The sequence below is a fragment of the Callorhinus ursinus genome, unplaced genomic scaffold, assembly GCF_003265705.2.
Source record: "Callorhinus ursinus isolate GAN/ISIS: 27379988/994484 unplaced genomic scaffold, GSC_fseal_2.0 scaffold12, whole genome shotgun sequence".
Lineage (NCBI taxonomy): Eukaryota > Metazoa > Chordata > Mammalia > Carnivora > Otariidae > Callorhinus > Callorhinus ursinus.
The window spans coordinates 46,403,087-46,468,740 of NW_027397074.1; the positions used below are offsets into that span (position 1 = coordinate 46,403,087).

At 41.2% G+C, this 65,654-nt stretch overlaps 2 long non-coding RNA genes and 1 pseudogene across 2 annotated transcripts; 2 read left to right on the forward strand and 1 right to left on the reverse strand.

The window, feature by feature from the left end:
• The first annotated feature begins 24,511 nt into the window (after positions 1-24,511).
• LOC141373802 (uncharacterized) lies at positions 24,512-27,845 on the forward strand. Its single transcript, XR_012380127.1, has 3 exons — positions 24,512-24,621; positions 26,796-26,990; positions 27,746-27,845. It is a non-coding gene; the product is annotated as an uncharacterized lncRNA (long non-coding RNA).
• LOC141373801 (uncharacterized) lies at positions 27,062-60,314 on the reverse strand. Its single transcript, XR_012380126.1, has 4 exons — positions 60,117-60,314; positions 54,682-54,762; positions 30,544-30,637; positions 27,062-29,059 (listed from the first exon to the last, which is right to left on the reverse strand). It is a non-coding gene; the product is annotated as an uncharacterized lncRNA (long non-coding RNA).
• LOC112825219 (proliferation-associated protein 2G4 pseudogene) lies at positions 37,338-38,617 on the forward strand (annotated as a pseudogene).
• Positions 60,315-65,654: the final 5,340 nt, after the last annotated feature.

Consider the following 65,654-nt stretch of genomic DNA (forward strand, 5'->3'; position numbering starts at 1 on the left):
CTCACTTGGAGAAGCTGGCTATTCCAGATTAGAGAGAGACAGCCTCGTAGGTCACCATGGTCTCTACTGGTGTCATTTACAGCTACTCCAGATTGGCTTTGCACTCCAACTGGCCAAGTATAAGTCAAGAGAGAGGCAGATAGCCCATAAACTGCACTACTTTCTGGCATCATTCATAAAATTGAGATTTGCTCCCATGGCCCACCCTTTACCCCTACTCTTGTTGGTCTGAGGTGTTTGTGAGGTGAGGCTTATGACTCACCTTTCTCTTAGGAAAGTACATCTTCCACAGCCAGAAATTTCAGCCTGGGTATTCCATTCCTCAATCTCAACCCAGTCAGCATCATGTCTGGCATATATCCTATGACATTCTTGGCGTGCTGCTAACAGATCTTCACTTCTTTTTATGTTCAGGGACCTTGCATAGTTGAGGCCATTAAAAAATTATTGAATGGCTGTAAAGGCTGTTGAGAGCTATGACACTTTCCACCCAACAGCCTTGTCGGTCTATAGGACACAGTACTATTGGAGTGAAAAATTCAGGCATCACCATGATCCATCATTTCTGTGATGTGACCCATTCACCATATATAAATATTCAGGCTTTAGATTTTCTTTTGGACATTTGGCATCATAAAAATATAGACACCGCCTGTGGATCCTGAAGATCAAAAACCACTTCCCCCGAAGTCCCAAGATCTTTGAGGCAGAGGTACATTCCAGTGAGGTTGATTGCACTGGACGCCTGGGACTCTCTCCAGAGGGTCTGTAAAAGGCCAGAAGTTAAGAGTTTGTTTATGACTTCCATTCAAGTTGCTTTGCTCTTCCTCCTACCTTGGCTTATGGCACAAGCTGAGTTCAGAAGTCAAGCACATTAGAACATTTATTTAAAGGCAATGGCACTCCCTGCCTTTTCTGGGGAGATGGGCTCACCATGTCACTAGACCCCCCAAGTGTGTACTGGCATGGTGGTGGTGGCCCAGCCTGTGGGGCAGGGTCCCCCTGTTGTCAGCAAATGGTTTCCTCCACAAACCTTTTTCACTCCACAAGTTTGCAACCATTAATTCTTAAGGGTTTTGACAAATCTCCCCAGTTAAATATTAAATAATAAATATGGACCTGATGGTAACAGGGCTTTGTGAAGTCTGTTTGAAAAGTTCTTTAAAATATTAAATTCAAATAAATGATTGAATCAGAACAAAGGATATATCTTAAGACAAATTCAGCCAAGGCTCTTTAACCTTTGAGTTTTCAACATAGATTAGAACGCTAGGACACCACATGCTTTCAGAGCAAATGGAAGTGGGATTTTTGAAGCAGGTCTTGCAAATACAGGTAACCCATACCTAGGTTTGATCTGCCTTTGCCATTTTGGGGGAGAGATTTTGCTGCCTATTGTTTAATAAGAATGTGTGTTGGCTTTAACAAACAAACAAAAAAAAAAACCCGCTTACATTCAAAGAAGCAAATCCTTGAAAACGCTAGCTTTGGGCGCTATGTTTATTCCTTGTCAATGTCTTCCATATGAAATCTGTTCTGCTTATAATATCTACCACAGTTGGAGCCCTGAAAAAAATCTGTTTCATATCTGCCCTTTGCACTTAGCTTATTTTGTTTTACACTTCCCCCAAGTTATCTGTCTGTGAGCAATCTTGCTTATAAGCAGGCAGTCCTGGGTGGGGGGGGGGAGGATGTGGCAAGACTGCCCTGCATTTACGGAGAGCGGGGACTCCTGACACGCCGGCCATACCTTACGTGGGGAGCTGGTAAAAGAGAAAAGGGTGGCTTCTGCAGCTGGGATTGAAAGACTAGTAAAGACTAGTAAAGCCAAATTCTGCTTCCTTCTTACTCCCTCACCCTCTGCCAGGCTGGTCCACCCATGATGTCTACTCTTGGGTTTATGCTCTGCCACTGCGTCTCCATCTGCTCCATCTGCTTGCTCGCCACTGAGCAACCCCCCCCCAAAGCTCCTGATGGAGCCTGCTCAGAACAATGGCTCCATGTACCCAAGCTTCCCCGAAAGTAGGGTGTGACACGGTTGGCCACCGAGCATGCACGATAAAGAGACCTTGTTATAATAGGATGTGGGTGGCACGTTAGGAGCAGAATGGTCGACTTCGGGGGGCATCATGAGGATACTCACCAAACAGCCCTGCAGTGAATGCCTGTGGGCTACAACGGTTTCTGAAAAGAGTGGGGAAGAGAGCCGTTTCTCATATGGGCTGCAGTATGGGGGGCCGGGACGTCTGTGCCCAACCTGGGGACAGGATGTTCCAAATACAGCGAAGTGTGGGTCCTCAGCTAAAGCCTTATAATCTGACCCCAGGTTTGATGCAGACCTTGTCCCCCTCCCCCAACCTCCCCCTTCCACTTGTGCTCAGTCTGAGGGCAAGGGTCTCCCTCGCTTCAGAGATAGACAAATAAAGCAATTAGGGAGACAGGAAAGCTTAGAACTGATCCAAATCAGGAAAGGGAGGTTTAAGATCTAGAGAAAGAAACCTCCCTTGGAAACCCAGGAATAAGATACTCATCTTTCTTCTACAAGAAAGAGAAATGTTCACTTTGGGCACAGCTCCCATGGTAGTGGAGTTACCCTCGATGGAGCCTTGCTTGGCGTCTGTTTGTTTGTAACTTGCTAGCTGGACTTCTCCCGGGGATCAGGGTGCAGACCTGGATCTCACACCTCTTTCCTGGATGGTGTTGGACTGTTTAAAGCCACTGCCTTCCGTTCCTTTATGTCCATCTTATTCACGCCACTAGGGGTCCTCATTGGTTTACTCAGGACAGAGCAAAAGCCAGTTTTTGAAATAGAAACCACCAGGAAGAAGGTTCGATTTGAATTCTCTGTCATTTCAGGCTGTGTGGTCTTGGGCAGGTTACTCAGTGCCCCTGAGCCTCAGAGTTCACATGTTCACAATGGGAAGAAGAAGGGGTTAAGAGTTTTCCATTTGTTGAGGACCTACTATGAGCTAGACATAGCTTTTGTTTTAGTTGGAATTCCTCCAAACAAAGCCAGAGATTAGGACTTGGGTACAGCAGCTTATTTGGGAAGTATAGATCGCAGCAAGCAGGAGTGGGGGTCAAGGGTGAGTGTGGCAGGAACTAGGAAAACCAGTGTAAGGGTATGTTATGGAAGGGTTGTTGAGGACCACCTCAATTCCAGTGAGGTCTCCTCAGAAGGGTCTCCAGGGACAGGAAGCTAGGTCATTTATCCACTGGCTCCCATCTCATGTGGGTCGAGGGTGCCTCTGAAGGGGATGTACTTTCCCACAGAGTGGAGAAGGCCCTGGGACGGAAGGTGGAGACACATGGTGTCACTAAGGGTAGGTGACTGAAATCGGATGAGCTGTCATTGAAATCAGACCTGAGCCAAAGGATGTGATGCAGGTACCTGAGCTACGGTGCTCAATGCTATATGTGCACACACATGCATGCAGATTGCCTGCTGGTCCATCTGACACACATGCAAGGATCTAAGATCTTCCTCCCAGAGTTGAGATAAGCATCTCATGCAACAGTGGCAATTATGCCTGGTGCAGGGGTGAGTTTTATAAACACAGTGTGGCTGCTCTTTGGGACAGGAGGAGTGTATGTCCATTATCAAAGAACGTTCCCTCCACTAAGGACCATTGTATTTTGTGGGGGGGGTGGGAGTATAGGGAAGAAAGTGGCCACCCACCAGTGAGTCCTTGCGAGTGCTTCAGCAACTCCTCCAGCAGCTAAGACCATCCCAATGGATGCTTGTCAAAGGAATGAATGTAGTCAGAAGATTTCTCTTTGCTTGCCCGTGGAGGGGCAGGATCCTAGATGTTTTTGAGATGATTGAAAACAACAACAGGCTGGAAACCTTCACCATCATGTGAGGCACCCACAGAATGGGACCGGCACTATATTTGGGTGTGAAAGCATTTTAGTGTGATTATCACTACATTCCACAAAGTAATGCTTTTCCAAACCTAAATAAATAAATCTGTGTGAAATAGATAGGATTTGTGAACATATCTGTCGGAAAACATTTTTTTAATTAAAATTTTTTTTAATTTTTATTTAAAAGTTAATTTTTTTTTTATCCAGTGGAACAGGTTGTGGGCCTGACGGCAGGAAAAGTTTTGTGTGGGTAGCCAGAGCACAGACCAAACCTCACTGTAAGGGAACAATTACCAATGTGCTTCTTCCCTGGACCTGACTCTACCTAGACAGCACACATCTATGTTACTACTAAGAATGATCCAAACCTCAATTTATCTGAAATGGATTGCTTGAAATTCGTAGTGAAATTTTCCAGAGTTTAACAAACGTCAAGTCAATCATTTGCCATCTCTTGTTTAGCTTGCTTCCTTTGGAGCTTGCCATCAGCAAAAGGTATTTTTAGTAAAAATATACACCTACTCTAAACCAAAATGTGCTCTGTGCCCTCTTTTCTGTACCCACAGCCTCTATCTTGGTTCGGGTCCCTCTCAGCTGCCATCCAAATTATTGTGACCTTCACCTTACTAACAGCAGTCTCTTGGCTTCCCCTCCCCCCACCCCGCTACGCAGTCTGAGCTCCTGCCCCAAGGGAGCCTTCCAAATTGCAAATCGGAAGGTGTGTTTGAAATCTTTTAATAGCCCCGTACTTTTCAGAAGAACATGAAAACTGAAGACCTCACGTGATGGTGCCCACCTGCTTTTTCAGCCCACTCTAGTTCCCATGCATTTCTTTGATTCCAGCCAGACCCTGAACATTCAAACACCACACCCCACGCCCATGTCTTACCCAGAAATGCTTTCCCCATCTTTACCTGCCTCAGCCCCTCTGCCTGGTCCTCCCTCCATACTCCTCTCTGCCCTGCTAGGACCAATGACATTGCTCAATAAATTTGAATGTGCTTGACTGAACCACAGATAAAATAAAAGAAGCCTGCCTCTTTCTAAGAGGGAATGATTTGGTTAAACTCCAGCAGGGTGGGAAGAGGTGGATGAGAGCTCTAGGCACAGGTAAGCAAAGGAAGTGATATAAATTCCCAGCTCTTCCTAAACCAAGTCTTTATCATGTGTTTTAGCTGTTTTATTTAAACTGAATTCTAAGAGCGCCAGACCTCTGTACATTTAAATATACCAACCTTGGTAGTTTAAACAAATGCTATGTTAGTGATTCTTGGGTTTTCCACCATTTTAAATCATCTGATACCCTTTATTATTTCTATAATATCTCTATAGGACTTGACTGACTACCTATAATATAAATATTTCTGTGCTGTATCTAGTGAACTAATTAACACAGACATTGCTTCCTTAATATTCAATACAATAAGATTTGACATATTTTTCAAGGCAGATGGAAAATGGATCTAATCTTGGTTGAATAAAGGGTCTTGAAGCTAAGCTCTTGTCATTCCATAGGTATAAAACTCAGTAGGTCTACAATTTAGTTTTCTATCCAAAAGTGCCTTTTTTCTCCAAGAAGTAAAATTACTCTAGTTCATCCCAAAATTAAATAGCAATATGATTACTAAAAATAACTCCTTTATGACATTTGCCTTGTTTAAGAAATTGAAGATCATTTTTTAATTGTATTTATGCTACCAGTTTACATGTCTAACTTAATTACAGTGACTTAAAGCAGAAGATTTTTGTATTAAGGTTTATTGTTACTTACGTTGCTTTCCAAAGATGTAGCCGCCCCAACTGGAAGCAGCCCTCATTTAGGAAGCCCATTAAAAAGTCTCCTTTTCATCTAGGCACTAATAATACCAAACATCTGTTGACTCGTGAATTCATGAATTCATTCATTCAATCCTCCTTCCAGATATTTATTGAGCATTCGGTTTTTGGCCTGGCGTGCCGTGACAGTGAACGCTTCTCTCAGAGCCCGTATGATGAGCTGTTACCTACCCTCCGTGGGAAGAGCCTAGTTCAGACTGTCCCTGATGTCAGAGGCACCAGGCACACACTGGGCAGAAGTAGTTTCTAAAATATGTTTGGAATAGGACTACCAAGCAGGGCCAGGCCAACGGTGAATTATGCATCTCAGGATCAGTGTTAAAGTGTGCATGATTAGCTGATGAACAAACTACCAAAACTTATTTTTTACGTTTTGCCACGAAATATTTATCTTGATTATTGAGTTTTGTGTGTGTTCCCATAAATTTCACGCCCCAGGCAAGTGCCTCACTCTCTTCTCCCTAGTCCTGACCCTGCCAGCAGGCAGACCTCATGGTTGCCTAAATGTTATGGAAACTGGGATGGTGTCTCTCTCCCTGCTCTCCTGAGCACCTGCTTAAATGTATATATCTAGGGATGAATCAGTTCAATTCATTCCACAATAATAGCTTCTAGACTTCTTATGTCAAGGAAAAGATAGAAGAATGGCTTTAGTTTACACTATTAAGTAAATGACTAACATCAATTCTTTCCAAGGATCTGATTTAGGATAAAGAGGAAGAGCAAAGAATCCGAGTACACCCGTCCATGTGCCCTGCAAGGGAGAACGTGCACAGACAGGAAGAGCTGGGGACGGATAAGACAGACACATTAGTGTTACAGTCAGATTGTGCCCAGGTGATACAAGTGCTAGAACCAGAGCCGTTAAGGCAACGGTTATCACCGTCATATTTTTCATATCGGTATATAGGGTTTTTTTCTCGGAGGAGGAGCCATGGACACAGCTTTGTGTTGCCTTCAAAATATAGCTAACTTTAAAGGACAAGAACAAAGAAACTTGGAGTTAATGGTGAACATCTGTCTATGATTAACCCTGATTGCACTTAGAAATTAAAGACAATCACACCATTTTGAAATCATATTACCTTCAAGTGAAACTGGCTAGCCTCAGTTCTTTGTCTCAAAAAAAAAAATGCTACTACTCAGTTTTAAATTTTGAGGGTTTTGAAAGGTATTTCTTTATAAATACAATGTTTATATTTTTAAAAATTTGACTGTGTGCTATTTGCCCCCTGACAAAGAAAAAAGTATTTCATTGTCCCCATTTTCTGATCAAGAGAATATTTAAGACAAGTGAACATTGTTTAGCCAATCTAAACATAGATTATTTTATAGACAATAAAATGTCTGGTTTTGGTAACAGAAAGCCTACATCCTACAGCCCCTAACATATACCTCCACAAACAACATCGGCAAAGCCAGAGAACTTTCACACAGAAATCCAAGTTCAGTCCTCATCTTGAGATTGAAACCCATTTAAATTCCAAGAATAGGTAGCTGACAGAGATAATTTTCATAGATTAACATTTGTCACCTGGGTTTTCTATTTCTGGAAGAAATATACACTGCATTGGTTATGCATTGATCAAACTTTTATTATACCAGCTGTACTTCATAGACCTGAGAAAGTGATTCAAGCAAAACAAAAGAGAACATAAAAGCACAACTATAATGGTTTTAAATCCCAACGAGGCAATTACAAGTTTGATTCCAGTGATGCAGCTGGACTTCATTGGAAAACTAAACACCTTATCCATATTAAGTAGTTATGAAGGCTAAGGCTCGGGATGTAAATAATAAATTTGCACTGCAGTCATATTTGTAGAGTACATCCCTTTTAATAAGTGGAAAGAACATGGTAATAAATTTCACACTAACTCATGTGCAAAGGAGAATTTTACAGAGTTCAAATGTGTTAAGGCAGGTAAAAAATGTGCGGTATGAAATAACTAATCATTGGGATAAAACAAATGAAAAAAGATTAGAATCATGTGCACAGGATTTGATTATAACTCTTTAACCACTTGGAGCTGGATTCCGCCTAATGCAGCTTTTTGTATGCATGATGTTTCTCTGCCTCTCTTTAAAAGAAAAATGAAAGTAAATGGGGCATTGTGCTTCTTCCCAAATTAATTCACAAAAGCCTAGGACAAGACACTTCTAGAACTAATTATTGCACAGTTTAGAATATCTTTCTCTTCCCTGATTTTTAGATGCAGGAATGAGAAGAGTAAAGAATTTACACAGGATTCCATCCAGCATTAAGCAAGTGGCTGGGGCCCTTCCAAGCTCCCCTCTGAGTGCTCCAAATATGCTCATTAATTCATTAATCTGGCAACATTTAGTGTCTATTACATGTCAGGCACCGGGGATGGAAAGATCAGAAGGCGCTGCCCTCAACCTGAAGATGCCACAGTTTAATGGGGGAAATAGGTGGGCCCATAGACATCCCAGTAAAAAGAAATACTTGCTAAAGTAGAAAAATTCCGTGTTAGGTTGCAGAGAGAAGAGCCACTTAACTGTTTGTCTTACAGAAAGGATTTCAGACAAAGGCTCAGGAGAAGAGCTAAACTTTAGTAGTTTAAAAATAATCCTTAAAAAGACTTTGTTCCAAATCTTGCTGTTTATAACAAATTACTGAAGGTTGCTCAACACTGGCTCGTTTTTCCTCAATGGACCATTCACAAAAATCGATCCCAGTTCTTACCAAGACAGAGTAGGATGATTACCCATAAAGTAATATATAAAATTGAATTCCTTCCTCATGCCAAACACAAAGATGGAGTTAAAAATGAAATGTAAAAATTTAAACGTTTGGAAGAAAATACAGGATAATGTTTTATGAAGTTGGAGTAGGAAAAAAATTCTTAATACATTCTCAAATAACGGAAGACATGAAGGAAGAGATGGACAATTTTAATATCATTAATATTAAAATTTTATTTTCATCAAAAGACAAAAAAAGGAAAAGAAAATTTGCAAAGACAACCCAGAGACTGGAGAAGATATTTCTAACTTGCAAAACCATGTAGATTAGCCTCCAGAATACATGATATTTATAAAGCAATAAGAAGAAAAGTTTTTAAATAGAAAAATGAGTAAAGAAATGAAGGAGTAGGGGCACCTGGGTGGCTCAGTCAGTTAAGCATCTGACTCTTGATTTCAGTTCAGGTCATGATCTCAGGGTCATGAGATCGAGCCCGTGTGGGGCTCCATGCTCAGTGGGAAGTCTGCTTGGGATTCCCTCCCTCTCCCTCTGCTCCTTCCCTCACTCTCTCTCTTTCTCAAAAAAAGGAATAAAGGAGTAAAGAAACACATGAAAAGATGCTTAACCTCATCAGTAATCAGGATAAATGCAAATAAGCCACAGATTTCACACCTGTCAGATTGGCAAAAAGACAAAAAGACTAAGGATGCAAACTATTGGTGAGAATGTGGGACCACAGACACTCTCACATACTGCTGGTGGATTGTCAATTACTACAACCACTTTGAAAAACATAAAAAAAAAGGGGGGGCGCCTGGGTGGCTCAGTTGGTTAAGCGACTGCCTTCGGCTCAGGTCATGATCCTGGAGTCCTGGGATCGAGTCCCGCATCGGGCTCCCTGCTCGGCGGGGAGTCTGCTTCTCCCTCTGACCCTCCCCCCTCTCATGTGCTCTCTCTCTCCCTCTCTCTCTCTCTCATTCTCTCTCTCTCAAATAAATAAATAAAATCTTTAAAAAAAATGAAAAACATGATGGCGAAATCTAGCTGGGGTGAAGATGTACACACCTTATGACCCAGAAATTTCACTTCTCAGAATATATTCTAGAGACACTCTCATGTATGTACACAGACAGCATGTCCAAGGAGGACATACTTTAGCTTTGAAAGAGCCAACTTGCCCATGAACAGGAGCATAGAGAAATAAATTGTGGCATATTTGTACAATGAAATACTATATAGCAGTGAATATGATGAACATGCAAGACATTGAGTGAAAAAGGGAGGTCATAAAAATGAAAAGAGACGTGAAGCATGAGTAGTAAACAGAAAATAATACTGGAGCAGCCTATGGATTTTTCAGAATGAATAGAAGATCTTGGGGTGAACAGGTGGAGTTTTCATAACTATGAAGGGCAGGAGATGGGCTACAGCCCAACCAGACAAGGAAACAAGAACAGTGCTCTACATATAAAGCTTCCAGTGTCAAAGTCATACCTGACCTCAGCATCTAGAAAATCTCCATTCCCTGGTCTGGTGAAGTGGCAAAAGAGTTTCCTCTGTAAGAGAAGAAAGTCATTCATGAAAACTTGAAATCGTGTGCCTGCACCACAGTGGTGAGGGATCCCACATGTACCAAAAACATAATGAGCAAACTCCATGCTGAATAATCAACGTAAGTTATCATCAAAATGACAAAATAATACTAATGTAATAAATGACCCTGTTTACCACTCACAAACCCTCATTGAAAGGAATACTAAATAAAGGCTGAACTTTAGAAAGTAGGAAATTAGACCCAGAAAGACCCAGAAGGAGAATGAAATCATGAGGAAACAAATAAGTCAATCTAAATAAAATGACTGTAAAAGCAAAACTGCAACGATTATAACTAAAAGAGTGGCAAGGTTGTTAAAAACAAGATCTGAGATCAGAATAACATGACAGAATGAGAATCGGAAAGTGGATTTAAAGTTTTTCAATGGCACACAATTGTAGGATAGACAGATCTGATATTTAGACTTCATTATATGAAATAGACTTGTTAACTTGTTAACTCTCTCCACAACTTCAAAATAGTTCCTTTATTAAGCTTTTCCAATTGATTCATTTGAATATACTATTTTCTGTCATGATTTCATGACTCAATTTAATACAGACTTACATGAGAAATTAAGGAAGGTTATAAACAAATGAGCTAAGATTTCAGTTCAAAATGTAAATCCAAGGAAATGGAATAAATAAACGGTAAAAAAAAGGTTAATAATGATACAGGAACTAACTATGCAATAGAGAGGATCAACAAAATTAAATCCAGTTCTTTAGAGATATTGAAAAAAAATGCTGGTTATATTGCTGAGGAAAAAGAGAAAAGAAACATAATATTAGAAATGCAGGAGAGTCATGACTATGATATAAATCACAAGAGAATATCTTGAAAACATTTATGCCAATAGATCTTAAAATTTAGGTGAAATGGAAAAATCGCCAGAATTGGCTGCAAAATTAGTAGAAAACCCTAATATCATCAAAGAATTTAAAGCATTAATGAAAATCTACTCCTCAAACTATCACACCCAGTTTTACCAGAGTGCCAAGGAAGTGAAAGCATCTGTCTTATCCAAATGTTCCAGAACATAAAACAAGAGAAAAAGATCCCCACCTGCCTCTATGGGCCTGGTAAATAACCTTGATGCAGGAAACAGACAAGAATAGCATAAGAAAAAGAAATTATAGGCCAGGCTCACATGTGAACATAGACACAAAAAATCCTGACTAAGTAAGTTATGGTCAAACCAAAATAACATATGCAAAAAGACACAACCAAGAAGTATTTATCCCAGGAATGCAAAACTGCTAACAGACCTATGGATTAATAGTGGTCTGGTGTTTCCCTTACTATCTAAGATCTAAAGGAAATATCTCGCAGGAAGTTCTTAAAGCCTCTTAAGGGAAATCCTAAGAAACACTTGTGACGTTTTAAAATGCAAGGCTAGCAAATTATTTTTAGTTTTACTAGCCAGTGACTTCTGAATCCCATTGTATTTCCTTTTTTAAATGTAGTTCTTGCTGCGAATGAGCAGAACAGAATTATAGCCTGGCATGGCTGGAGCAGATCTGAGAGACTATGTAGTTAAACCTCTCATTTTAGACCTAACACACACAGAGGTGAAATCATATGCCCAAGGTTACCCAGTTCGTTGGAGGCAGATTCAGTTTGATGACCTAGGTAAACTTAGGGCTCCAGTACACACCAATGCCAAGGGTCCCCCACGATGCTGACCCATGGACATGGACAATTCCATCTCTGACTCTGTGATGGATTAACTTATTGGACAAACCCTCTCACCTAGAACACCTGGAAAGGTTGGAGATGATGTATACGTATGTGTATGTGCATGTGTATACACATATGTACATACGTGTGTGTATATACACACATGTAAGTGTATCAGAATGTATGTAAATATCAAGGTACAGTCAGGGCAGCGAGAACAAAGCCAGGGTTTGGGGCATCAGGACCCTGGAGAGAAAATAGGCACATGGAGGTAAGCCCAATTTCTCTCCAGGAATTTGCCAATTTCCAAGAGCCTGAGGCTGAGAGGTTGAGAAGCTGGGCAGAACTTTGGGGAGACAAAAACAATTGGAATTCAAGGCCCTCTGTGAGTGGTGGGTCCTGGTAAACACCCCAAGCTATCATTTGGAGTCATTTTGGACACCTGAAGGACTACATGTAAGAACTATGAGTTAACAGAACTTAACCAGCCCTTACGATGGAAATAGCTAAATTCCATATTGGACTAAAAGACACTGTCCCTACCTACCTGCCATCCGGAAGCAAAGTAAATCATCTCTGGAAGAAAATAACATCACTCTGAGCCTTGAATTTTTTTCATACACACTGCCTGCATTTAATAAAAACTTCTCAAACATAATTAGGGAAAAAAAAGAAATAATGAAAAACTGAGGGAGAAAGTAACAACAAGCCTACAGGTGATCCAGATGTTGGAGTTATTCAACACAGACTTTTAAATAACTAATTAGTAAGTTCAAGAAAATAATGACGAGGGAGTTCCCCGGGCAACTATAATATATATTTTTTAAAAAATCACGTGGGAATTCTAGAACTTAATAATACATAAGAAATCAAGAAATTAATTAAGAAATAAACAGATGGGTTCAACAACAAATTAAATAGAGCCAAGAAAAAGATTAGTGTACTGGAAGCATGGCCCGTAGAAAATATCTGCATTCAAATATAGAAAAATAGATGAAAAGCACACACACAAAGAAACATAGTGAACATAGGAGGCACAGTGGGTGCTTGAGGTGGGACACCGTCAGAATGCTTCAGGATTGCTCACCAAGCTGCATCTCAGGTCAGAGGTGGTACTTGGGCATGGGGCACAAGCAACGACCAAAGCATGCGCTGCAAAATACAGTGGTACTATTATCCTCTGATGAAAGCATAAGGATTATCCAAGTAGATTAAAAAAACAACCACCATATGCTACTTACAAAAGAAACATCTTAAAAATAGGATGCTGAAAATGGAAGTCAAAAGATAGAAAAAGATATATTTGAGTCCTATAAAGTAACACACTTTTATAAAAAATTAAAGACTCAATCCATTTAGGAAAATGCAATCATTCTAAATGTGTATAGATTTAAAATACATAAAGCAAAAATGATAGAAATAAAGCTAATCAGGGCAAAACTCAGTTAATCTATTCATTGGGGAACATTGGCATATTCATAAAGAAAGAGTGTCTACTTTCTACCTTGGGGAATTGTCCCCAAGGTGTGAAAATGAGGGTACAAGACATCTCTCATGGTGTTTGGAATTTCACATATTAGGATATGTGTTTTTTTTTTTTTTTTGAGAGAGAGAGAGAGAGAGAATGAGCACGTGAGCCGGACCGGGGGTGGGGGGGTGCAGAGGGAGAGGGAGAGAGAAACTTTAGCAGACTCTGCAGCTGAGCACAGAGCCTGATGCAGGGCTCAATTCCAGGACCCTAAGATCATGACCTGAGCTGAAACCAAGAGTCGGACACTTAAACTGACTGAGCCACCCAGGCGCCCCTGGGATATGTTTCTTAAAGAATTTTTAGTCTTGGGTTTTACACCTGAGCGTAGAACCTTGTAAATGAGGACATTATGGGCTTGGGGGATGGGAAGTGAAGCAAACTCAGGGAAGGGACACAATAGATTCGTTTTATACTTTCTCCATGTCTTAGCCATGCCAGTTTATACCTAGAATCCTCATGGCCAGTTGTTTTCCCCTCTACATATAAGACAAACGTTTGCACATGCTTTGACTCTCATTTCCAGCTTCTTACAAACTCAGATACACGCCTACCCTTGTCTAGTTCCTTCCGAACATCAGGTAGAATGGTTATTCTCTGCTGTCTTACTTAGAACCGTTCGGGTCATGGAATTAAAATTTACACTGCTTCCACTCCATAAGGCAGCGTCAAACAATGACATCTAATTTCCTATGGCCATGTTCTTTGTAGCTAATTGTCTTATAAAACTGAAATATTAAAAAAAAACATTTTTGACATGTGCATACACTATTACTGTATGAAAATCCGTATTACAGGTATGCGTGTATTGTGCTAATTCAGAGTTTTGGGACTTCCCAGACTTGAAACATGCCACTTCTCTCTACTTCATACAAAGTTGCTGTTAGCCTGCAGCCTTTCACCTCTCCCACCCAGTGTGATCGGGTATTCCCTTTCCTTGGGTATTCCGTTTAAAGGAAGGTAGTAGCTTTGAAGCCAGGCAAGGGACAGCCCTGCACCCTGCCTCAGGTACACAGGAGCCCCTGTCTGTGTGGCATCACCTCTGGAATGCCTTGTGTCTAGCTGTTAAGAGTTTCGTTCTTGGAGCACAGAAGACTTGACTATAAAACCGGCTGACAGGTGCTGGGCGAGGCTCTCACCTTCCTGAGCCTCAGTTTTCCTCATGTGTCAAGGGGGGATAATTTCCATCCCAAAGGATTATTGTTTCGCTAGGGAAAACTCATATGAAATTCAGTGCTGGCAAAAGGTCAAAATGCAGTAGTCATTACTATTCAGAGACTTATTTGGAAGGGTCTGTACAGAGGCCCTCCAGGAAGGAATTTATACGAAGGGAGAAGAGATGTTTGGGGTCTGTTTGAGGTTGTCATGCAAGGGGATGGGTGATTCTGGCTACAGCATGGTGTCCATCATGCGGACTGTCCTGTAGCCCAAGTCTCATGACTTCCGCCTAATCTCAGGAGGAGCAATATAAAAGCAGAACAAGGGCTTTAAGTTGGCATGAGCAGAAGTCAGCACTGCTGTGTGGTAGCCCAGGTATCAGGCGTGGCACGTGGCAATGTAGACACTATCCACATGTAGCCTTAGTGTTGGCGTGAGTTGTGGACATGGCGGCACGCTATGGGAGACGCGGGCCCACCTCGTTCAGGAGCTCTGGGTCCCGTCCGCAGCAGATGTATCACAGTCGCTGGAATAGGAGGAAATAGGTATGACAGATGCACTAGCTGGAAGGACCCAAAAACCAATGTGGAGATATTTGAAGTCATGCTCAAATTTCCACCATGCAGTAAGCGAAGGTCGAGCCAGAGAAAAATGGACTCTCCCCAGGCTGGTCTGGCTGTGCGAACCTTCACATCCTGAGTGATACCTCCCAGGTCTCTCCATTCCACATTTCATGTTCTAGTTCCTCTCTGGAGGACTTGCCATCTATTTTTCCCTCCTTATATGTGTCTGGCTATCATTTATGTCATTCTTAGAATATGATCAACCACATGTCATGTACATGGATTTGTTATTAGCCGGGTTTCACTCAACCTTTGTAGTGTATAGAATATGGAATCAATAGCTTTCACACTTTCTCACTTTTTTCTCAGCATCTTTTCCTCTCTCCCTCCCCTGACCTGCTCCTTGAACCTCTCTAGCCAAATATTCTTGCTTTTCCCTGTGAATCTTCTCTTTTCTTGTAGCTGTATTCTATCACTTGCAATCTGCCATCATAGTGATGTCTTTGCCGATCTCTCTGAGTCAACGTGAGCAGACTTGTGGATCAACCGTTCACTTCTGTACGGGCTGACGGAGGCTTCAAAGTCATTCCAGCTCTTTTGTCTTTCATCGTGTTTCCCAAAGCACTTTTTAAATTTTTTACTTAAAATTTTTCTAAGTTAAAATGTTGAGCCTATTTATTAAAAAAAAAAAAAAGACAAGGATCCCTGGTGTTTCTTAGTACCAAATGATGACTTTAGCAGTGTCTTCACCAGCACAGTGAAATTTGGTGTAATTGTAATGACAACCAAAAGCAACATTTTTAGAAAAGTGGGAGTTCTTATTTTCAAATCCAGAATGAGGTTAGGTACACATTATATTTCTGAATTATTAGCTTTTTATTCATTGAAAGTTAATATAATCACACGTGAATAAAGAATGAGAGAAAGAAGGTAACAAGAGGCAGGAAGGAAGGGAGAGAGGGAGGGACCATCCTGCATTAGTAAACACTTTCATCTGAACATTTAAAATCACATAACTCTCATAGTCTTTCTCAGAAGAAACGATGGAAACAAGTCACGATGGCCTGATGGAATGGGAACATTCTGAAAGTCATGCAGCAGCTCAACCATGAGCTTTTGGAATGTACTTAGGCTGAGGGTGGGGGGGTGCAGTCACCATTCTTTGAACAGCTTTATGTGCCGGGGCACTGGGTTTGGTTCCAGAAAGTGAAACACTTGACCTCTATCTCCACTGAAGTGTTTTCAAATGTAACTCTTAAACAATGCTTATGTGGGGGACTCTGATAAGAAAGGATTGCCTTTCAAAGTAACAAACGCCCCTGACTCACAAGTTTGTGCCTAGCTATTTTTCTACATGATGAGAGGCTTTGGCACACTTGACTCTATTGTGGTATCTCGTACTGCCATCAAAGGAGATGGTTTGGACAAGAGAATCTGTTAACAGGGTCGAGGTGTGGTTGTTGGCCATGAAACAGAGAGGAAACAATAAAAGAGAACACAGCAATACAAAATCAATACAGCCTGAGCTCATAACCTCATTTACTTTCTTATATTCTGAAAATTCATGAAACTCTTCACGAATGATGTCAGCCTTTGTCAATCCTGTTGGATCAGTGCTCTCTCCGATCTATAGCACAATAACGTGATGAAATAAATTGTGGAGCAGAGGGATATACGTTCAAACTGCAGAAGATATAATCATCTTTAGTGACCTGGGACCCATCTTCTTTGCAGTAGAACTGAGGTGAGAGAAGATAAACAGGATACTGAGATGTGGGAGATCCAGAGGCCGCAAGGAATGGTGATGCTGAAATAGAGGCCAAGAGAAGAATGTCTCCAACCTGACAGACCTGGGCATTTGCTTTCTCTCATGCCAAGGTGGTATCACTGCAAAGGCAGCCATCTTGGGGGCAGTCCACGAGCTGCGCCACAGAGCTCTGCCCTCACCTATCCCTTCAGTGGATCTAAAGAGGGATGTGAGACAAGCAGTCCTTTGACTTTGAGTGGTGGCAGATACAAGGAGTGGGGAAAAGGACAAAACCTTTTATTCCTCCTACTCTTCCAGGCTATGACTCTCCTTCCTTCCAAATCATTTATACTGCTCCAAATTCTTCAGCTCAAGAACATGTTTAGCTCTTTGCCACACTTTTCCATTAATATTGACCTTCACTTTAAGAGTCATATTGATTTCATATTGAGAATATATATGTGCTCATCATCTTTATAAGATCTTTGTTTTCTTTTGGGGCGCCTGGGTGGCTCAGTCGGTTAAGCGACTGCCTTCGGCTCCGGTCATGATCCCAGGGTCCTGGGATCGAGCCCCGCATCGGGCTCCCTGCTCGGCGGGAAGCCTGCCTCTCCCTCTCCCACTCCCCCTGCTTGTGTCCCCTCTCTCGCTGTGTGTGTCGCTCTCTCTGTCAATTAAATAAATAAATAAAATCTTTAAAAAAATCTTTGTTTTCTTTTCACAAATACTTGAAATTCTCATAAAACATGAACATGTCAGCTCAGTTACTCGACTTTTTTTTTTTTTTTTAAGATTTTATTTGCTTATTTGACAGAGAGAGAGACACAGCGAGAGCAGGGAGCCCGATGCAGAACTCGATCCCAGGACCCTGGGATCATGACCTGAGCCGAAGGCAGATGCTTAACGACTGAGCCACCCGGGTGCCCCTGTTGACTTTTTTATTTCTCCAGGAGATCAAAGTGATAAATAATGAGTGAGATATTTATTGCTTTCTCTTTTTCCCTGAATGTCTTAACCCCTTTCCAAAAGCTGCATCATCCTGCCAAATTTAGGTCATGGAATTAAACAGTAAAATATATGTATGTGTAAGTCACCTTATAAATATAAGTGTTTTTGGTCTAAAAGCTAATTGTTGCCCATACGCTGTATGTAGATTATTGTCTTCATTATCTTACTCTAAGGGATTCGCTCTGTTTTTGAGCTTCCAACTCTGGAAGAATTGAAAACCTTACTATCAGTTTAGAGGAGAATTGTGAAATTAACAACTTCCAGACAAGACTTCTGAGGAAATTTGGAGAGTTTAAGGAATTTAAGACTGGGGTGAAATCTGGAAATGGGGTTCTCATATTTGAGGTTACAAGGGGCATTACCATTTCTGCTCTGACCCTTGTCCCTCACACAATGGCTAGAATAGAATAGAAGTGAGTCCTCAAAGAACCATGGAATGGGGGTTCACCTCCTTACCCTGAGTCCTGGGTAGCCTCTGGTGGTCCCTTAACCTTTAACCTTTCCTCAACTGTGAAAGGAAGAAGCTCATGGCTCCATTCTAGGGCTGTTGTGAGAAGGAAATGAGATCACCCACTTAAAACGAGCAGCTTGCATTTGCGGGCGAGGCAAGTGCTGTATATATTCCAAACGCTGTATATATTACCTTATTCATAACGATGGCGTGAAAGACATGCTGTGTCCATCGCTTGGCAAGTGAGAAAAAGGGGGCACAGAGGTGAACTTTGCAAGTCTGCGTTCTTAACCACTCTTTACATGGAGAGCATCGACTCGAGCACAATAAAGTCTCATTCGAAGCAAACTAGAAATACTATTATGCTTTAGCTTCCCTTTACTCCCAATCTTCTCAGGGGTGTCTTTGGAAATTCTTAAAGAAACAGAATGAGTGGTGTTAAAAATCACCTTATGCATGCAGTAAGTATAGGAGTGCATTTGAAAGGAAGTTATATAATAATTACCAAAGGTGACACATTCAAAAGTGATTGTGAAAATACTACCTCGCAATTATGATGGAGTGATTGACAGGTGCTGCTGAGGAAAAGACATTTATTTCTTTCCTTTGCTCCTGAAAAACTAAGGATATTTATTTATCTATTTATTGGTTTGCTCATTTATTGGCAGAAGGGCATTATTGTTCAAATTCATGATACTTAATTTAGGAATCGGAAGGGTGATGCCACTCATACAATGATCACAGCCTTTAAAAGTAAATTTCCTATTGTCAGACACCCAAATTAACTGGCATAGATATGTGACAAATTGTGAAACAGTTCATTAAACCGGTTGCCAAATAAGAACTCCATTCAGATAATAACTGAGCGTTCAACACATTTTAGCACAGACTATATGAAAGTCTTTATTTAGCAAAATCAGAGATCAAGATTGGTATCCTACATTTACTTTCTCGAAGATAATGTGATTATAATAATAACAATGTGATGAGCTTTGGTATGAACAGCTTCTGGGCCCAATTCACTAGAAAGTGCATCTATTTTTGCCAGTAAAGCATGTGATTACATAGTAGGAAAGAAGGTGGGTTATTGATTTTTTTTTTCCTAAAGACTGTTTATGTTCTAGACGATGACCACAAAAGTCAAATGATATTCTCAAGGCTACACAGCAAAGGTGGGCCAGGATCCAGGACTCCTGCTTGCTAGATCTTGTTCTTCCCCTAACAATAAATCACCTCCTTATTTTTGGGAGTCGTCATGCTTAGTGACCTTCTCCCGGCTCCTACATGGCTGATGCACCACTCATGTTGGTTTTCATGACATCCCCCTGCTATATGAACTAATATAATGGCAATCTTCACTTAACATGGCCCTGATTTAACTTAAGCTAAGCGGCATCATTAGAAATAATGGTAACATTTTCCCCTTCTTTCCAACAATTGTTGTATTTGCTAGAACTTTCAGAAAATGTTAAATAATACCATGAAAATGAACAATCTAATTTTATTCTTGATCTCATGGCATCATGAAATATGTTCTGCCCCTCCCCAGCCTTGCACTAATGTGGTAGAAACTGGGGCTCAATCTCAGAACTCTTTCTGCAGAACATGAATGCTGTTAACACACCATACCTCTACCCAGACAGCTACCCACAGCTACTGCCAACTGGTATGAATGAGCAAACGTGGAGAAAGCCATTTGCCATTCATACTCTAGAGTTTTGCCATGCATGGAAAGTGCTCTCCTTTATCCCATTTACTTACGGATTTCTTCTATTTTTATATTTTTTCTTTTTCTTTTTTAAAACAGGCTTGCATATATGCAGCATTTTCCAAAGTGCTTACATGTTTTTGTTGCTTTGTTTGGCTATTATAACCATGGATTAATTAATTTCAAAACGTTAAATCATTCTTCAGTTTCTGGCTAAACTATTTTTTGGCCACGAGGTATATACTCTTATATTTGTTAATTTTTAATCAGGGTCTTAGTTTCTATATTAGCAAGTGACATTTACCGTCAGTGTTTTGCAACTTGTTTTAAGACCATTTTTTTTAATGGCAAGGCTTTGCTACCTTACTAGCATCATTTGAGGAATTTCCATCTCTTAGTATGCCGCTGAGTTATATAAAATGTATATGCTACTTATAGGGTCTATAGTGCCGCCTATAAAACCATCTGGGCTAAGTGAGTCTTGGAATGTATTCTCAATTTTGTCCACAATTATTGATATATTCAAATTTTCATCTTTGGTTATATTTTGGTCATTTACATTTCCCTAGAAAATTATTCATTTTATCTGCATCTTCACATTTCGTTTCAAAGAATTATAGCTGGTATTCCCTTACAGTTGCTACAGTCTCTTCTCTGTACTCTCTATTCTAATTGTGAATGTCGTATATTTCTGTATTTTTGTAATTTTTACCCATCTTAGAATTGCCTATTTCATTGGTCTTAACAAAGAAACAACTGTTGCAGAAATTTATTAATTCTATGGACCTTATTTATTTTATCTAGATGGAGGTTTTTTAAAGAATTACTGCTCCTATTGTTCTATAAAGTATTTTTCTGTTGATTTTAAGTGTTTTCCATATTGCAGTAAATTTTTCTTTATTACTTTTACTCATTGTTTTATTTCTAACATTTATAACACTTGTTCTTTATCGATGTAACAAGGCCCTCTATTTAAGCCTTTTTCTTTCATTCTCTCTCATATTAACATAGGAACATGTTCTTTTTGTGTTAATGTTATTGCTTACTATCACACACTCCATTAATTTAAAACATTTTTTGTCATTTTATTTCACGTATATTGTAAATATCAGCAAAGAATGCTTTTAGCCAAAAATCAGAAATCAGAACTAACCATAGCTTAAGCAAATAAGTATAGCGTCTTTTGCTCTTCTATTTTGTTTTGTTTTGCCTTTTAAGACCTCTAAGACCATAGATTCTTTTCATATGCCGTCCATCTTTAGCATGTTACTTTGTTGCCTCATGTTTCCAAGATGGATACTGCAGCTCTGGACCTCACAAGAATTTCCAAGCCAAGACAAAAGGGTAAGAGTGGCACCAGTTTTGTTAGTTTCTTTCATCTGAAAAGTAAAAACTTTCCCAGAGTCCCACGCTTCCCTGTCATTGACTAGAACTGTATGACATGACCAGCCATAGCTGCAAGGGAGGCTAGAAAGTATTTATCTGTTTTGGAGTCTTTAGTAAAAGATGAAGAAGAATGAGTTGGAAATATCTGGTTAGTTAACCAACTAACTCTGGTCTGCTGTAATATGTCTATTGGAAATAAAAATTATGATTTTTTAATGCAATCTGAAATGTGACTTTTAGATTTATTATTATAATTGATTTTAATCCTCTCATGCTTCTCCCCCTTTTTATTTTTTAGTATTGTATAGAAGATAATTTCTTTCCTTTTTCTCCTCTCTTAAAATTTCTACTAGTAGTTAATGTTTGTTGAAAAAGATTTTTAACCTATGTTTTTCCTATGATTAAGATTCAAAAATTGAATTTTATCTTCAATATCCCATTATTTAAGAGAAGTAATTATTAATTCCCAAGTTTCCCTTTTGTTATACTTAACCACACTCCTAATACCTGACTTATAAGAATATTTGAGATTTAGGTCAGAATGCAGTATTCTGTATTATGCAGTTCATTGGTTTTCAGCATATTCATAGAGCTGTGCGTCCATCACCACAGTCTATTTTTGAACATGTTCATGACTCTAAAAGGAAATACACAAAAATGCATTACATTAGTAGTTTCCCCTTTACATATTTTTTCGGTATTTTCACTGTTTCTAGCTAGATTTTTAAATGTTATTTAGACTTCTTTCTTTTTTTAATTTATTTATTTGAGAGAGACAGAGAGCGATAGCAAGAGAGAGAACACAAGCATTGGGGGAAAGGGAGAAGCAGGTTCCTTGCTGAGCAGGAAGCCCAGCACGGGGCTCTGGGATCATGACCTGAACTGAAGGCAGACTAACCAACTCAGCCACCCAGGGGAGGGGCCCTTAGGCTTATTTCTAACTTAACTGGTTGCAATATTTAAACCCACTGTTTCATAACCTTTGTTGGCTGGAGAGTGAACTCAGCAATGTGTAACAGAAAACTTAAATAACAGTTGCTTAAACAGGATAGCTATTTTTGCTCTTTTGTGTAACAAGAACTCTAAAGGTAGGGAAATCAGAATTGGTACAGCAGCTTCACAATATCATTGGCTACCCGGGATCTTTTATACCATCCCTGGGATGTGGTCTTTTTTCTCTTGCTCACAAGATGACTGCATTGGGTGCAACAGATACGAAGGAGGGGCCCTCGGAAGGAAGGAAGGAAGGCTATACATGTATCAGGAGAGGAATACTTTCACAGAAGCCCTGAGCACACACTGCTTACATCTCATTGGCCAGAATTATGTCTGGCCCAGCCAGCTCCTATACACACCCCTCTTCCAGAGAGACTCGTGGCTTTTCGATGGACACATGGCCAACATGAACAATTAGAAAGGGAAAATCAGTATTGGATAGGCAACAGTCTTGCCACATTCCTCTTTTTTGACCCCTTCTTAGGTTAGTTGAAATAGATCATCAATTAATATTTTTTTAAAGAGTACATTTTAAAATTTCCTATGTATCTGAAACTATAGTCCCATGCTTTCACAGGTAAAAACTCAACTTTGCCTCAAATCATTACACTTCCCACTCAGAACCCTGTATTTATTTTCTAAAGCTTCATTGAGACATATCTTACATAGCATAAAATTCCTGCACTGAAAATGTGTAGTTTAGTGATTTTTAGTGTATTCATGCAACTGTGCATCCATTGCCACAACGATCTATTTTAGAACATGTTCATGACATCAGAAGGAAACTCCATTCACATTAGCAGTCACTCTTCATTCCCCTCCTCTTCCCAGTGCCTGGAAACCATAATCTACTTTCTGTCTCTATGGATTTGCTTATTCTAAGAAATTTCATTTAGATGGAATTATACAATACATGGCCTTTGCAACGGACTTCTTTCACTTAGCACAATGTTTTCAAGTTTCATCCATGTTGTAGCATATAAGTACTTCATTCATTTTGTTGCTATTTGAATATTATCCCATTGTTTGGATGTACTACATTTTATTTATCTATTTCATAAAATTACCATCCCATTGATGGGTATTTGACTTGTGTCCACTTTAGAGCTGTTATGAACCTTCATGTGCAAGCTTTGTGTGAATATGTTTTCATTTCTCTTGGGAATATACATAGCTAGGAGTGGAATTATTGGGTATTAGGACAACTTTATGTTTACCTTTTGAGAAAGTATCAAACTGTTTTTGCAAAGAGGCTGCAACATTTCACATTCTCACCAGCAGAAGAGGAGAGTTCTAATTCCTCCTCATTCTTGTCAACACTTGTTATTGTCAGTTTTTTTTTTTTTATTATAGCCATCTTGGCAAGTATGAAGTGGCATTTCATTGTATTTCCCTAATGACTAACAATGTTGAGTATTTCTTTGTGTATTTATTGGACATTTATATCTCTTTTTTTGAGAAATATCTATTCAGAGGCTTTCCCTTTTTTTGATTTGGTTATTTGTCTTCTTATTGTTGAGTTGTAAGAGTTCTATATGGTATACATATTCTGGATACAAATTTCTAGTCAGATATATAATTTGAAGATACTTTATCCCATCATATGGGTTGTCTTTTCAGTTTCTTGCTGGTGTCATTTGATGCACAGAAGTTCATACTTTTGATGAAGGCCACTTTATCTTTTTTGCTTTGTCACTTAAGCATAAGAGACCATTGTCTAACCTAATGTGACAGTGATTTACTTTTATGTTTTCTTCTAAGAGTTTTAGAGTTTTAGCTCTTACACTGAGGCTTATGATCCTTTTGAGTTAATTTTTGTGTCTGGTATGAGGTAGGGGTCCAAATTCATTCCCTTTCATGTGGATATCCAATTGTTCCAGCACCATTTGTTGAAAAGACTAATCTTTCCCCCATTAAATTGTCTTGCACCTTTGTTGAAAATCAATTGACCATAAATGGGAGGGTCCATTTCTGGATTCTCAATCCTATTCCATCATTATGGAATATGTCAAAATGTCTATTGTTACACCATTACCATATTGTCTTGACTTCTAGAGTTCTATAATAGATTTTCAAATCACTGTGTCACTCAACTTTATTCCTCTTTTTCAAAATTGCTCTTTCTAGGTTTCTTCTTGCTTGTGTCTCTGACTGAAGTGCTTTGTTTTGAGGGACATTCCTCAGAACGTAGTATACCACCATCGGCCCTCCCCTAGCTCCTTTTTCTGCCTTGGATTTTTTTCTGGAATTTTCAGCCCCTGTATGGATATGGGAAGACGAGACAGGGAAGAGAGCAGGGGTTTATCCTCCGGCCACCTTCCAGAAGACTTCAACAGCACAGAAGTGGAGAGGATGTCTCATTTCTTCACAGTTGTTGGCTTCACAGCGCCAGGTCAGGGGATCGATTTGGGGAGACACACAAGCATCTTTCTCCTTCCTCTTTGCTCATGGTCTCATTTGGTTTCATAAAAGTCTCCTTTAACGAAACCTGGGTAGATTCCTTTCAATCCCATTCCACCTTCTGTATAACTGATGTTTGCCCAATACCTTCCACTATGACTATTAGAGACTGTTCATGGCCAGCATCTGTCTTGGTTGGTTTATGCTCATGTCTGATGATAATATTTTGAACCCTGCTCATCACACGTGTCAATTACCCCTAGATACCAAGATATGATTACCTTTCAGGCTAAGCTTTGCTGCTGTTATGAGCTTTCATCTAAGCTGTGCTTTAGAACTATAAGCCAGGTGCCACTTGGCTTTGGAGGTCTCCATTGGATGGGACATGAAATCGTGGTGTAGCTGCAGTTTCTGACCGCACTGAGTAATTTCATTTAATAATCATTTTGATTTTCCCTCTGTGTAAATTTTCCCTGAGAGGAGGTTAGGCTCATTGGGAGGTGAATTCATTCTCTCAAGTCATTAAGTTTCCAGTTAGTGCTCCGCAGCTGTAATTAATTAAACTATACTCAACTTCCCTAAAAATGAAATTCTCTATATCCCCAGTGAATTTGAGACTCACACTGCATAGATTGAGGTATGAACACACCAAAACCTGAATTTTTCTTGAAGCTTATCTTACCTAAATTTTTTTCTTTTTGCCTCCCAGTCTGCCTTGATGAAGGTATCCTGTAAGTAGGGGCATGAGGAAGGTGGTGTTTCATTTCTACTTTGTACTTCACAGAGTTTTTTTGGTTAATCTAAATGTCTTATCTGGTAATAATATCTGAGAAGAGGGTGATAGACGAAGTATTCTTTATTTTAATTAAAATGCTAACATAAGGCATGATCATTGAGCGATTGCATTACAAAGCAGCTACTTTTTCTGCCATAGTTAAGTGTGATTTGATGCGTCCATTATGAGCCTCTCTTCTCAGGGGTTTATATCTTGGCCAAAATAGTCCCTCCAGGCTGAAACTTGGCAGACAACTCAGCCTAATTACAGTCATTTTCCTTTTTGGATTAAGAAAATGGAATTATTAGAGTGCTTTAAGCCCACCCATCCCCATATTTTCAAAGGTCTGTATTTCTATCATCATAAATTGTGGGCTTTTGATCCTTTCAAATAAGATGGCAACTTAGCAAGAACCAAAGGAGTTCTTAGTACCTGTGAGCAACTTGATCCAGGCATTCCACAGAGAGGGACTCATCCTTCTGCAAGCAATTTTAGCCAGGAGTCCAGGAAGTCACTACATTAGTAACAAGGTTTGTGGGGGTGTCAAGAAGGCTGGTGCTGTGGGTTTTGCTACCTTCAGTAAACAGGCAAGGTGTATCTCCTACTCCCAAGTCATGAGTCCACAGCCCCATCACATCCCTCCCTTGACTTTCAGCTGCCCTAGAATTGTCCTTCCACACGTCGGACCTCCATGTTCCTCATTCATCTTTACCCATCAATAGGGGTGGACAAAATTCAAGGGGGTTAGTGGTGATTGGTGGGTTCTTAGGGTATTAATAGAAATCCTGGGTCAGCAAATCTTCTCTGCAGGAGTCACTTATGTTGTGATCTTGGAGACCTCAGGGTTCAGTGGCTTTACCACCTCCAGAGGGCCAGGTAGGTGATTTGTTTGCTTCCATGAATTATCATTGTATTATTTTTGCCACAGTTATTTGACATATAGATCACTATGGATAGTATTAAAATTTTCATCATTCCTTAGGTGCAATTAAGTGAAATTGGACTTAAAATTCTACATCTTACCTTTTCTAACCCACTTGACTTTTTTCTATAACTCAAGGCATGTCATGTCCTCTTTGAAATACTTTCACTTAAAGTGAAAATATTGTAGATAGTAGATGGAATGCTTTTGCAACTTTTAGATAGCTTCCCTGACAAAAACCACAACCTACAATTTGCAAACTTTTGTGAAGAAATCAGTGTGGTTTCTGCAATTTACAGCTTGGAATTCCCTGGGTTCTTGCTTGTAAATCTATCTAGATCTATGCCATGAATATGTAACATGCAGACTGATGCTGAATGTAGCACTGTGATATAAATAGGTTTCTTGGGCTTTTCAGAAAAGCAACAGGAGTTAAAAAAAATTCAACTCTGTTTTCTGCACTGTGCAGCCCATTAAAGAGACTGTGGAATCAAAATGCTGAAGATGTTAGACAGAAAATGTTGCTGAATCAGTCCCTTCGAAGAGGCTGGCGCGAATGAGTCATGTGGTGCAGAGGGAGAAGAAGCTGGGCACACTCCTAGCTGTCGAAGATTTTATTTACTCCGAAGGTTTGGTATTTGTGTGAGTGCAGTGAAAAAATAAGGTATGTCAATGATACATACAAACAAAGTTACAACAATTAAATTAAAAACTGAAAAGGTTTTGAATGTTAAAACCAAAAACGTTTTAATTGAACATAATTCTATGGAAGACTATTAAATTACCACTTTGGAACAGAAGCACAAACAATGTGATAATGAGTTATGGAACCAAAATTTAGAACAGATAAGCTGAAAAAATTACAGGTACCCTGGTGTAGGAAATGCACAGTGCTGATGATATGAAAATATGAATTATTTATACCTTCTTTAAATGTAGAATGTAAATTTGCTTGGAATTAATTTCTGTTGGGAAATCACTACACAGTAAACATGGCTGTCTCTTAGGGTAATATTTTTCCTCCTAAATGTTATTATTATTATTTTATTATTATTGTTGTTGTATTGGGAAGAAGAGGAGATGAAAAAATACTCAAGATTGAAACTGCCAAGTTATGGTTACACTGGAACATTAAAATTTCATTTCTAGGCAACATAGAATGTAGGCGGTTACAAAGTAAATTACCCTACGCTTTTTAACAAAGGATAGCCACACTGAGTGTTATGGACTGAATTGCTCCCCCCTCCACCACAGATTCATGTTGAAGCCCTAACCCACAATGTGATCGTATTTAGAGATGGGGTCTTTGGAAGGTAATTAAGGGTCAATGAGGATATAAAGGCAGGGCCCTAACCCAATGGGACTGCTGTTCTTATAAAAGAGGAGGATCTCCATGTGTGTATGTGTGTGTGTGTACAGAGGAAACATCATGGGAAGATGTAGCAAGAACATGGCCTACTGCAAACCAGGAAGCAAACCCTTTCCAGGAATGGAATTGGTCAGTATCTTGATCTCAGACCTCCAGCCTCCTCAACGGTAAGAAATGAATTTCTGTTGTTTAAGCCACCCAGTCTGTGGTGCTTTGTTATGGGATCATGGGCAGACTAAGACACTAGGTCAGTAAGATGCACATTTAAATTTAATTTGAAGGCATTTTTATATTTACTAATGTTCATCCACTGAAGACCATAAAGGCTTTTTTTTTTCAACCCTCTGAACTGTGTGTGCATGAATGCCTGTATGTACTGCCCCTCAATTACTTCTGTTTATTGATTCATTGAACGTATATTGTTGTTTCTTCAGAATGGGAAAGTCAATCTGTAATCACTATAAAAATTGTTGAGATAGTTTACATTCTTTTTCCCTATTAAAGCTTTAAACTCTGATGTGTATTTACATTTTCAACCCATCTTCACTTAGACTAAGCACATTTCAAGTGCTTGTAGCCACATGTGGCTACTGGCTCTCATATTGGACAGTACAAGTTTAGATTGGTTCAAATTAGTTAGTCTCACACAAAAGTAATGTGGAATAAGTCTATCATATCTATAAGAGCATATTCAAGTGATGAGCCAATAGATTCTTGGGTCTTCTTAAATATGTATACTGAATCATCTCAACTATAGACTATAACTAATGTGAGAAAGAAAATTTATGATTATCTAAGAGGCATGGACATGGGACCACTGTCTGTGGTCTTGGGTCCTGGGCTCTGTCTTGACTAACGTCTTCCTCCTTAACTAACCTTCCAGGAAACCTCAGTAGCTCCTCACCCCAATGCACTTCACAGGTGGGGAAGCTGAATCCAGAAAAGGAAAGCAATTGGTTTGACCAAATTATACAGTTAATTAGTAGCAGGACTAAGACTAAGACCCAGGTCTTCCAGCTCTCTATTCGTTAATCTTTAGTAAACCATGGTATTTCTGAATTGTTGCCAAAATGTCCTTGTAACCCTTACCAAAATAACTGTTCTTCAGAACATACACAAATCATATAAATCACATGTGGGGGTGGTGGGAGGGGGAAGGTGGGAAGGGATTTAATGAATAAGTTTTGTTAGTTAACATAAATATGTACTAATTTATCTCAGCTTCTCAGAATATTTTTAGGCTCTCTTGCCATTCATTTCTCTTCTCTGTTCTGGCTGAAGGCCATGTTCTGGAGTCCTTTGGGCCAGATGGACTAGCTGTGAGGTCTGGGCTTATAATTTCTCTGTGACTCCGTTTCCTCAACCTATACAACAAGAAGAAAAGAGGTACTTCTCTTATAATGTGGTTGGAGGGATTTAATAAAAAAAAGACATTAAAAACACAATAAAATCTGGTACATATTAAGCATTTAATATATGTCAGTTGTTATGGATGGATAAAATTGCCACATAACTGAGTTTCAAATGATGATGTTGATTACTTCTTATTCTCTTCTAGTAAGAGATTGCTTCTGGCTGGAATGTCTTCCCATCTTCCCTTCGAGAGTGTTGGTGGGAGGCAAATGTAATGGGGGTCACATTCTAGAGGCAAAAGGTAATAGATGCTTTGTCTCATACTCTCACTAAAGACACTAAAGCCAAACACTCGCTAAGAGCAAGAGGAGAGTATGTGAGTGCCCTTGTCATTAGTGAAGGGTTGGCTGGCTACTAGGAGCCAGTCAGACTTGTATGGTGTCTGACAAGTTCTCTCTGAGTCTCTCTGCTGCCCATCTCCCCCTACTCCCCTGCCTTAGCTTTACCTGGACCTTCTTCCCATGAGTACCCCTTGTTTCTTCCACATTGAACGTCTCAAAACTCTATCAACTCATCAACCCCTTATCCATGCTGTGTCTTTGCACCTAACTTTCCCTCTGCCTAGAACATTCTTACCACTCCCCTCTCCTCCTGCCCAACACCTCTCTTCACCTTTTCTTGGCAATGTACAACCTCCGATGCCTGCTCTTCCTTGAATTCTGAATGCTCCTGGGCCCCTCTGGCATTTTGTTCTGACCTGTCAAGTTATCAGAAGATGTGTGTTGAGTCTCTCTTCTGCACCAACAGGGGGGCTCTTTCTGGGTGGGGACCCACCTTACTCACTTCCCCATCCCCAGCTCCTAGCACATGGCCTGGTGCCTCCTAAGTGCCCATGCACACGGGTTAGATAAAGGAATTAAGGATCGGGCCTACAGCTGACCGCCGTTCTTACCATTATAGCCCCAGAGCTCTTTCCCTTCTGTGCTCAGAGTCTGGAGCTCTGTTAGGCTTCCAAATGTAAATTCTGTCTTTTAATTATGAACCATAGAAAAATATGTGTGTGAATGTGGGTATATTTTTAACCTTGGGTGCTTGCATTCTTTTTACCATTGCCTGTCTTGGAAAGCCTTGCCTTCCCTGTGATCACACCTCTCTCTCTCAATAAATGGACATGAAAGCGAAGACATGAATATTTTTATCTGACATTATTTTGGAGCATTGTTTTCCTGTTTGTGGCTGTTTCCTTTTCATGGACCATTAGCAGCTTCCAAAGGCAATATCCTTTCACTGTCACACTAGGCCATGGGGGGCCATTTCAACAACTTCAGACTAGGGCATTAAGTGCAATTCTGGATGAGAGTCAGCACATAACCAAATAAAAATAATAAAGGGAAAGCTTGTAGGAGCCATTTGGAACGCTGTCCCACGCTGAATTCATTTGCAGCCTCACAGAAACCTACCCATCACCGGTGATCAGCCCCAAGCCCGACCGTACCTTATTTAATTGTAAAGTATTTCATATCCTCAGAAACAGCCCTGCTCATTTGCTTTTCCTTTTTTGGAGGTTGTCTTGGTGGAATGCTGAGATCCTAATCAGTGGGAGAAGAAGAAAATGCAGGTTTTTATTTTAGCAGAAAAAAAAAGATGCATTTCTTACAGCTTCTCTCCCTTTCTTAAAATGAGCATTTAGGAGGCCTCTTTGGAAATTCTTCTAAAATAGGTGCTTAGCACAGGGGAGAAAGAAACAGAAAAGCAAGGCTAATTAAGCTCAAGTGCCTAATTCAGCATGAGCCACTGCCACCCCTGGTCTCCACATGGATGGCAGCTTCAGAAATGAACTGGGGAAAGCCAAGCATGGGAATTGGTTTCCAGGCCAGTGTCCCTGAAGGTCAACCCACTTGAGAGTGTCCTCAGGTCTAGCCAACCCGGGGAAGTTCAGCCTACATCAGTGTATCCCTAACTTTCCTGACACCAGGGCCCCTCAGGGAGGTCAGTTGTTAAAGACACCTATTCCCAGAGACCTCTCACCTTGAAATTCTGACTTAGTTGGTCTGGGGAGGGTAATGAGAATCAGTATTTTAAGTGATTCTGGATGAACCTTATGATCCTACAAGTGAGAAAACACTGCCCTAATTTATTTATCCATTCTCTGAGCAAACTTCTTTGCTATCCAATTTTGTACGAGGTGGTGTCCTAGAAACTGTGGGGACAGAGCAGGACTAGACGTGGACCCTGCCCCCCGGGGAGTCCACAATCTAGAAGAAGGTTGTGGCACTTCCAGAAAGCTGCCAGTTCATGCTTTTGTCTTCAGCTTTTCTACAACTCATTGATGCAGATGAATAAACACTGGTAGTATATTCACTCATCAGGCAGTCAAGAAATGCTTGTAGAGTTTTTGTGTAAGATGCCATTCCTAAGACCCGAAAAGGTCACACCCCAGAGCTGATCCTTCAGTTCAGAATATCTAAGGACAGCCTACATTAGAAGACCAGAGATGACTCATGAATCTGTTTAACTAAATAATGCTAGTACAAAAGTCATAGCTAATATTCATCACATGCTTATTATGTGCTGAGCTCTGTGCTGGACATTTTCCTCTAAGCTCCTTTAAGTGAAGGGCTGTTTTGTTCATTGTTATATCCCCAGCTCCTAAGACAGGACCTGGCACATAGTAACTGCTCAATAACTATTTGTTAAATTAATAGGTAAATATATTATTAGCTGACATAATCATCAAGACAGTTCTCTGAGCTAAATACTAAATACTCCAGATATTCTAGAACTCTGGGAGAACTAGAGATTCTGAACCCGGAAATTCAGAAATATAGAGAATCTCTATTTTTATCAAGGTCTTTGAAAGAGTCTCCAGATCAGCCAGATTTGGGAAGTAGGAAATCTGGACCAACCCCCTAATAGATATATAAATCCCGTGGGCTACATTCTCCTTTTTTGGCTTCACCTTGAACATCTCAAGGACAAAAAATTCACCACAGATTATGCTAGCCCATACTGTAACCCGTACCAAAGCCCAATCACCTTAGTTGTAGAAATGCTCTTCCTTATGATTACCTGAGTCTGACCTTTCCTTCACTACTTCTATCCTGATTTCCTCTCCAGGTAAAGGATGATGCCTACAACATTTAGCTCCCGATTACCGTGTATAAATGAAGAATTGGATCTTACCATCATACCATGATCTAGAAACAAGGGGAATGCTGAATCCACAGCTGATCCTAGCTGAGAGGCTTAGACCCTGGACTCATTAGAAATCAACACTGTGCTCTGAGTTTAGGAAGTACATGGACCCAAGTCCCATAAACTCAGGTTTGAAAATTGACAAACATATTAATTATGTGACCTTGTACAAATTCCTTGGGCTCTCTGAACTTCAGTTTTCCCATATGTGATGTGTCAATAATAAAATATGCTACCATGGTGTGGGTAAAATATAATAGGTAACAATAACAAAAACAAAATCCATATGTAAAAGTAAAATAATATTACATAAAAAACATAGCTAACATTTGTCATGTGCTTATTATGTGCTGAGCACCATCTTAGCTAATACTCCCTTAAACTCCTTTGGCCTGTTTCGTTTGCTTTGTTCATAGTTGTATCCCCAGCACCTAGAACAGCATCTGACTCATAGTAACTGCTCAATAAATATTTGTTGTATAAATGAGTCAACCCATTAGCTTACCTAATCTTCAAAATAGCTTTGTGAGCTAAATGCTACTGGCAACCCTATTTTACAGGTGGGAAAACTGAGACTGGTTACTCGTTCAACCAGGAGGTGATGGAAAGGGAGTTTAAACCCAATACATTCCCAACGCAATTTATTATGTGTCTTTTACCATTGGTTGCTAATGTTAGTAAATGTGACATTAGATTTGTATCCTTATGCTTGGTGACATCTGTTGCTGGAGAAGGAACACATGAATTTGGTTGTGGTACTGGATCTTAACCTATCATCACTCCATCCTGTGGGTGAATGTGCATTTTCAGAAGCTGGCGGCACCAGACCGGGGCAGCGTCATTTTCGTCCAGCTCCTGGTGGCCTCGCTGCCTGCTTTGTGAGATACCATGCTTTACCCAGAGCCTTGGGTTGTCTTTTCCTCCCACTGAACAGTCATTGGGAAAAGTGAGAACTCTGAAGCTGCTGGACTGAAAATGAAATATGCAGTGGCTTCGGGCTATGTGTTCCCTTTGCTGGGAAGCACCGCCAGGATAATTGTTTCTACAAAAAGAAACTACAACTCTGGCAAAAAAAAAAAAAAAAAAATCAAACCCTCTGTTTGCTTGAGCCTATCATAAAGCATTGATGGTAATTATAGAAGCTGATTGTGCGACAGTTTCGTTTAACTTAATTGGCAATTTTTTTAAGCCACAACACAATAAAAGTAGTAAAGAACGAGTCAGGTTCTAGAGTGGAACATTTAGCTTTGGTGAAATGTCGAAGATCTGTACACACCGCCAAAGGTGTGGGAAAATAACTCTTGGCTGTCAGCTCTGTTATTTAAACCTTTGCTCCTCGTGTTTTAGATTCTGTTTCCTGAATGCAGAGTCTGATGTGGGCTTTTAGCCCATTGTGGCTAAACAGGTCTTTCAGCTGTTGTGGGAAGAAATGTGCCCCATAAACTAATTTGGAAACATGGGAGTCCTGTGTCTAGGAGAGGTGGCTTTGCAAGACGACCTAACTGTTCCCCATTACCAGTTAAGTACAATTGCCTCTTGGGGGGGTTCATTTTACTTGATTAAAAATTGGTTAAATCTTGGGGCGCCTGGGTGGCTCTGTTGTTAGGCATCTGCCTTCAGCTCAGGTCATGATCCCAGGGTCCTGGGATCGAGCCCCACATCGGGCTCCCTGCTCCGCGGGAAGCCTGCTTCTCCCTCTCCCACTCCCCCTGCTTGTGTTCCCTCTCTCGCTGTCTCTCTCTGTCAAATAAATAAATAAAATCTTAAAAAAAAATTGGTTAAATCTTTACCTCGTTTTCCATCACAGGGATGGTCTCATCCTTGTTCCCCACCCTTGGCCTCTTCCCTCATTCTCTCCATCATCATGTTCATCATCTTCATCTCCCTCATGACCAGACTATCCTAATAATAATAGTGACAACAGCTAGCCCACTAGGTTATGATCATTGCCATAGGCCAAATACAAGGCCAAGGACCTTGGAGAGATGATCTCATCTACCCCTCATGGCAACAATTTAGAAGCCATTCATGACAAAGGGGCAGAGCTTAGACACGCTCCTGTCTAGCACCAGGGCATATGATTTTATCCACGATGTTATTCTGTGACTTTTAGAGTTTTGTCTACAACTCGGCCCCCATCTTTGGAACAAAGCTTAGTGCTGGTTCACAGCCAAGGCAAAAATAGAATGAAAACCTCAGGGCCACCATTGGAAGTGAGGCTTGAAATTGGTCTTGCTACCTGTAAAGCTGGTATCCACTATGTCAGGGATGACCCTTGGCCCGGGGGGGGGGGGGGGGTCATGTCCCTTCCAGGTGACAGTCTTCCACGTGCAATAACCCCTCCCCTCGGCTCCTCCTCCAAGCAGAACTCCCGCCCGCCCTCTTTCCCGGCCCAACTTGCCAGGTCCCCAGTAGGCTTGGAGCTCTTCCCTGAACGCCAGCCCACTATCTGGGGCCCGAGAGACTCCTCCCTGTTCTTATCAGTTCCTTCCCCCTAGGGCTTAAAGTCCCAATCCTGTACCTATGAGTATAGAGTGGAGACTAGATATTCCTCTTAAATGAAAATCTCAGTGATGGTGAGGATCACAGTGATTTATTGAGTGCTATTTGCCAGCGCTATGCTAAGTGACATTCCTTGTACTGACTGCCCTCACAATGAGCCTAGGAGGTTGGTCTGTTGTTCCCCCCACCCCATTTTCCAAAGGAGGGAATGAGATAGAGAAGGGTTCATTGACTGACCTAAGGTCCCACAGGTAGAAAATGGCAAAGCCAGATGTGTACCCGAAGTGGGTAAGCTAATCGTAACACTATGTTGTAGTGTCAAAGTAGCATGGCCAATGGTTTAGAAAGCCAAGCTTTTAAAATGTGTCAGATGAACACACAGCTTCCAGGTAAATTGATTTACAAAGGAACACTTCTGCTTCAACTCTACCATGCAACCTTGAAATGCGTGGAGTTCATGTAACATTCAGGTTCCAGTCTCCTGATTCCTCAAGGGTCTTTTCTGCTTTCAAATCACATTTTAGAATTCCTTTACCTGCAATGCTGTGTAATGATTGGATTACAAGTATAATCATAGTCCATATTCTTACATGTACAGATATCTTCCTATCAAAACTATAAACAACCACATTACTATCTTTATCTGTATGGGACTCATGAACATTCAACCATGCCATCGACATTTATATACGTTATTGATACTGCTTAGCCAGTTAACAAGGAATGGTAGGCTTTTATGGCCTTGGCACTTGATATATATTCAGCAGTATCTAGATGAGTAAAAGTTGTTTTGATAAGAAACTTATACATGTATGATTATATGTACACAGTCTTACTCATTTGTAAAATGGTGGCGAAAGGGTTCATACTAAAGACACCCTAGAGGTTTAGCTGTGGGAAGTCATCCAAGGGAATCTGAAATGGGGAAGGAGCTAAGTCAGGACTAGGGCTGGCTCTCTTTGCAAATGAACTGTGAATAAGAGGCAATCATCAAATAAGAAAAGGGAATTCAGTAGGTGGCTCAGCAGGGGTCACAAGCTCTGAGACAGAAGAAATGAGAAGTTTTATATTCACAGGGCTGGACTGAGTCTTCATGCTCAGGTCTGTGGTACCCACTTAGAGGCCACATGGCAGCTAATACAATCATAAAACTACAGTGGGCATGCCTTGGGAAAGATGAAGAGGAAAGAAAGGAACAGATTAGAGAAAAATGGCAAAGGTTTCACTGGGCAGAAGCCCCAGAAACCTCCATTTCTTCACAGAACTACACCGATCTCTAGGGCCAGCACCAGGGGCTAAGAAAGGACAGGCTTGCTTCCCTGATTCAAGGGGCTGAGTCTGAGGGAAGAACCCTCTGGATCAGTGCTAAGTGACGGGGGGCGGTGGCCAGAGAAAGTACTTCCTGAGCATGTCACCAAGATGTCTGTGGGCCAGTCCAATTCCTTCCATGAACCTTCCGAAGTCATTGTAGCTCCAGGTGAGAAAGTCTGATGTGAATAGTAGGACTAGAGCTGAGGGCCCCTGAGATGGGCCTGTGGAGCCCACTCACTGATGGCTGGATGAAACCAACTCTGGGGTTCTGTACATTCTCATTTTTAAAAGGTTTTGTCTTCATATGTAATGACTGCTCTCACAATTATTAAGCGAATGTACCCCCTTCTAGGGTGGGAGAATATTTAGATTTCTTATTTAGCAAACGCTAACCTCCTGGAATTTTACCTGGAGGAGATGTCACCTCTTAGGGGACACAGAAAGGAAGCCAGGTCAGAGCAGAGGCTTCCATTGTGCTTGAGTTACCCCAATAGATGTGGAGGGAGAGACAGAAGAAAGGACAGAGAGATGGGCCCATACTGAGATAAAGAGATGGACAGACAGACGAGAACACCCGCCCTCCTCCCAGGACACCCCTGGGGACAGGTGGGTCTGTGCTGGGCCCAGGCGGGGTGGCGGAAGTGGCTGTGGCTGGCTGGGGGACTCCTTCGCAGAAGCACAGCCCGAGTCTCAGACCTGCTGGGCCTTGGGCTCTGTAGAGATCTACACAGAATCAGCCGATGGTTTGTCAGGGACACCACGTGGCTGCAGCTTTGTCACCTCTCCCATGGAGCCCCTCTGGGAAGGAACACACTTGCCAGCTTCCTCTCCCTGGGCTAAATTACTCCCATGGTCTTGGAAAGAGGTAAGCCTCCAGAGTTTTTGGACCCATCAAGAATACGAGGCCTATGGAAGAGAACTTTAAAAACAAAACAAAGAACGATTTCAAACACACAAAAGTATAGAGAATAAAATAAATAATTATATATCCAATACCCAGATTTAACAAGCACTGAGGTTGTATCATATTTACTTCAGATTAAAAACCAAAAAATGACTCCTACAGCTCAAGTCCATTTTGATCCCCTGTTCGTTCCCTTTCATTCCTCTCCCCTTCCTCCCTCCTTCTCTTCTGCACGTGGTGCACCGCTGCGTACCCAGCACGCCTTGCGCCTCAGCGCGCGCTCGCAGCTTCTCGCTCTCCCTTGCTAGCTCGCCCTTTTGCTCACGCTCTCCTCGCTGATCCAAGGGGCTCTAGTCACAGCCTGCGGCTGGGAAGGGACACAGAGGTGGCAGCTCAGGGGGAACGAGGCTGCAGTGGGGGTGGCGGGAAGATGTCAGGTGAGGACGAGCAGCAGGAGCAAACTATCGCCGAGGACCTGGTCGTGACCAAGTATAAGATGGGGGGGGGCGGGGGGCGACACCGCCAACAGGGCGCTTGGGTCTTTGGTGGAAGCATCCTGCTCAGGCGTGTCGGTACTGAGCCTGTGTGAGAAAGGTGATGCCATGATTATGGAAGAGACGGGGAAAATTTTCAAGAAAGAAAAAGAAATGAAGAAAGGTATTGCCTTTCCCACCAGCATTTCAGTAAATTACCTGTGTATGTCACTTTTCCCCTTTGAAGAGCCACCAGGACTATATTCTCAAGGAAGGTGACTTGGTAAAAATTGACCTTGGGGTCCATGTGGATGGCTTCATCGCTAACGGGGCTCACGCTTTCTCGTGGTGGATGTGGCTCAGGGGACCCAAGTAACAGGGCGGAAAGCAGATGCCATCAAGGCAGCTCACCTTTGTGCTGAAGCTGCCCTACGCCTGGTCAAACCTGAACACACAAGTGACAGAAGCCTGGAACAAGGTTGCCCACTCGTTTAATTGCACACCAATAGAAGGCATGTTGTCCCATCAATTGAAGCAGCATGACATTGATGGAGAGAAAACCGTTATCCAGAATCCCACAGACCAGCAGAAGAAGGACCATGAAAAAGCTGAATTTGAGGTACATGAAGTATATGCTGTGGATGTTCTTGTCAGCTCAGGAGAGGGCAAGGCCAAGGATGCAGGACAGAGAACCACCACTTACAAACGAGACCCTTCTAAACAGTATGGCCTGAAAATGAAAACTTCATGTGCCTTCCTCAGTGAGGTTGAAAGGTGTTTCGGCGCCATGCCATTTACTTTTAGAGCATTTGAAGATGAGAAGAAGGCCCGGATGGGTGTGGTGGAGAGTGCCAAACATGAACTGCTGCAGCCATTTAATGCTCTTTGTGAGAAGGAGGGCGAATTTGTTGCCCAGTTTAAATTTACACTCCTGCTCATGCCCAGTGGCCCCATGCAGATAACCAGTGGTCCCTTTGAGCCTGACCTCCACAAGTCTGAGATGGAGGTCCAGGATGCAGGGCTTAAGGCCCTCCTCTAGAGTTCTGCAAGTCGGAAAACCCAGAAAAAGAAAAAAAAGAAGGCCTCCAAGACTGCAGAGAATACCACCAGTGGGGAAACATTAGAGGGGACTGACGCTGGGGACTGAGGTGTATCCCATCTCCCCAGCTTGCTGCTCCTGCCTCTCCCCCTCCCGCCACACCCCAGGCTCTGTGAAGTGCAGTTTGTCTTCACCCAGGACCGCCAACAGAGCAGGGTCTCCCTGCCCCCATCCCTGTCCTCACCCCAACCCCTTCCAACAACAACCAGCTCCAACTGACTCTGGTCTTGGGAGGCCAGGCTTCCTAGCCACCAAAGACTACTTTAAATAGAAAAGAGAAATTGAATAAAAAAATCAGGAGTCAAAAAAATAAAAAATAATAATAAAAGAGACTGCTTATCCCTGTTTTTCTGTTACTCTACATGTGTGTGTCCATAAATGATATAAAGTAGTGATGTTTAAAATTTACATAAATGTTATCATATGCTATGTTTCTGCCTTCAATTTCACCCAACATTAACTTTTTAAAGTTATCCATTTGATACAGAACTAGATCTCATTCATTTGTTTTAATTTCTTTCTTCCTCTCTGTCTACATCTATTATCTATCTATCATCTATGTATATCATCTCTCTCTAGAGGTACGAGATCTCTCTCTTGAGAGAGAGAGATGAGAGTTTGATTTATTTCTAATTTCTCACATTCTTGCCTTTAATTGTTCAATTCGATTAAAATTTATTTTTGTATAATGTGTGATACAGAATTTCAACATGTCAAAATGTTGCTTATGGAAAAGAACATCATTTCCTCTACTGCTTCATAGTGCTCCCCTGTTCTAGGTCCAGTTCTGATATATCTATAGGTCTGCTTTTGGCCACTCTCATAATCCATTAATCTATGTCTCTGTCTCTGAACCAATATAATATTCTTCTAATGATTATAGATTTCAATAAGATTTGATACCTGCTAGGCTAAGACCCACACCTTGATTCTTCAAAATGGAAAACTGTGATTTAGATACCAGAATTAGGCTTTGACTGACTTCATTAGAATCAAAACCAAAATGTGACTTTACTCTGAGCCCAAGGAAGTGGGACATAGCATACTGTCTGCAATTAGTTCTCAAAACAATCTGGTAGGATCGAAAGTATTATGCCCATCTTGGAAATGATGAAGCTAAGAGCTGGTGATGTTAGATAACTTGTCTTCTGAAGACATTTAGAAAGTGGCATGAGCAGAATGTCTTTGACTTCACGTTGGTGCTTATTAAAGATACTTTTCACCCAAACTTAGTGCCCTCGTGAAGCCCAGTGAAAAATAACTTCTTCTGCCCTTGGGTAATATGAACTATATATTTTCCTCTTTGGAGTCTAGGAAATTTAGATTCATATTTGTGCTTAACAGTTTCACTCAAAAGTTCCTATGATTTAATTATCTGTGTACTAATTTTTGCTCCTTTTCTTAATATCCTCTTCTAATACGTATTTTTTCCTGTCTTAATTTTAAAATATTTATTCCTACTGTACTGTGTTGATGCATGTCAGTTTTATAGCTAACTTTAAATAATTTACCAAAAAATTAATGAATACATGTTATTTCTATTACAGCAATGCTTCTCAAACTGTAATGTACATCTGAATCACCTGGGCTCTTGTTGAAATGCAGATTCTTGGGCAAGAAGTCTGGGCAGAGCCTGAAACTCAGCATCCCCAAACCAGCCCCCAGGTGATACCGGTGCTGCTGTTAACCCAGGACATTTCGAGACGTAAGACTCTGCACCCCAGATGAGAAGACTGCACAGTCACATCTGCAGGGTTCCCCAGAGGAAACATAGATGCCCATAGTAGGCTGAGAATTACTCATGACGGTTCACCAATTTTCTGTATTTTTATTTTTTTATTTTATTTAAAGATTTTATTTATGTATTTGACAGAGAGAGACACAGCCAGAGAGGGAACACAAGCAGGGGGAGTGGGAGAGGGAGAAGCAGGCTTCCCGCTGAGCAGGGAGCCCGATGTGGGGCTTGATCCCAGGACCCTGGGATCATGACCTGAGCCGAAGGCAGACACCTCACAACTGAGCCACCTAGGCACCCGTGATTTTCTGTATTTTTAGATACCACTGGGAAACAAAGTGCTCTTGGGCATGATTTACTGTCAATCACCTTCCACAGCCAGGACACAGGCCTTTCTAGCTGAGGAGGACCATTTAGGTCGTGAGGACATTCTTCCTCTCTGAGCAGGTCTCAGCTCTGGCTGTACATTAGAATCACCAGCGAGGCTTTTTAAAAGACCCTATATAGCCACGCCACTTTCTAGCCCAATTCAATCAGGATTTCTTGGGGATAGGGCCTCAAGAATTTTTTCAAGTCTCCCGGGTGATTCGAAAGTGCAGGCAAGCTCGAAAACCACTGCTTTGCAAGGAGGGAGAGAACAGGTCCCTTTCACTGGTTTTACTGAGAATCTTGCCCTCCGCTTGGAACCCCCTCCTGAGGCCAAGCCAGCACCAGACCAGAGCTCTCGAGGTTAATTTTTCAAAACTATTTCAATTCCCAGCCCCTTGAAATTCTCCCTGTCGGGATCGTTTTATCAGACCGGGCTCATTCAGAATTTTCTTATTTTAAGATCCAAATACGAATTAGAGAGTGAACATCTTAAATAACACAGAACTATTTCTGTACTCATGAAAGGTGAACTATGGACCAAATCCATTGCCCCTTTTTCCTTACCTGCCCAGATCTGCATCTTCCTTTCTTTCTGCCCTTGTTTTTCAGGTCGAAGTTCACTGTGCCGGAAGGCAAGTGTCAATGTTCTCTTTACAGGTCTTATTTCTATGAAGTGGGAAGTAGGGAATTTGAAATCCACATGACCCTGGAGTTGCATCTCATCTCCCTTAAATATTCATTATGTGTTGAAAAGCAAGGTTTTTCTTCATATAAAAAAGCCAGGATAATGCTGACTTCACATGATTGTTCAGTGAGTTGAAAGAGTTAAATTAATGAAATGAGAATATGTGACAGAATTTCTTTCGCTTCACAAGAACTCAAATCTTGTTTCCTTCCCTCCATCCTTCCATTCCCATTTAGAAAGAAGTTGCAATATGCCCTTTTGTATAACTGATACCCCTCCTTCTCCTAAAACAGATTTGAGGAGACTAAAAGGAACAATAGAAAGCCAATATACAAACTAATATTTAATGGAAAGCATGTGCCTGAGTGAGATCATTCTTTTAGAGAGATAACTATCACATGCCACCATTAAGAAGTAATGTACTCTTCTATCTTCTTTTTTTTTTTAACATATAATGTATTATTTGCTTCAGAGGTACAGATCTGTGAGAATGAAGGGGGGGAATCGGACGGGGAGATGAACGATGAGAGACTATGGACTCTGAGAAACAAACTGAGGGTTCTAGAGCGGAGGGGGTGGGGGGATGGGTTAGCCTGGTGATGGGTATTAAAGAGGGCACGTTCTGCGTGGAGCACTGGGTGTTATATGCATACAATGAATCATGGAACACTACATCAAAAACGAATGATGTAACGTATGGGGATTAACACAACATAATAAAAAAAAAGAAAAAAAGAAGTAATGTGCTCTTCATAATCTTAATTCAAATGAATAAATTTTGAACAGAATTGCTACTAAAATTCCTAATGAAACATAGCAATTACTTTCTTATTTTTCCTTTCTTAATTTTTTTCTTTTAAACTGAGGTCTTGGATTGCGAAGAAATTAAAGACAAGTATGTTCACCAACTTTTTTTTTTTAATTTCAGTGCTTTTTTCCAATTTTGAAAACACCACTTTAAATACAGGTAAATGTTTAGATTTATTGTGATAAAAAAGAAACCCATTCCTATTCCATTAGAATATTTCACGGTAGTAGAATTTCTTTTCTGCATAAGAGTAAGTAGATTCACATTTCTTATATCCTCAGAACGTAAATTATGAGCATATTTGGGTATGCAGTTGTGAAATGATGACAGAAGATTGTCTATTCTCAGAAGGCCTTGGTTCTGAGCTGTCCCAGGGATAATCTTGAATATTATTATTTAATTTCATGACCCCCAACCTTGTCTCTACCCACACGTTGAAAATGCGTTGAACAACATATTTAGTATTTTAAGCTAATGAAATGTTTTGTTTCGAGGAATTTTATAGCTCCTTTGTACTAATTGGAGACAGGGCTGAAAATCGGCATCTCATATATAGACACTATACAAATGGACACTGAAGTGATTAAAAAAATCAAGTAAAGTAGCACTGCATTTGCTTTAAAACACAAAGGAATAATTTTTGCTGCCACACACACACATACACACACACACACACACACACACAAAGTGATGGAAGGTTATTTTTCTTTAAACATGGGGTCCCTTGTTTACCACTTTTAATAGAGAAGTAGATACAGAGAAATATTTCTCTACACAAAGAAAAGAAATGGTACAAGCATCATGCTAAATGGCATATATCACATGACCTTTAGGTTATGGAGTAGTAGGGAGTGGTGAGGACTATGGTGAACCACAGAGCGTGTCCAATTGTTACCATGTAGGAATGGAGCCCAGGGTTGCCAGATCTTTAGAGTTTGCAAGGAAAACAAACAGCCTGGATTTTTATGTTAAAATGTCCTAAGTTTTAAAATACATATTTTTAAAAACAATTTAGGGGACAAATAAAACGACTGCCAACTAAATTCAGCTAAAGAACCACAAGTTCACAATTGCTGCTTTAAAAATACCACCAAAGAGCCAAAGGGAAGCAATTTCAGTGAGGTGTTTGGTATGAAGACTAGTCCCTTTCTAGAATGAATTGTTGATTGTTCAGGAGAAATGTGAGATGGGGTGTGTGTGTGTGTGTGTGTGTGTGTGTGTGTGTGTGTGTGTGGTGTAGATAGCAGGTTATCAGAAATCTGTTTGGTTGAATGGGACATGATACGGAATACATCACCTTTTTGTGATGGAATGTTGAGAGCTGAAGGCACATATTTGAAGCAAGTGGGGAAGGAAGTAGCATGGGGAAGGGCAGGACGGTTGTGTCCCTGGGGACCGAGTGAGGCTCCCAGAGAAATTGCCAGGACATCAATGAGAATGATAGTCTGGGTGAACAATACAAGTCTTGGTAAGACAGCGACCTGTCAAAGATGAACTACTTTTGGAGGTGATTTTTAGAAATATCAACAAATGTTGAACAAGGCATTTCTATTCAGGATATAGTGGACTAAAAACAGATTCAACTTTTCTTCAGGTTTTCGCCCCGCATCCTCTTCTTAGCAAATGCCGATTGCTGTTTCCACCCTCCCTGTCATGCTCCTCTACTTCTTCTCTTTTTCTCTAGAGAAGTACAGAGGAGGCTCCTTGAGCTCAGCATAGCCCCCCATTCTGTGTCCAATCACCCTTCCACACGTGTGTACTGAAAAGGAGCCAGCACCCTGCGCACAGACTTAGTGAATTCTGGATATGTATTACACACGTTTGTTGTTTTTGTTTTCAACAGGGACTTCCCCATGTGAGAGAAAGAAAGAGGAATTTATATTCACACTGCTTTGTAGAGTTCTAAAATGTGTTTTGGGGGGATACAATTCAAACACTAAAATAATCCATTTCATGCATATTAATTGATTTTTACATGAAAACAATTCCCATTTGCATGAGAGCTTTGGCAAGTTTTGAGTCTAGGGAAGATGTTGTAAACAGTAGTGGGGAGAAAATGAAACCAAGCATCGCACTATCTTGGCGAGAGCTTAGAAAACCAAGTGCCGTCATACGAGTTTTCGTTGCTGTCAGCAGCAGAAGTCTGCTGGTCCTCCTGGCTCATTGCTGGCCACTCTGTGCCTATCATCCTCCATCCAGAGTCTCAAGTTTTTAGTTCCTTGGGTTTGAATCCTGAGCCTCTTCTGTTCTCAAATTGTCTCTCCTTAGGTGAGTTTATTATGGCCTATGGATTTAAAAACTATCTTTGTGCTGCTCTCTCCCAAATGTGAATCTCTAAGCCTAGATAACTCCCCTGGTTTCCATCTCCTTGATACTCTACCTTGATGTCTTACTGGCACAGAAAACTCACCTCCTAATGACTTAAACCAAAGGACATTTTATTAGTTCATACACCACATACAATGACAAATAGGTGGGCTTCAGGATAGGCTTAATCCAGAGGTTTGGGCGCCATTTGTCTGTACTTTTCTGCTCTCTCCTCTTCCCACACCACATGCTAGCTTTGTCTTCTCGCTGGTAGTGAGACAGCTCTGACAGTTCCAGACCTTAGGCCCTCTCTCCACAATATCCAGAGGAAGAGAGAAGGATGCTCTTATCCTAGATCTGCTCTCATAAAAATGAGGAAGCTTCTTTTCCCCAAATCCCCAAAAAAGCTTTCTTTGAGTTTGCCTGGTTTGAATTGAGACATGCCCATTCCTTACCCTTTCTTCCAGGACAAGTCCCATGCAGAAATTGGTTTAGCACTCCTACCTCTAAATTACCCACATGACAAACATATGAGATGACCTTGAAAGTTTGGACTAATATTCTCAGCTCTATAAGATTTTGCACCCCTTTTTAAAAAATACTGAGTTTTTGTATTGTTTGCTTTATTATTGTGAAATAAAATCCATAGAGAATTAAATTAACCTACATACTTAATTGATTTAATGTACCCACTACAATATAAAAAAGAAATGAAAGGTATTAATAGTGAGATGATATATATTTCAATATGCAAGTGGTGGGGCACAGTTACATTAGAACCTCACTACTCAAGTGTGGTCCATGGGCCAGCAGCATCAATACCAGCAGAGCTTGTTCAAAAAGCAGAATCTCGGGTTCCAGCCCAGACTTACTGAGTGAGAATCTGGTTGTAACACCAGTCCCAGGAAACTCATGAGTCTGAGACACACTGTGCTAGAAGACATAATGTAGTCAGATGTTTTTTCCTATTTGTAGAATCACAGTGAATATGGTAGCCACAAATGTGACCGATAAAGATGTGTTGTGTTGGCAACTCATCCACTGGTGGTATGATTTTTGGGAATGATGAACAACACTTGAGACAAGAACACAACAGAGTACCATGTGCCTGCAATTTGCATAATAGTTGCAATCATGGAAAATAATAAATGAGCATAATAAATGGTGCAAAAATATCTTGTATTTACATGTAAAATGGAGTTTGGTTTTTAGGGTTGTATAATCATAAAAAGGTTTTATACCTGATTCAGGTTTTTACTTTTGGTTTTTAATATCAAGTAGGACATGTGAAAGCAATATAGGATCATGGGAAGATTCCACAGACTTTCCCTTATTTGCTGTCAAATCTTTTGTCCCCCATGTTGGCTTGAACTAAGTTTAGTTTGAGGTGGAGAATTCAGCTTCTCTAAACTGGCAAAGCTCAGCTTATGTTCAGGTCAGATTCGGAAAGGGTCTGTTGGAAACTTCTAGGGATTTTATAAAGGGGACAAGCCCAGGCTATGAATCACAGAGGGCAACCATTCACAAGTATAAATAGGCAAAATGTATTTAGATGCTGTCTATTAAAGTCAGTTAAGATGAATGTGTGTAAATATGTCTGCCATACTGATAATTACCATGAGTCTGGAGACCTTGTCATTTTGCTCACTACAATATTCCCATTTCTTACCCCAAAGTTTCTCAAATTTAGCAGATATCAGAATGACCTGGAGACTTTGTTGAAACAAAGATTGTTGGGCCCACCTCCAAAGTCTCTGATTCAATAGGCCCAGCATGGATCTGAGAATTTGGAGTTCTAACAAGTTCCCACATGATGCTTCTTAAATTAGCCAGAGTCCAAGGATCACACCATGAGAACCACTGACCCAGTAAATACATGTGAATGAAGGAATTATATCCAACTAGTCAACAAATACTTCAAATGTGTGTTAGTGCTGAGTGCTGTATGCAAGTCACCATCCCGGCCCAGAGGAAGAAACACCCAAGTCAGGGAGAATAAATAGGTGTGGCTAAGAGTGCCAGTGGAGAACAGTGTACTCAAAGTGGGAAACTGAAGAAAAATTAAGAAAGACGATTCACAGAGGTGGGCAACATTCATGGAAACAGAGGCATGTGGGGTGCCCAGTAATTAGCAGGCACAGGAAGCTTTGACGCTCCCTGGCCCTGAAAGAGCAGGGCTAGGAACTGTTATAGGAACAGTGAGCGCTGTAGCCCTGGAAGATGCGCTGCCTGATGGAGGCTGAGACCTCAGGTAGAGGACCCCAGAAACAACTACACTGATGGAGTGGTGGGGGACAGAATGCCCCCTTTCTCTGCCCTACCCTACAATCTCCTCATGGACTCCCACGTAGAGTTGCCAAATAAAATATAGGGCACCCAGTTAAATTTGAATTTCAGATAAACAGTGAATTTCTTTTTAGTATAAGTGCAATACTTAAATATACTTCTACTAAAAAAAAAAATTTCTTGTTTACCTAAAATTCCAACTGGGTGTCCTGTATTTTATTGTTGTTGTTAAATCTGGCATCCCTATCCCCATGGGCAAACCTAACCAGAAACCAGAAATCATGGGGTAGTGAGAGTTTCAGTCCATTAAACTTTTCAGGGCATGGAGCTGGTAGAGACAGAGAATCTGGAGTTAAAGGAGGGATTTTGGAAATTGGAGAATAATTGCATGTTTGCATGATCCGGGAGAGAGAGAGAACTGATGATTTCGGAGAGATTAATGTCATTCGTGAGAAACCTTGGAGTGGAACATTGACATGTTGCCCACGGTGACAAGAGTAAAGGCAGCTCATGTGGGCACAGAATCTTTGCAGTGGCTTGCAAGCTCAACAGGATCCCTTCCACTCCTTCCACTGTCACTTTCTCCTCATCTCCTACCCGCCCACTTCCCTCTCCCCCTCCCCATTCCTGTTCCAAAACCACGGGCCCCCTTGCTGTTCTTTGATATAGTTTGATAAATAGGAGTTCAAAAATGGCCCCAGATGCTTGTTTGGGGTTACCTGGACAATGAGGTAATTGGGACCACCTTGGTTCTGGTAGGAGAGGCTGTCCCAAAACTTAGCTCCACATAGGAATAATGGCTTCCTTTCTCTGGCAGGAAGGGCTACAAATTGTTGTGATACTAAAGTCGCCAAATAACTTCCATAAACACCTAGCACCTTAAACCCCACCTGCCTGACTCCAAGCAGTGTTTATTACCCACCGAGAAGGTCATCCTCACAGGGAGTTAGGTCCTTCCATTGGCACACAAACCCACTATGTGTCCGAGCCCAGCACACCTTGCCATGGGATGGGGGGCAGGGGTTGCATGCCTCATCTAATCCCGTGGATCTCTCACTTGTAAGATTCCCTAATAAAGCCTGTTTGTTACACATTCTGTGGGATGTTGTGGAATTCATCCTGAGGCAGGATGAATAATCCCATCTAAACATAAAGATACTTAACATGCATGGCCCTTGGACATTCCACATGTGTTCCTGACTTTGCACTTGGTATATATTCTGCAGGGAATATCATCGCCCAAGATGTGTTTATGGCACATTCTCTCATTTCCCTCGGGTCTCTGCAAAAATGTCTCATTAGAAAGACTTTTTCTGACTACCCAAGATGAAACAGCAATTTGGTCCACTCCCTAGCTTTAATTTTCAATTCTACATTTTGTTGGGGTGCCTGGGTGGCTCAGTCAGTTATGCATCCTTCCGACTCTTGATTTCAGCTCAGGTCATGATCTCAGTGTCATGAGATCGAGTGTCATGAGATCCTGTGTCCGAATCCATGCTCAGTGTGGAGTCTACTTAGGATTCTCCCTCTCTCCCTCTTCTTCTACCCCCCTCCTCACTCACACACTTTCTCTCTCGAATATATAAAGAAATAAAATCTTTTTAGAAAATAAAAATAAATAAATTCTATGTTTTATCGTCATACTACCCAATTTGGGTATAAATTCCTTGAGATTGACACTTTATTTTGTTTCCTCTTATACCCCAGTGCTTAGAATACCCAGTATGTAGCAGATGCTCAAAAATATTTGTTGGCAGAATGCATAAATGAAAAAAATGGCTGTTAAGTGGACAATGAAAATTGTAGGTATAGCAAGATTGAAAATGGTGACTTCATTTAGAAAGTTAGATCTCAAGGAGGCAAAAGACCACAGTTAATTTGGATTAGGTTGGAGAAATGGGATCAGAGGGAATCAGATTAGGAATGGTTTTGGAGAGAAGGTTGGTAGGACCTGCTGGCAGATTTGATTTGGTGGGTGAAGGAGAGGAAAGACTCAATGAAAACTCCCTCTATGAACAATTGAATGGATGGGATTTCCAGTCACTGAGATGGGAAAGGCTTGTGAAGAAGCAGATTGGCATGGGTTTGGAGGAAAATCAAGAGTTTGGGTGTGTCAAGGTTGAGATATCTATTAGACATCCAAGTGCAATCGTCATGTCAGCAATTGGATATCCTGGGTTCAAGTTGCAGGAAAAGGTCATGGTAGAGATATAAATTTGGGAGTTCTAGTTCATTTTCAAAACCAAGGGGACTGGTTTAATTAATGCAGGGAAAATATAGCAATAGCAAAGAGAGGGGAGGGCCAGAGAGAGTCCTGTTACCCTCCAACAGTTAGGGGCCAAACAGAAGAGAAAAGGCAAGCAAAATAGATTGAGAAGGAATAATCAGTGAAGAAGAAAAATAGAAACAGAAGCATGCAGAGTCTTTTTTTAATTTAAATTCAATTAGACAACATATAGAACATCATTAGTTTCAGATGTAGAGTTCAGAAATTCATCAGTTGCATATAACACCCAGTGCTCATCACATCACATGCCCTCCTTAATGCCCATCACCCAGTAACCCCATTCCCCTAGCTCCACTCCCTTCCAGCAACCCTATTCCTTTCTCATAGTTAAGAGTCTCTCATGGTTTGTCTCCCACTCTGATTTTTTCCCATTCTGTTTTCCCCTCCCTTCCCTTGCATGCAAAGTCTTGAATACCAAGGGGAAAAAAATGAGGAGGCAGAGGTTAATTAGTACAAATTTCATGGAGGGAAAATGGCAATATGTATCAATGTCTTAAAGATAATCACACTTTTTATTAAGTAATTCAACTCCTAAAAATCTAGCCTGTAAAATTCAAAAAACTGTGCAGCAAGATTTATGCACAAGAGATTTTCATTGAAACATTATAATAGCCCCAAATTAAGTACAACATAAATGTCCCAAAATAGGGCATTACTTAAATAAATTGTGATGCAGCCATACAATTGAATATTATGTAGCTGTTAAATTATGCTTATGAAGCGCTTATTAATGAGCTGAAAAAAAATGCTTATAAGATGATATAATGTTGAGTGAAAAAAGAGCATGCAAAATTTTATGTACAGTATGATCTCAATTATTTAATCATATGTACTCATTGAAAAATGAGAGGAAAAAATATCCTAAAATATTAATATAATTTTTAGATTATGGGATTATGAAGTTATTTTTCTTTGTTTTTTGAATTTTCCTCAAATCATCCTGTATTTCCTCTACAAGTGGAAAACATTGAAAAAAGTTCTTCATTAAGTTGAGTGGAAATCTGTCTAACTCTCATCAAGTTGACTGGTTCTTGTGTGCCCTTTTTAGAAGTAGAAAAGCGAGCAAATCTTACTTCTTTGATCTATGACAGCCTTCAAATATTTGAAGAGAGCTGCCAGCCAAGAGTTTTAGTTTTACCTGTGATTCGATGTCCCTCTGCCTTTCAAGCTGCCAAGGAAAGAAATCATCTGATCTCTTTCATAGCTTCTACTAGAGAATCTTCTACATCATTTACCACTTGCTCTGTGATTAGTTTCTCTAAACTTCAGTTTTCTCACATGCAAAGTGGGAATAAATTGTTGGGGGGACTGCTTTTGATAGGGTTTGTATATAGATGACTTTATAATCTAGGCACCATGTACATTTGAAGGAATGGATGCTCATGGGAGGATTGTCAGACAGTGGAAGGAGAGAGGAGAGACGCAACCTGAGTACGCCCAGCCTTGTCCCTAACCATAGCAGTGGTCCAGGCCAGTCATAAAGACTCTCCTCCATCAAAGGGATTATAACAGCTTCTTGTACTGTCTCGCAGGGTTGGGGTCAGGAAGCAGTGAGGTGAGAAATACAAGCACTGTTGATTGTCAAAAAGTACTCTGTGTAGGCAGAAACATTATTTCCACATTGGGACCTTCTCCCTTACCCCACACCCCCTCTCCCCTCGTGTGACAGGAGCTACTGGGGACTTGTGATGCTTTCACCAGGGGATATCATGGCAAGGCAGACATGACCCTTCTCCAGTGAGGCCCAGATTTTCCTTACTTCTCTAAAAATTCAAATCCTAACCATCCTAAAAGACCCTTAGGCCATGAACATTCACTTGAAACTCCTTGACATATTTCTTCTTCCATTGCACACTTACAGAACTTGCTATTCCTCCCTTTGGGGACACATTCATTTCTAATTTGCACTTATAATTTGTAGTTTCTTTTTACCGACAAAAATTGAATTCCTTGAGAGCAGGAGTGACCTATAGCATGATGGATCTGTAAGGTCTTGTAATTTGCTCATATATTTTCATTTTAAATATGAAGAAATGGAGACTCAGGGATGTGAACTGGTATTCCAGCATCATGTGTTTAGTTGGAGGCAGAACCAGGACAGGGATGGAATTTCTGACTGCTTTTCCCATTGGTTCATATCAATGCAAGTGGGTGAATCACTGGAGTCTCTTTGTCCTCAAACTCTCTGCCCAGGGCTCTCCTTCATCAGAGGCCAGCAGGAGAGCAGTTTGGGACTTGAAATATGAGCTCTGTGAGTGTTGCATAGATATTGCTGCTGAGTTGTGGATTCTTAGGCCATTTCATTATTATGGACTAGTAAACTATTGTTCCTCTCCCTCCCTACCTCCTCCCTATCAGTCTCTTACCCCCACCTTAGGAATGATTCAGCCATTTGAGGAAGGAGGTATAATACAGGGGCAAAAATTTTACCACACTCCCACCCTAGGACTCAAGGACAAGACAATTCTCGAATTTGGTTAAGTGGGCAGCCAACTACTTTTGGTGGGGATCTAGACTGTAACCAAAAGTCTTTTCTTGAGTTGGGTTGTTCTAGTTTTCTCTTGGTGGCCAACTGATGAGTTTCCATGATTTCTCTTTTTCCATAAAGGTATTTTCCTCAAATCTGAAGCTGAAATGTCTTCTGTATGATACTGGTCTATCAAACATGTTATTGATTATTTACAGGATAGCGCTCAAGTACTGCTGCAATTTTGTTTTCAGTCCAAGGCTTCTGCCCTCCTTAGAAGGATTCTCTAATTAATTGGCATGTAAATGAGGTTTTGGAGCTATGGGTTTATCAAGGGCTTCACATAGTTCTCAAAGAATTTCTCCTCTCATTTTCAAGGCAATTTGCATACTTTCACTCATTTCTCCTTACACATTTCTTTGAAGAAACCCCTTATGCCCTTGGGTGTTCTCTGTATACAACTCCCTTGACCTAACGATAGTGCTTTACTTTCCCCTGAGCAATGACATTGCCTTAGGCAAAAGTGACACATTTCCATCACTGATGAGCCTCCTGAAAGAGTCAGAGAGTTTCTTGGGAACTGGCTTGAATGTATCTAGAGCTGAGGTTGTGCATCCTGTCATCTTTAGAGATTCCATGCACAAATTAAAGAGTAAATGCCCTCCTCCTTATAAAAAAGGAATAATAATCCTTCACAAATAAAGTTCTTTTATTTTTGCCATGCTAATTAAATTTAGATGGGTTTGGTGAAGAACAGATTATTTTTTCTTCTTCATTCATACTTTTCAAATGGCATTAAACAATCATGTCTTCATGAAAGATGAATTACTCTGCCTCTTGACCTACATTTTGGTCACATTCCATTGGTGTGGAAGAAGGGAGACATTTGTCTTTTTCTGACATTGAACTTGGTACTTACCGGTCATCACTTCTAGGAAAGCATGAAGCATGTCACTTTGAATGCTTACGTGTTCATAGTGTCATTCATTCATTCCTTTACTCAGAAAACAAATGCTATTGAATGGCGCTACATATCAGATGCTCTGCTGGGTAAAAGACAAGAGTCCTCCTCTCAGGGCATGGTGGCTTAGCACAAGTACTCTGATACATGGTAGGGGATGGAATAGGCCAAGAACTAGGAAACGTAGATCATGATCCCAGATTAGTCATGTTTTGGGACCCTGGATATGTCATAAGTGAAGAAATGTGGTTCAAAATGTGTTCCATCAGTTTAAGATGCCATCGAGTGGAAGATGAACCTTACTTTATGTACCACTAGGAAAACAAACAAACAAACCGCTTACTAAACTATGATAAAATATTCTCTTAATTTAATTGGAATTTTTGTTTCATATACCAACATAGTTCTTTTAGACTTATTTAAACATAGATTTCTGAAATTACACTATCTTGTGTGTGTGTGTGTGTGTGTGTGTACGCGCACACGTAAACATCAGAGAAAAAGTCAAGCAAAATAAAGCTTCTTCCGAATTGAAGTCTTCTGAGTGACTTTTCAGTTCAGTGTTGCTGATGCTTCCTACTCCTCACCTGCAGTCTCCAGAGAGCTGGTGATGCTCGTCTCTCTGAAGGAGCCTGCCGCTTTGGGTTCTGGTCTTTTCTAAGCTACTGATATCCATCCTGCAAATTTTGACACCGGCAGTTTCTTGGTCTTACCAGAATGTGTCAGCTGGTGGTTTTCAGGCAACTACTGGAACTGACAGTCCTCAACAAATGCTTTGTTGACTGAAAGTTCCAAGAATTGGAGCTGTTTGGTTGTTCCACCAGTAATAACATGCTTTCTCACACACAGGCAATCACAATAACTTCAAGCTTACCACCTGGCTTACAATAATCGGATGACACACTTTTTAGAGCGGTTAAATGTGTGTGCATGTGTGCAAGTGTTCATATTGTAAACAATGGCATCAGAAACAGCCTAATAGGAGACTCTAATTGGGACAGCAGACGTAAATGTGGCATGGCAAACCCAGACTTCTCCTCAAGCCTCCATCCCCAGGGAATGGGAAGAAGTGGATTGGGCACAGTGCTCTGTATTATTAACTTACTGGAGTTGTACTAGTCCTGTGAGAGAGAATTCAGAAGAGGAAGGATGTTTTAATCTTCTTAGCACAATAAGGTCAAAATATTCGTTCTTAAGAAAGAATCAAAGCTACGTTAATATGTAGGGTTTGGATTTCTTACGTATACTAGAAAAGAACGGGGTGCTGGTAGGGAGCTAATTCTAGCAGTGGCCAAGGATGTTTCATGTTGAGTATGCTAAGCCTTGCTTCTCAAACATGGTGCAAAGACCAGTGGCATTGACACCACCTGGAAACATGATAGAAATGCAGAATCTCAGGTCCTGCTCTAGATGCACAAAATCAGAATCTGCAGTACGCCAACATCTCCATTACAGTCTGAGAAGCACTGCCGAGGGGAGAGTTTTCTCCCTCCAGGCAAACACATGCACATGCCATCAGGGATACCAGAGCTCATCAACCCTTGAGAAGCAGATATTCGACACCGAAATCTATTAAATATGTAAGCTACTTGAAGATTTTAATGCTGGCTGAGTTTTAATCAGTTTGGTGGATAGGAATGGTGAGTTCTGGTTAAACAAAATGGGAGGCAGAACTGGACTCTCTCTATGGGGTGGAGTTTAAAGGAGAAGGTTGTGGGATGCGGGGCATAAAGTTTGACCATGTGAAAACCCCCAGTGCAACACCCTCTGAAAGCCTGGGAGAGAATATTTGAAAACCCCCTGCTCCAAAGGCTTAAGGGAGAAGATCTGCTTTTGTACAGGACACAGAAGAGCTAGAGCAGATAATGCCTAATTTCCCAACCCCAGTCTACTCCGCAGAGTTGGTAACAATCTTTGAGCTCTCAAGTAAAACATTACCTAAAGCAGTGGCTTTCAAAATTTTCAAATATTTTTGACTTGCAATTCACAATAAGAAATACATTTTACATTAGTTATAACTGAAATAAATATTCCGTAAAATTTTACTCATCTTGCCTATCTAATGTAGTCTGATATTTTATTCTATCATATTTCATTTTTTAAAAAAATATCACTATGACCTACTACCATGATTTCATGATCTACCACTACAGTAGCACAATCTGCTTTCACTTGGAGGAGAGCGGAATCCCCACGCCCCTTGTCTTCCATGAGATCAGGACTATCTGTCCTCAGTGTAGATACCTGATCGGTCTGTAGGCAAGAGCCCACGGATAATACAGTGAAGCTGCTCTTCTCTCTCTTTAGGGAACATGGGGACACATTCTGTGGAAGACAAGAAATGAGGAGAAGGAGGAACCACGAGTCACGACTTCCACAGGTTACATCAATGATTTGGTTTAAAAGCAAACTATTTGTTCGCACAACAATCGTGACAGAGTATTTTTATAGGCAGGACAAAAAATTAAAAAAATTTTTTTCACATTTTCTTTCACATGAAGAGGTTTTGAGAAGATTTAAGGAACGACCAGATTGCTTTCCTTAACAAAAAAGATGGTCACTGTCTTAGTCCATTTGGGCTAAATACCACAGGCTGGGTGGCTTATAAACAACAGAAATTTGTTTCTCACAGTTCTGGAGCGGGAAGTCCAAGATCAGGGCACCAGCATGGTTGAGTGAGGGCTCTCTTCCGGGTTGCAGACTTCCCATGATTTCCTCATGTGGCAGAAGGAACTAGGCAGCACTGTGGGGTCTTTTTTTTTTTTTTTTTTTAATAAGAGCACTAATCTCATTCACGAGGGCTCCACCCTCAGGACCTAAAGCACCCCTGGGGGCCCAACCTCCCAACACCATCACATTGAGCATTAGGATTCCAACATGTGAGTTGTAGGGAGACACACACATTTAGGCCAGAGTAGGCAGAGAGGGAAATGACCAGAAAGGAGGCCAGAAGACCAATGTGCGAGAGAGAGGAGGAGAAAGAGTGAGCAGAGGGAGTTTAAGAAAGAAAGAAGGTGGGGAAACTTGCTATGTAGTTCAGGTTTTTATAAAATTTGGGTATATCAAATATACCATAATTCCTCCCTTGACGTACTGCTCAATTCTAAGAAACCTTTAGAAAAGAGTTATCTTACCCTTTAAAGCTCTTGTAGACATGTGGGTATTTCTTGTGTGATGAAATGAGCCTTAAGGCCCCCACCAAAGGGCCAGTTTAATTTGAATTACAGAAGTAAAGTAACAGTTTTAACTAATAAGTTGACTCTTTGCTGATTGATCAGTTCAGGGGGACTCCCAATAAGAAGAATGAGTAAGTTACAAGTGGGTTTCGAAGATCCGATTTGCACTTACAAGTATTTGCATGCAAGACTGCAAATGTTTTCCTGTAAACACTTTCTTGGCAAGATCAAAGTGGGCCTGGTGAATCATGTGGTCTTCATATATTTAAGAACTTAAATGGCCTGTAAGTTTCTGAAGGCAGATCAATACTGGCTTCTGAGGTCTATCATTGGACTACAGGGTCTGATCTTATCTAAGTCAAAGTCTTGAAGGGAAACAAGATTTTCTTCATTTCCTCAAAGTTGAAAGAAATCAGTAGAATATGTATAAATAGGAGGATACTCCCCTATGCATAAAATAGAGTTCTCAAAGGACCTCAGTTTGTTAAAAAAACCTTAGGATAAGAATGGAGGCTGAAGCGACATTTCAAGGAGAGTTTGGGGGTAAAACTCAACACCATGAAGTTGTATGAGCCTTTGTTTCCCTAAGACCAGAGCAAGATAAGCTCAATGTGTTGCGATTACTGAGAACTGTCACATCATTGAAACTTAAGTTAACAAAAGAAAAATATTGATTGAACTTTCCTTGAACTTGAGGACTTGATGAGACTGTACCTCCTCCATGTCTAAGGAGCAGGTGAGACTATATTGGATGAGGCGGTGAATGTGGTATCAGTGTTTTTAAGGCAGCCTCCTTACAAGTCAGGTTTTGGGCGTCATGGTGAGGAAGTAAGCAGATGACGCCCACCACCCTAAAGACAACAGCTGAGCTCCCACCATGCCCCTGGATGTTCAGAAGCTCTCAGTGGAATCTGAGAAGTAGTGGGTTTTCAGCCTTCTCTTACAATGCTCAGATAAACACCCACAAGGATCATATCCTTCTTTTGATTTATGTGTCAACTTGAGTGTCCATGCAAACTTAGACCCTTAACACCTGAAGTAATTTGTGCTGGTAGCTAAGGAAAACAGACCACAAGCAATTCCTCCCTTGATGTACTGCCCAATTCTAAGAAAACCTTTAGAGAAGAGTTATCTTAGAAAAGAAAACTGGACTTAGAATAGAAAACTGCCACCAACGCTATTATCCTTCTATGGTTACCAATAATCATTGGGGATTATATTTCTCTCACCGTAGATGTCATAACTATCTTACTCTTCAAACAGAGTGTGTTTGCAGCACCACACTCTGTCAGTGTATATAATGGCTGAACCCCCAATGCTCTGCTCTTCTACCTCCAAACCATCCTGCTACTTTCCAGAGCTCAGCTCTGCCCTATGTCTTATGGCTAGCCTCAGTTTTGTCTTTGTAAAATGAAGGGCTGAGCCCAAGATTCTTAAGGGTTCTCCCAGCTTTACTTTTCCTTTGATTTTCAAATGCCCATCCTTGCCATCTCCCAGTGGTATCTCCCGGCTGACCCCAGCTCCCAGAAGTCCCTCCTGGCCGCTCTTCCCAACTCTGTGTTCAGTGACGTCAGATTGGTAGCTTACAATCAGCCAAGGCAGGAGGGGCTGTACCACAGACGCCGGCAAGTACTATGGATCAGATGCCTTTGCCGCTGGAGAGCCCGTGAGTAAGCACGCACCAGCACGCCACCGTGCCACTCTCACGTCTGGATCTGAGTCTCACAGACAGCGCTCTTTGAATTTATCATCATCACCTCAGACTCGACTGGCAGAAACGAAGACCTGGGTCTCAAATTTGTTCCCTTCCCCTTCACCCCTTGCCTCTTTTCAGAAAGGAATTATACACGTTTCAATCAGCTAGGCACAAAATCGCGGTATCATCTTTGTTTATCTCTCTGCACCCACTGAGGATATGCAGAGTTTTAATGGTTGTTCCTTTGAAGTTTCTCTTAAAACCATCCTCTTGCCTCATTTTCCTTGCCAGCCTCATCATGTCACACCCGAGTACACTCAAGAGACCCCCAACTTTCTTTCTTTCTTTTTGTTTCACCTGGGTCTCTGCCAATATAAATGGCAACAAAACTTTCTTAGATCCTATCTTCACCCCAATCAAAACACTTTCATGGCTCCAGCTCTCTGGTCACATCTCACGTATCACAACCCCTGCCTGGTTTATAAGACTCCTGTCCATGTGGCACCGTGCCAACGATCTCACAGTTTTCTCCGACTCGGTCCCCTCCCTCTGGTGGGATGACTCTTCCTGTCCGTCTCGCATGAGCCTCCTCTCCCGCGCCCTTCTCTCAAACTCTCAGGACGCCATTGCCTGCCGCTGCAGGAGAGAAAGGAGAGGGTGTAGCAGCTGCTGGCCCAGCTCCCAGGGGCGCCTCTTACTCCAGCCAGCTCATCTCCACAACTGGGCTCTTTTGGAAATCCTGACTGACTCTGAACTGCTTTCAGCACTTCTACTGGCCTTGCTGAGAAGAGAGCCCTAGAGGATGCCGGGGCTGGGCTGTGCGTGCGTGTGCTCTGTTCACACGCTGATAAGTCCTGGGTCCTAAACCATGAGCACGGAGAGAACAGATGTGCCGATTTACTCCTGTTGCCTGTGCTCTTTCCTTTCTTTATTCATTGATTTGAATCAAGTTTGTTGAGCGTAGACTGTGTCAGGCACCAGGATGGGCAATAGAGATGCAAACCTGGAAAGACCTGAACGCAGCCTCTGGGGCTCGGGTTGGCAATTATAACGCATGGGCCTGATTCAGCTCACGATCTGGGATTGTACCGCTTGTGAGCTAAGAATTGTTTTCACATATTTAAATAGTCAGAAAAAGTCAAGAGAAGAATATATGCAACTCAAATTTCGGTGTTGATAAATCAAGTTCTGTGGCAGCGCAGGCATGCCCATTTGTAAGGTACCATCCGTGGCTGCTTTTCCGCTCTAACAGCAGAGCTGAGTAGTTGTGGTAGAGACTTTATGGCCCACAGAGCCTAAAATATTTACTATCTGGCCTTTACAGAAAAAGTTTGTTGACCCCCTTCCAAGATTTCAACATTTAGTGAGTGAGATAGACATGTGAACAATTATAATATACTTGGATGACTAATTTAATGGCAGGAAAAACAAGACACAAGCAGAAGAGAGAATGAAGCTCCTGCTAGAAAATGTGTCTGAAGGGTAACATTTGAATTGTATGGAAGGTGAAAAGATGTTCAACATTTGGATCAGATAGTGGGGCGAGGGGAAGGCACTCAAACATTATGTCAAAGGTCTGAGAGCAGGGAGAGAGAGGCATGATTTGGGGGAGAGAAAATTTCCACATATCTGTAGAGTTGACTACATAACTTTCAAAAACACGTGACATGTTAAAGTTGCAGAATGGTATAATTTTTGTAAAGTTTAAATAATGCAAAATAATAGATGTATCTCACATGTGAGTGATAAATACCAAAATCAGGATAGTGGCTACTTTTGAGAAGGATGGGCAATAAGATTGAAGATGAGTATCTCAGAGGTTTCATCTGTACTGAAATTCTTCAGTTCTTTTTAAAAATTATGAGGCAAACATGGCAATGCTATTTGATTCAACAATTGCTAAAGCTAATTATTGGGTTCACAGATACACATTAATTATTTCTTTTTTAAATATGTTTGAAATATCTTTTAAGTCAAAACACTGATGTCACCCTTTGCTTTAAAGATGCTCATGGTCTATAGTTTAGAGGTGGGGCATGAGGCCTGCAACTGATCTGCATTTAGAGCTTTTTTTGGTGACTAGAACAGAGAGCACCTCAATCTAGCTTCAAAATGGGTACATTTATTATAAAGTCACACAAAGGACACTTACTGAAATCAAAGGACAGGAACCAAAGTACAGCCAGGACTCCTGAGGACTGGAATTGGGAACTGGAAAGTGGCCAGGAACCTGGGCAACCTTTCACAGAGACTGCAAAGTTGCGCTTGTTCTCTCTTTCTCTGATTTTCTCTAGGCATCCGTTTCACTCTGCTTTCTGTGCCCTCTTCACGCTTCTGATTCATCTGTAATATGTAAAATGAAGTTGCCCTTCTATCACCGACAACTTTCATTTGTGGTTCTGTTCAGATTTAAAATGAGAATATGTAATTCATGTATATCATCATTTCAAACCAGGTCACACAGGCTATGTCCATGCCATGTCCGTGCACATCCCTGCCTAATCTCTCACTCAATCCTGGTGGCCATCCCGGTGCAAACAGCACCCGGGGCTGTTGCCCTGAGCAGGGGTTGTAGGAGGTATCCCTTACTACTACGACGACCTCCTTCTCCTCCTCCTCCTTCTTCTTCACTACTGCAACTACTACTAATAAGCACTCTTGAAATGCTTACTGTGTTCCGAAGGCTACACCAAGCACTTTACAAGACATCATAACATTTGCTTCATACAGCAACCGTATGAGATAAGATACTATTATCCCCATCTTACAGGTAAAGGAAATGAGGCCGGAAGAAGCAAGGAACTTACCCAAGGCCATACTGTAAACGGTAAAGTCAGGATTCTCAGGCAATCTGAGCATAGCTGGTAAAGCGACCGGCATTTCTTGCTCTTTGATTCAGACAGCAGGCGGAGATGGTTGTTATCCCAGAGATGCCGAGAGCAGGGGAGGAAAGGAAGTCATGTAAACAGGACACTGAAGGATAAACAGGACTTCTTACAACACAGAAAAACAGTGGATTTAAGAAGTGAAACAGATGAACAAAAACAGGGGACAAAAGAGAGAAGTAAACCATAAAACTGACTCTTATCATAGAGAACAAACAGAGGGTGGCGGGAGGGGAGGGGGGTGGGGGGTGGGCTAGATGGCTGACGGGGATTAAGGAGACCACTTGTGATGAGCACTGGGTGTTATATGGAAGTGAGGCGTCACTAAATTCTGCTCCTGAAACTAATATTACACGATATGTTAACTAACTAGAATTTGAATAAAAATTGAAACAAACAAAAAAAGAACAGGGGGCACAAAGGCAGGCGAACAGCAAGGAGAGTTCAGAAACCCTGATCAAACCCTGGGTTTGAGATGATATAAACAGGAGGAAACAGGGAAAACCCAGCAGCAATACCCTTCCCTTAATGACCTGTGGGTGGAACTGGCCTCCGCCCAGCAGCCTTAGGATAAGCCATCTACAGCACAAGCTGCCTGGCTCTTATAAGTTCACCCAGTGAGAAAATACAAGGGATAGGAATTTTTATTTTCAAGGACTTTGAAGAAATAATAGGTATGAAAGATCGACAGAACAAGATGAATGCCATGGTGTCTTCTACAATAGCAAACATGCTGAATATTATTAATATTACAGCTAATATTCATGGGGTGTTCACTATGTACCAGGACCAGCACTAGCATATTTAAAGACATTAGATCATTTCATTTCACGGCAACCTCATAAAGTAGGTACCATTATCATCCCCATTTGACAAAAATCAAAAACTGAGGCTTAGAGTGACTTGTTTAAAGTTCAAAGACTTGGCTTGGCAGAACCCATGTCTCTCTGACCCCAAAGCCAATGATCTTGGTCACTGCATTATACTACACAAAGGTACAGCCCCAAAGGTTTGTCTAGATGGTTGATGAAACACCCAAATCGTGGACTATCATGCAGGCATTCCATGATATTGTAGTCCTTTATTTTTATGATACGTTGTTAGGTGAGAATAATGAGTGGCAACATAGTAAGTATGGTATAAATATATATGTATTTGTGTTTATTAAGAATATGTATATATTAGAAATGCATATTAGAAATATACAAGATATGAAACACATATATATATTACACACAGAAAAATCTAGAAGCATATATACCAAAATATTAATAATGATCTCTTAGTATTGAGATCTAGGATCTTTTTATTTAACGTGGATTATTTGTATACATTTTACTGGTCCTGCAGTATTTGTAAACGGCTGTAACAAAGAGGCTTCGAAATGCAGTAACTCTCTCATGTGACTTGGTCATCTCCGACATGTAACCTCCGAAGCTGCCTCCAGCATCACTCTTTTCCAGAAAGCTGGAGAGGAAAAGAGGGATCCAGGACAAGCAGTCTGTCTTTAAGGCAATGACCCAGAAGCTATACAATCCCTTGCATTCATACCTCTTTAGCCTAATAGGAGCAAGAGTGGCAGGGAAGTGCAGTTTCTAGCTGGACATCCCGCACACCCCGTTAGAACATTCCTATCAGTAAAAACAAGAAGGGGCTAGCGAGCACTAGGGGACACTTGGATGCAGTGGGCCACTTAAGAAGCATGATTCTAAGGGGAGGGGGCGGAGCAAGATGGCGGAGGAGTAGGAGACCTGGATTTCGTCTGGCCTCAGGAATTCAGCTGGATAGGGATCAAACCATTCTGAACACCTATGAACTCAACAGGAGATCGAAGAGGAGAGTAGCAACAACTCTCTGAACAGAGAAGCGACCACTTACTGGAGGGTAGGACGTGCGGAGAAGTGAATCCGAGGCGATATTCGGGAGGATAGACGGCGGGGGAGGGGGCCTACGTCGGCCGCTTCTGGCAAGTGATAGAGCCGCGGAGCACAAAATCGGACCTTTTAGAAGTCGGCTCCGCGGAGGGACGTCGTTCCAGTGGCTAAGCAGGGGGTGGAACCCTCGCGGGACAGTGTGGTCTCGGGACCCTCGGGGTCACAGAAAGACCAGGGGTGCCTGTGTGCGGCAGAGCTCCCAGGTATCGGAGCAGGGAAGCCAGCTGCAGAGACGGAGCCGAGGCGCGGGCTCTCAGCTCGGGGTGGCCATAAACTGTGATCCGCGGCCCAGTCGGGCCACTACTCCTCCAGCAGGGACCCAACAAGCGGCAGATCCGGGGAGACTCCCCCTTCCTCCCCCGGGAGGAGCGGCGCGGGAGCACACCGCAGGGATCTGCTGGGTTTGGAGACTCCACACGGGGTCGAGCGCCAGAGATAGAAATGCTCGGGCACAGGCCGGGTGAACACGCAGTGCGGCTGGAGACCAGGGAGACGGGACTCACTGCCTGCTTTCTTCTGGGGGTGCACTGAGGAGCGGGGCCCCAAGTTCTCGGCTCCTCTGGGGTGGAGACTGGGAGGCTGCCATTTTCACTCTCGTCCTCCATAGCTGTACAGAGAGCTTGCAGGGAACAAAAGCTCCCGAGAGCAAACCCGAGCAGATGACTTAGCCCAGACTGGCAAGGGCGGGGCAATTCCGCCTCCGGCAAAGACGTTTGGGAACCATGGCAACAGGCCCCTCCCCCAGAAGATCAGCAAGAACCGCCAGCCAAGACCAAGTTTACCGATCAAGGAGAACGGCAGAACTCCAGCACTAGGGGAATACTGCACATAGAATTCATGGCTTTCTTACCATGATTCTTTAGTCTTTCAAAGTTAATTTCTTTTTTTAACTGTCTTTTTTTTTTGAATTTTTCTTTTTCCCTTTTTCAACCAACATCTTATAAATCCCTTTTTTAAAAAAACATTTTTCTTTTTCTTTTTTAGAGTCATACTCTATCCCTTCGTAGTAGTTACCCTTATTTTTGGCATATGTATGTAAGTTGTTCTCTCTTTAAAATTTTGAGATACAGTTTCTTCTAACAGATCAAAATATACCCTAAACCTCTAGTGTATGGCTTTGTTCTAGTCTCCTGCCTGATCACATTCTCTCCCTTTTTTCTTTTTTTTTTAAATCCTCTTCTTTCTTTTTTCAAACAACTTATCAATTCCTTTTATAAAATTTTTTATAATTTTCATCTGTACAGTCATATTTCATACCTTCATTGTATCAGCCGTTATTTTTGTACATATCTAAGTTATTCTTTCTTTAAAATTTTGGGAGGAACTTTCTTCTAACAGACCAAAATACAGCCAAAATCTAGTGTGTGGCACTGATCTATACACCAGCCTGATCATATTTGATCTTATTCTGTTTTTTTGTTTTGTTCTGTTTTTGTTTGCTTTTTTCTTTTTCTTTTTTTCTTTCTTTTTTTTTCCCTAGCGTCAGGTCGTCTCTGATTTGTTTAGAGTATATTTTCTGGGGACATTGTTACCCTGTTAGCATTTTGTTCTTTCATTCATCTATTCTCCTCTGGACAAAATGACAAGACAGAAAAAATCACCTCGACGAAAAGAACAAGAGGTAGTACCGACTGCAAGGGACCTACTCAATATGGACATTAGTACAATGTCGGACCTAGAGTTCAGAATCATGATTTTAAAGATACTAGCTGGGCTTGAAAAAAGCATGGAAGTTATTAGAGAAACCCTTTCTGGAGAAATAGAAGAACTAAAATCTAACCAAGTCGAAATCAAAAAGGCTATTCATGAGTGCAATCAAAAATGGGGGTGCTAACTGCTAGGATAAATGAGGCAGAAGAGAGAATCAGTGATATAGAAGACCAAATGATGGAAAATAAAGAGCCTGAGAAAAAGAGATAAACAACTACTGGATCATAATGGCAGAATTCGAGAGAGAAGTAATACGATAGGACGAAACAACATTAGAATAATTGGGATCCCAGAAGAAGAAAGAGAGAGAGGGGCAGAAGGTATATTGGAGCAAATAATGGCAGAGAACTTCCCTAATGTGGGGAAGGAAACAGGCATCAAAATCCAGGAGGCACAGAGAACCCCTCTCAAAATCAATAAAAATAGGTCAACACCCCGACATCTAGTAGTAAAACTTACGAGTCTCAGGAACAAAGAGAAAATCCTGAAAGCAGGATTTTCTTGGGAGAAGAGATATGTAAACTACAATGGTAGAAACATTAGATGGCAACAGACCTATCCACAGAGACCTGGCAGGCCAGAAAGGACTGGCATGATATCTTCAGAACACTAAATGAGAAAAATATGCAGCCAAGAATACTATATCCAGCTAGGCTGTCATTGAAAATAGAAGGAGAGATCAAAAGCTTCCAGGACAAACAAAAACTAAAGGAATTTGAAAACATGAAACCAGCCCTCCAAGAAATATTGAAAGGGGTCCTCTAAGCAAAGAGAGCCTAAAAGCAACATAGACCAGAAAGGAAAAGAGACAATATACAGTAACAGTAACCTTACAGGCAATACAATAGCACTAAATTCATATCTTTCAATAGTTACTCTGAATGTAATGCCCCAATCAAATGACACAGGCCATCAGATTGGATTAAAAAACAAGACCCATCGATATGCTGTCTGCAAGAGACTCATTTAAGACCCAAAGACACCCCCAGATTGAAAGTGAGGGGGTGGAAAACCATTTACCATGCTAATGGACACCAAAAGAAAGCTGGGGTGGCAATCCTTATATCAGACAAATTAGATTTGAAACCAAAGACTGATATAAGAGATGAGGAAGGACACTATATCCTACTTAACGGGCCTATCCAACAAAAAGATCTAACAATGGTAAATATCTATGCCCCTAACATGGGAGCAGCCAATTATATAAAGCAATTAATAACAAGAGCAAATAACCACATGGACAACAATACAATAATAGTGGGGGATTTTAACACCCCCCCGACTGAAATGGACAGATCATCTAAGCAAAAGATCAACAAGGAAATAAAGACTTTAAATGACACACTGGACCAAATGGACTTCACAGACATATTCAGAACATTCCATCCCAAAGCAACGGAATACACATTCTTCTCTAGTGCCCATGGAACATTCTCCAGAATAGATCACATCCTAGGTCACAAATCAGGTCTCCACTGGTACCAAAAGATTGGGATCCTTCCCTGCATATTTTCAGACCACAATGCTTTGAAACTAGAACTCAATCACAAGAGGAAAGTCAGAAAGAACTCAAATACATGGAGGCTAAAGAGCATCCTACTAAAGAATGAATGGGTCAACCAGGAAATTAAAGAAGAATTAAAACATTCATGGAAACCAATGAAAATGAAAACACAACTGGTCAAAATCTTTGGGATACAGCAAAGGCAGTCCTGAGAGGAAAGTATATAGCAATACAAGCCTTTCTCAAGAAACAAGAAAGGTCTCAAATACACCACCTAACCCTACACCTAAAGGAGCTGGAGAAAGAACAGCA